The following is a 72089-nucleotide window of genomic DNA, read 5'->3' on the forward strand; positions in this document are numbered from 1 at the left end:
TTGTGTAACTGTTAAGTTTTTTTTAAAATTTGAATATAGAATGCAATGTGATATTTTATGAATAACATGCTTAATTTACTTAGCGAATATTACTCTATGAACAAGAATAGGCCTATTATATAGAACTCTTTTTTAGTCCCCGATCCGATGTAATAAAACTTGGTATTGTGCCAAGATTTCAAGTCGGACTTCTGTCTAATTTTATACGTTTAATAGTCTTTGTAATGCTAACTATAATGAATAATTTTTGATAACATATAACACGTTAAAGCTGTATTTGTTATTTCAATAAGACTATTAATTCTTTGATCGTCATTTATTTATAGTACAATAAAAGCGGCGATAGCCTATTTGGATGTTGAACGGACTGTCAAGAAAAATCTCCGTAGGTCCAAACCTAACGACACGCACTTCTGACTTTTCTAAAGTTATGTGTATTTTCTTTGTGAATTATCGCTTGTTTTAACGGTGAAGGAAAACATCGTGAGAAAATCTGGATACCTGAGTTCTCTATAAGAATTTTGAGGAGCTGTAGAGTTCTCCATAAAAAAATTGAAAGTATGTGCAGTCTGCCAGTCTGCACAAGCCTAGCATACTAGACTATGGTCTAGACCCTTTCAATAGAAGAGGCTTATGCCCAGCAGTGGGATAGTTTATACTACAGGGCTGATATTTTAATATTATTATATTGGGAATTATGAGATGCCCTTTAATAAATATGTCTTTGGATGACCAGCTTCGTGCTGTGACATGCTTATTCGAAGTCCTGCAGGTTATTACTCTCTATATGCATTTGTGTTGGCTGAGAAAGAGCGGCTTGCTTGTCTCCTTTTTCTGTTGTTTAAAAAAATCTATAAACTCAGGCTATTGTCGGAGAAAGGGTAGGCAAAGGCGCAACTACTCCACACAGCTGTTTTTTCAATACATACGTGGTTATGTGACTTGATGGTATTGGAGAACGGTCCAATAAAATGTCTGAGGAGAGATGATTACCTCAGCAGTCGACACAATTATGTCGGCCTGGTGAAACCGGATATACATAACTGATCTCGGAACGCGACACACGTAGGCCACTATGGCGGGTTTTTAACCTTGTGTACCGGTCCATATCCGGTCGGATATAAAATATATCCTACCAACATCAATTTTCGCCATGTGATGTGATAGAGGGCGACACTATCGCCATATCAACAACGATTATAAAATTATATAGTAATTATATATTTTTTATTATAACTAGTCTATTCAGAACCCTGTTAAGGAAAATGTTTCTCACAGCTCGCCACCTATCACGTAATAACAAGAAATGAAATGTCACTTGTTGCTAGCACTCGACATGAGTCGACTAATACTAAATTAAGTTGCAAAATTGTTTGTAAGTTATTGATTACTTTGTTTTGTGATGTGATACTATGGTGTTAATAAATTGTATATAGGGTCATTTTAGCATTGGGTTACTAAACGAAACGACATACTTATCGTGAAAATAATATTACAATAAATTACTCAAACCGTAGATGTAAAAAAAGCGTGGATATCGAACGAAATAAATATTAATAAATATTTTTGTTTTGCCTTAACGTTAATACTACTTCTGTAAGAGAATTTGTCACAGCGGCAACATTACACTTTAAGTCAAAAAACACTCACCATATTCGCATTAAACAATAAAATAATCAAAATAAGAAAAAGTAATGCAGGGATTTTGGCAATACTATTCGTTATTCATGGATTATTTTTGGCACAATGTTAGCTAAGGTAAACATATGTGGTTACATTTATTCATGAAATGCCAAAACGACCCTGTATTGGTAATGTTATTAATTTCATACAAATAGAGCAGCGAAAATTGTAGTATTCTGTACACGCTATAGAATAAAAACGATTGTAAATTACTTATATGAGTTTTTATTAGGTACCTCAAATTAAATAATTTTTCATTAGGTTTGTTTACATAATAAGTAACACACATTATGTCTATAAATAAATATCAATACTTGATACTGGCTTAGTAAACTTTAATAAAGTTTGAGTAATAGAGTCTATCTGAGTTGTTACTAATTTAAATTCTACACCAATTTCATGAATGACAATTATTTATAATTCTAATTATTTTTATCATTTAATCTTCTTGCAGTTTAAATTCATAGTTGTCTAATATCATTTGTTTGATAGTGATTTTTATTATGAGATATTTCATATTGATATGAGGATTTTTATTATGTGAAGTGTATAATTGGTTACGTCTTTGTGTTAAGTCCATGGGCGTCAGATGATGCTTACAAACAGGTGGTCTGCTATCTTGTTTGTCTGCTAAGACAATTTAAAAAAAAAATGTTAATCGTAGTGTTTTTTAAATTGCCAAAAAGTTTGTTCGTTAACGGCAAAAGAAGATAACGTGTGTATCTAAAATGATTTTATGAGATCTGACATTTATAGCTAAAAGGCTAATGTTTATAATTCAGATATTTTTCATTATAAAATACATTGTCTTAGATAGAAAACCACAAAATTTGCACGCGAACACGTTCGATTGAATCTTTAGGCCATCTAAAATTAAAACAAATCCACAATTACGTTTGACCCAAATTCAAATATTTTTTTTACTGTCTTCGGCACAAAGTCGCTGTCACCGACTGGTATTCTCGCTGCTTTGTGAGCGTTTACAGATAAGTGGCCATTATATCTTCGTATAAAGCGCGCCATTCAATACCTATTCACTTCATTATATTATCAAGACTTTTGAATAGGAACGCGAGTGCGGTTTTAAATCTGATTTTGTGTTGAATTTGTGACTATTACGTAAAAGTATTAGTTGGAGATTTTCTTGTAGAATTTGTTTATTTCCTTTCTCTATGGCCTTGTTAATTTATGCTACTACGTTTTTGAAAATTCGTTTAATATGTAAGGTTTCTTTTTTATGTCTTAAATAATGTGTGCCACTATGTTTTTAGAGTTTTGTGTATGTTTAAGAAAGATCCGCATCGAAATTTATTTTGTTGTTTATAATCGAGCAAATTAACTCACTTTTTTCATATATTACTAAATACTGCTCTATTTTTTAATAAACACCATCACATAAGTTCCAGGGATAACATTGTTTTCAATTTATAAAAGAGTTTTTAGAATCGATGCAGTAGCTCTTAAGACTAGCGCGTTTAAACCTAGAAACTTCAGATTTATAATTTTGATAATTTGATTAAAGTTTATTCAATTATATCGCCTTTTTTGTCATAAAAACTAGACCGAACTATTAAGTCGGTTTTCAAGGCAGAACGAAGCGGATACAGAGCCTCGATAACCGTCTAGCGCGTTTGTGTTTCCATCAATTAGTCTATCCGTATTCAAAAACAATACTACTGCATAGTTCGTCCGAAAACATCGGCAACTTCACGATTCCTGAGAGGGTCGACTCATCTGGAAATTTAAAACTAATTTATTACCTATTTCCGAGCATATAGATGAACTGCTATAAATAAACAAAAAATAATAAAAAAAAAATCTTCTCTTTATCATGTACTGTAGTTTATACCTTAAACTGTTTCTTGCCCGTTCTTCTCTAGTGAGAACTGCTTTGCGAACTGGTGGTAGAGTTAATATTGACGGAATCTAAACAATGTATAACATTTTACGGGTTCAAATAAATCATTTCATTTCATAGATTTCTTTGTCTTTATTGAGTTTTTTTGTCGGCCAACTGAAGTAAAGTTCTAAGTCAATATTAGCCTAATACTTACGTCCCAAACTGTTATGCCGAAATAACTAAAAAACAGGCTTATTATTATACCATTGCGCCTTACTTATCTAAGTGACGGAATGAATACGGACCTATATCGGTAAAATAATAATAAATGTAGTATTCTGGTTATAAACAATTTTCTACTATATTGTTTGTTGAGTACTTATTCGCAATTCAATCTAAAATGCCATAATATTTTGTTGTTTTCGTTAAATTTAATTTTAAGTTTTAATGAAGGTAATAAGTATAGATAATCTCATAGAGTTTACTAAAAATGCAATATTATTTTTTTTCAGTAAGAGTTATTTTAAATAAGCATTATATTACATACTTTTATGCCATTCATAATTATAATCACAAAATTCGTATTGAAGTAAGCTTTAAAAGAACTTTACAATTTTTTTCTTATATTTTTTGGATTTTTTCCCTTTTGCCAATCAATAGTCCAGTAGTATATTTTAAGATATTTCATTTCGTAGACCGTCGGTACCAGCTCACTACATTGAATTCAGTATGATTTGTAGTTGTTAGTTTTATTATTTGTGCCTAGTTTGTTCTTAAAATAGTAAATATTATTTATTTTTTAAAATAAATAAATAAATTTATAATATAGAAATATACTTTAAATACATTGGTAATACATCTTATTCTTGAGTAATAACTATACTGAGTTATAAACTTTTTTCATCCGTAATACGAATGTATTGTTGGAAACGCTATGTTTAAAACTTATCGAAAGGAATGAAAATAGCTTGGAGTGGTTTGAAATTTGGAGCGCTTTTTAATCACGCACACATGCAAACCTTTCCTTGTGCGTATTTGGGGTGAGGGGACCGCATCCAGCGTCGTAAAAACAGTCCACGCTTCCACTACTCGACGACAGATGGCGCTACTTACCACTTGGAAATCTAATAAGAATATTTTTAATTGTAATTTAATATTTTTCTATTACTTTTTTTTTTGTTTTACAAATTTTATTTGTGTCAGGAAATATTATTGTAAAATATTTTTTTAATCAAAATATATAATAATAATAGTTTCTGTAAAATAAAACTAGATGGCGCTACACGTGCCAAATGACTCGATTGTTGACATCCGATATCTTCTACTAAGGCGAAGTACGTGAGTTTTGGTATAAACCGTCTCATTTTCCATTTAAATTGCCACCTCACATCTTACTTTACGCATTTATATTCATTTCTTTTCTGGTTTATGAAGACGCATGTACTTTAAAACCCTAATAAGTAAACGTGCATGTTATTAGTATTTATTGGAAGTCGGAATTGGTTCCTATTGGAATTTAGTGGGACATATTTTTCCGCTTGAATTCGGAACTATTGCAAGATGTGTCAAGCAATGGGTACGCTGTGGGACGTTTGAGGTAAAATTATGATATAAAGTGGTCCAGCAAAAGTACATTTTACTTTCTATGGGCTTATTTGTAAGAGGCTCTGACCAAATAAATATTCTGTCTAACACTGTAATTATAAGCCGTAAAAAAATCCACTTTTACAATCTTTCCGTTAAAAAAAAAAAAACAAAAAACCTGTTGTAGTGCTAGTTAGGACTTATTATAATATCTAGATTTTGGTTCACATAAATGTTTTTAGAACCCTTATGATTCGCCAAACTTTTTTTTTAATTATATCTATTCATAAATACATTGTAAAATATAGCTAAACTTAAAAGTACTATTAACATGCTGCAGTTTAACACAAGTAGAATATGTAGAGACAAAAGATAGAGATAATTTATATAAAATTACTTAAAGGAGTTTTTCGCGATAAATTTGTTTTTACTCCCGATGTTTCGTAGATGCTTTCATAGTCACAGCGAACCCTGAACGATGTCGAAAGTCAAATATTCTAGTAAATATAACAAATCAATAAATAGTGATAATTTCGCAATGCAGGTTTGCTTCAGAAACTTTCTATGATTTGTGTATTTTATCTATTATAGAAATTGAAAGAAAAGAATCAATATTTTTGGAGACTACATACAAATTTTAACACGGCATATTCAGTGGATTTTTAATAATAATGTTTCACGCACTTTTCTTGAAAAAATATGATAATTTTAATAAAAAACTTGGTTTATTTTGTTAATTGCTTCCAATTTTTTAGTTGTTCAAACTTTGGATAACAAATCAATTCTAATTTATCTAATATTTACCTTTCCCATGTACAAGTTTTAAGTTAGATCATACCATCTCATGTACCATCTCAATACGACATCATGGTAAACACCATGATAAAAAACGGGGTGTCTTAGTTGCATCTCTACCTACCTCTTTAGGGATAAAGTGTGTGTGTTCATCCTCCATATAAATTATATTTTACTTCCAAGAATTACTTCTAGGTGATAGGTTACTGCTGCCATCCTAACGTTTTATATATTTCTGCTGCCAAGCGTGGAAATGAGATATGCATTACCTTTTTGTAGATTTAGAGCTAGTGTTATGGATTTATATCTAGTCGCAAGATGTTGACAGCATTGTAGGTTTTAATTAACAGTTCTAAACCGTTTGCTTTTGATTTTGGGGAGATTACTTACTATTGTAATGGTCAAAGCAAATTTATTTGTAAATTTAGGTAGATGTTTTACAATAGATCGCAAAATAAGTTCGTTATATTACTTAAGAAAAGTATACAAATATAGAGTTTTAAATTGAATAAAGCATCAACCCATAATTTAAACTTAATTCTAATAATTGTAGGTACTTTATGATTCCGAGAAGACATTAACAGAGTAAAGGCATTTATTTGTGAAATACATCTATTACAAAATTTATATTTGGGTATAAATAGGTACTATATTATTAAAAATAATTTTGTTGTCCAATTTTATACCAGATTTTCTATTAAAATATCAAATTAAATACTGTGTATAAGACAGATTAGTTTCAAGTACATAATTCATACACCAAATGTGTAATTAGCGATAATAACGCAACAAAACAATAAAAACAAGCAATTATTTCGCGGTAATGGACTGTTACCTTTATTGCTGACGTATACCTCTCTCTTTCTAACACTTTGGAAATTGAGTTAAACTCAAATATAGCTATCTCTTTCTATAAAAACTATAGATCCCACCCCTCGGTAATAATAGCTTTTTTTCCGTTGCAGGGGAAGGGGTTTTTTGCCGTATTCAACTTTTGGATGCGCAGGAGTGAGTATGAGTGATGCAGTTTTAACGCTCTTGGTTTTATTTCCGGTTTAAAATTGTTTAATAATTGAGTTAAAATTAAAGTTTTTGAATTTAAATGTTGCGTAGTTAAATATTTTGCAACTTACGGATCATAATTTTTGGCGTTTCACCAACATATTCAGGAGTTGATGCAGTCTTACTTGCACATGGTTCGCTACTGTTTAAAAACATTTTTTTTCTACCAACAATCCGAAGACAACAATATTGGTGGTAACTCTCTATTTTGAGACAGCCTGGAAACGTATCATCGCAATGTCTATTAAACCGCCAAGCAGCAGTATGCACGCACGATTCTGCTCTTCTTTGATGGACATTTTAGCCAGCGTTGTTATTGGGCATTCAATCAATTAACCAACCTATTGCCGTCCATTGGTGAACGTAGGCCTCCCTAAATGAGCGCCATCCATTCTGGTCTTGTCCAGCCAGTTTTCTATTACTCTTGTTTTGTCACTCTCATTCTTTTTATTACCTTCCTTGCAATACACGATTCTGCGAGTTTATATATACCTAGTCTTGCCATAAATATTGTAATAAAGAAAAAAGAAAATTGTTAACTGCAAATAACATTTATTACTTTTACAGTGTGTCAGTTTAATACATAAATATAAAACAATTAAAAATATAAAAAGCTTATTCGAAGTGGTCTCCATTGGCTGCAATACAGTCCTTTAAACGATGAGGCCAGTTATCAATAGAAGCACGCACTCTTTCCATGGGAAAATTCTTCACTGCCAATCGTATAGATTGTTTTAGGGACTCAAATTATCATGGCGTTTAGAGCAAGCTGTACTCTCTAAAACTGACCACAAATCATAATCCAGCGGATTAAGATCGGGACTAGACGACGGCCAGTCTTCAGCTCTGATGAAGTCCGAAACGTTCGATTCCAACCAAGACTGCGTGGACCGAGCTTTATGACCCGGCGCCGAGTCTTGCTGGAAGGACCATACTTGGTTATTGAACATGGTGATGTTAAGGGGCTTAACTACCTTCTCAAGAATGGTATCTTGATACACTTGTGCCGATGTTTTGATACCCTTTTCACAAAAATATGGCTCAGTCACTCCTTCATAGCTAACACCCCACCAAACCATCACTGAAGTCGGATAATGTCCACGTTGCACTCTGTCGACTAATTGGGAAGCTTCCTTAGAGCTTTGAGCATAAATACGGTCATTTTGTTTGTTAAAATGTTGCTCAATTGTAAAAATTTTCTCATCCGTAAACAAAATTTTTCTGTGACCTCCCTTTGCGTACCGCTTCAGTAGTTGTTTCGATTTTACCACCCTATTCTTCTTTAAATTATCAGTTAAGAAATGGCCAGTGCGTCTCTTATAGGCTGCAAGTCCTAAGTCATCTTTTAAAATACGCGACATGGTTCTAGGTGCTATCTTCATTTCCCGAGATAAAATCTTTTGCTTTCGGACAGGATTTCTTCGAATTCTTTCCCTTACTGCTTTGACCACCTTTTTCGTACGAACACTACGTGGACGGCCAGATCTTTTCTGTCACAAACAGAGGAGGTCTCATTGTACCTATTAATAGCCCGGTACACAAACATTTTACTAATACCAAGTGTATGGAGAGTTTTAAAAATTGCATTTGGCTCCATACCTACTTTGTGTAATGCTATCACAGCGATTCGGTTCTCTTTATCACCCCACACCATTTTAATATCGCAAAATATTTTACAATGTATTGGCGCCAAAATGAGAAAACACAATGAACAATCGTATAAAAATGACAGATTCGAAATTCAAATGTAATATTTTTTTATAATTAAGTGTAACAGTATTTATGGCCAGACTAAGTATAGATGTATAATTTAGATAATATTTAAACTAAGATCACTTTAACTGATTATTTATACATTCCTATTCACTGTTCTCATGTACCAGGACATCATAAGTGCGTAGGTATCGGACAGTAAGCCTATGGAGAGGTACTGACCTCAGTGTATCATCGCGTCCCTTTGTCCGAGAGCGGCACCGTGGCGAGATCGCTATCGACTGCGTAGCGTTAGGAAAACATTTTGAATTTAGAATAGTGTCTATGATTAGTTCGTCCTATGAAAGAGTTTGCATACATAAATATTTTAAAGAGGACGTAGGAATATTACCTTGTGATATTAATCAATAATAATATATTATAACATATTTAAGAAGTTCTTAATATAATGTCGTAAAATAAATAACACAAACTGGAAATAATTATTATTTAATATGTTTTTAGACATAGATTAATTTACATATAAAGTACTGGCAATAACATTATATAATATTAGTTTAATAAAACTATAAAAAGTATAGGTTTTGGAATTTGAAGTAGTAGCGATGGCATTACTTTATTCTATAATATTATTACAAATAAATATAGGTTTTAGATAATGACTCTCTAAAATCAATTGTAGGTTCAAATAATACATGAATATTGAAATAAAATAAAACAATTTAAATAACAAAACTAATATCATATACCGATGATACATACAAAACTAACATATTAGTATCATATAGCATATTTTTTTGCTGTCCGTAACAAAAGAAGCTGTTTTCTAACAATGGTTTAATTGGACGGTTAACGCGTAGGTTTTAAACAACGTTACTGCATTACGTACATAATGTATGTAACCTAACACCGATTTTATCTGATGAAAATTGCGTTGCTCACTCAATTATGTTACTTTTTCTGTGATGGCTTTATAATGCGAATTAAATGTTTTGTAGGAATTTCGCTGGCTCGCTATTACAAGGCATATGTTAATTCTTATTTATGTTGGAAAAATGTGAGTTAAAATTTTCATGTTGGAAAACTTGAAAAAAATTATTGTTTCTCTGTTAAAGGGCTAAATAATTTTCCTTTTTTAAAAGGAAACATGTATTTCTACTGTTTAGTTTATGTATTTATGTAGTTATTTTTATTCTATGCGTATCATATTATGTATGTTTATATTGATGTAAATCAGATTTCCAACCCCTTTTATTACTAGTCAATGATCGCTAGCTCTCTTTTTCCTACCTAACTAAGTCCAGCCAAAGGTTGTCTGGAAGAAATCGCTGAATGCCATGGAACCGCCATTTATAGTTTTTATTTAAGTGTAGTCTTAATTTTATTGAATATTTATTTTTCTTTTATACCTTGATGTAAAATAAAACATTGCTTACAAAGACCGCCTTTCGCACACAAAGGACCTATCACCTTTAATAATTGCGTATTGCCTTAAACGATTCATCGTATAAAGTTCCAAAAATAAAGAAAACATGATATCGACTATCGCCGTGAACCTGTACCATCGGTGTGGAACCTATAAAGTGACCCACTGAGTCCAATTTTCGGCTCGCTGCGTTCGGTAACTGATATTTTTCGAGGGTCCGCTTGTTAACTTCGCCCACTTACACACTATGTTAACCGAAGTTATTTTAAAACTCTAGTAGATATACATTCTATTAGGTTATAAGTAAACCTACTTATATTTCTGTGTCTGACTTTTGAATTTAGTATACTCATCATTAAATTTGAATTTGGAACCTTTCCATTTTCGATTGTCTATGGGTTTTATAACAACCTACTTATTCTAATTCTAATGTGCGATGAGTAAAAATTCAAATATGGAATTCCATTTTGCAACGTGCTTGAAATACAAAACTGGCGCGAACCCTCCGAAGCGTGATCAAACGGGAGCGAGCAACTAGCACGCAACATGACATCGACAATCATAAGAAGTCATTAGGCATTCGAGCGTTAGACTTACGGACCCTAATTTCGTTGCGAAGACCGAATAACTCCCATATACCACGTTTGCTCAGGCATATTTGATGGATGACGTGACCATTCAAATATACACTCTACGAATCCTAACTTAAGGCTTTAAATTGAAAATACAAACGCTTTTGACAATCGTTCACACATCGAATGCCTAAACGAAGGAATATAGACCATACTACCTTGACGACATGGTTATTTTTAAAACGTACGGGTGAATAGTCAACAAAAACACACGCGCACGAAAAAAACTGGGCATCTTTTTGCGTCATCCCCACGCTCCCCTAAGCCGGTGGGGGCGGGTGAACAAAAATCCGCAAGGGGTGGGGAGCTTGGGCGATGCCCCCTCGCCCCCTCGTAGTAGTTTTTCGTTGGAATCACGCGTACACGACACGCTCCGTATTGATTTTTCGGCACATGCTAGCGTTCAGGTGCTATTCTCGCATTTTTAAAGATGCCTTCTTGTTTTGTTTGGGGTCTTGCAATAAATAATTTAAACTAATTCAAAAATAGAACAGATCTAAAAGTTTAAAAGGAGTTGAGGATTCACACAGTGTTTGGCCTTGTTTACACAAAATTGTAACTGGCAGTTGATTCTATTTAAAAAATAAATCTTTCATACAAATCGAGTACATATTGCATAAATATTTTATAAAAAAAATAGCCATAGATAAATATTATTTAAGCCAAAATACAGCAAATTACTTATATAAAAAAAAATTATATTTGAAATCCGAATACAAGTTGTCTTTAATATGACTTGCTTGTTGACTTGTATTTCAAATTCAGCTAAGTCCCTTACGTTTATTTAATTATTTTAAAGTGTTTTCGTTTGGAGTGTTGATATTGAGTCAATCTCATAAAAATGTTTTTAAGTCTAATGGGTAATTAGATGCATTGTTTCCAATATCACCCCTGAATAAATCTCAAGTAGGCATTTAATATATTAAACTATTAATAAACCAAGGTTAAACAGTTATTTAAGGGCTTGTTTTCAGTTGAGTCAGTGCTGTTAAATAAATAAAACAGCTGTCAAAATCCGTCACATATTGTACCGTAAGATTTTTTTTTCATTGCTTTGAATTACGAGATGAGTCTGCCGTTCGACTGATTGAAAACGATACGAACGCGCATATAAAGAAGAAACACCTTCCAATACCTTGAATTACAAAGTATTGTTTGGTATTTCCTCCGCGCTCGCCATCGTGAGACATGAGTTGTTAAGTCTTATTATGTCCAGTAGTTACACTGGCTACAATGTCCTTCACACTGAAACACAGCAGTGACAACACGCTGCTGCTTGGCGGTAGAAACGGACATTGCGGTGGTACCTAACCTATTATAAATTATCATTAATATGGATTTATTAAATAACATCTATCTTGAGATGCTGAACTTATGAAATGATTTATTGAACCTGTAAAATGTTATACATTATTTAGATTCCGTCAATATTAACTCTACCACCAGTTCGGAAAGCAGTTCTCACCAGAGAAGAACGGGCAAGAAACTCTGGTCTTAACTTGACAATATCTTAGCTGATACCTCAAGGTGAAACTGAATCACATAAATACGGCCCTAAAATATCCAACCGTCATCCCAAATTCCCACATAGTTAATAAGCTTTGCAAATATTATGCAAATGTAAAAGGTGTTGCAGATTACCATCTTATTGTGATTTAACGCATTCGACACACGCTCTCAATGTTTGGCTGCGATTTGCAACGGACCGGTGTGTTTGGGACTTGAGTGTGACTTTGTAGCAAATGTCCTTGCTAATAATTATAACGGATATTTTATTGAACAATAATAATAATAATAATAATATCAGCCCTGTATTATATACTTGGCCACTGCTGAGCACGGGCCTCCTCTACTACTGAGAGGGATTAGGCCTTAGTCCACCACGCTGGCCATTGGCTTATTGAACAATAGTTTAATTAAAAAAAGTTTTGTCGCCTTAGATTTTAAAATTAGAATGTAGGTGGATAATTGGTTTGTTATTTACGTAAAAATTAATTTTTAATTATAGAACGCTTTGTCGCCTTAGATTTTAAAATTAGAATGTTAACGGATGATTGATTTGTTATTTATTTAATATTTTAATATATTTAAATAAGCGAATATTTATTGAAATTGGGACTAAAACTGTCATACTGTAATTTTTAACAACCTTCGTACCGCATCTGTAAGCCACGTGTTGGTAACGCGAAAGGAGACAAACATAAAAAAAAATTCTGGTAGTTTTTAAATATATTTTATCTAATTGTTCTAACTTCCGTCGTCAACCCTAAAATACTAATTTAGTCCTTTTAATTATCCTAAACTTAATTTATTAACAATATAAAGTAATTAAAAGCTTGAAGTTACTAAGACCTGACCGTACAAAGGATGCAATATAATAAAACGTAATTAATTTGTATGTTGTAAACGAAACAATAAAATGTATAACAATTAACTTCTAATTGTTAATTTATCAGATACAAAGTTATTTGTGAATCGAAACAATTACGTGGACTTTAACTTTTTACGTGGAAGATTATTTCATATTAAAAAGTTAATATTACTTCGATATACTTTGACTTTGTTTGGATCTTTGAAATTATAAAATACAATATGATTTAATATCGTGTTTAGATTAGTATTTATAATGGTTGTTTGTTAAACTTGTCATAACGATTTTCAAATTTAATAGCGCTTATATTGTTGCTTGGTGGTAAACTTAGACTAAGACCTAAAGTTTCGCATAGGTAATTTTTTACCAAGTAGTGATAGAAATAGTCAATATCTCGTCAAATATAGAATTGAATTACAAACTTGACAATAAAAAGATAACTATATAATACAATACAAATAAAAATATTGAAAATATACTAGAAGCTTAATAAAATCCAAACATCCCGTCGTCAACGGGTTATACTTAAAAAGAAAAAAAAGCAGTAATGCACAGCAACGTATGATAATAATTCTTGCCGCTGCACTCTTAATACAATTTTCATACTGTTACTAATTTTACATGTCCTTTCAAAAACAAATCACTCAACTTCCGACTCTAAATTTGGTGCGCCAAAGTTCACATCGCAATAACCGGTAACTTCATACAAAACCGCGCCGGGGACAAAGGTGCTCGTTTTTGTTTCGAACCAACGATTTAAATATTACACAATGTGACAATAGGTTAAAAAACCGGTACTTGTGAGTGTAAAAAATTAAATATAAAAATTATGACGGCTGCCCTTTTGTCTCTTAATGTATGCAAATTAGACGCGGATGTGATGGAGACTGCAGTCTATGTTTGAGTTTTGTTTTCACCATAGACAGTAATTTGAATTTGGAATACAATTTGAATTTAGAAGTTTGTCAATTCGAATTTTATTTGAACATAGTTTGATCTCAGTTCTTTTATAACCGTCATGAAATTACGTTTCGATGCAAAATGATACCAGTAAAACATTAACAGTAACTTTTGCATAGATTTTTGACTAGTCTGATCTATGCCTATCTATCAATCACTACACCATGATCGTAATACTTACAATAATTCTCGATGACACATACTTTCTACAGCTAAAATCACATAGCAATTACCTATATTATGATCTTAAACGCGCTAAAATAAATATTCTAAGAACACTGTTGTCGCAACAATATTTCAGGCGGTGTTCACGGACGATTAACCCGCTTATACTGTCTACGAGCGATTATTCAGACATCTTTGTGTTTCTTTGTAACGTGCAAAATAGAACGAGTACTTTGTAGTTAATAAATTCGGAATAATGTTTGAATTGTTTTTGTCTAGAGGATTTAGGGCCTTAGAGTTACTCAATATCGGACTTAAGTGAGATATGAATCATGATGTCAAGTTACAGTCAGCATCTTAATATCGTCACTAGTTAATGAACAGTCTTACTTATAAAAAATTCATAAAGCTATGCTTAGTTAAAACACAAATTACTCGATCAGCTGTGAGTCAAAAACCGCTATCTTGCCTCTTAATAAGGTTTAAACTAGGAACCGGTGATGTTTTTGACAGTTATTAAGCAATTCTTAACCACCTCTCAACGCTAAATCAAGTTTATAAATAATCTCTGAAAGATATAAACAACATCTTAAGTCACAGTATATGACGAAGTTTTGCATAACCATTTCTTGTGTTTACGCGAATGTAAGACATTGAAATAAAACTATATTACGGATTTATCGCGTTTTTTTTATAATTTTCTCGCGACGTTTCAAAGACTAAGCAAAGTTTTGTTTATTAAACAGCGCGGACTTAGCTGGTAATGGGCGCTTAAGTGACAGCTCAAGTTTTGGTCTAAAATAGTTCAATACTATAAATGTCTACTTAAGGTGTTACTCAAAGTTGAGATTGCTCAAGTTACGATTGATCTATTAATACGAACTTAAAAACATTGTGTCAGGATTACGAGTAGTACGAAAATAGTAAGAAAAGGTAGTCCTATGATCTACTTATAATGGGCGCCGAGAGACGGTTTGGTCATAGATTTGTACCTTTAAAATTCAATATTCACGACTCGCTATTAAAAGATAGGAGAAAGAAATAGAAGAGTTCGCGAATCTTAAACTGCAACTGCTTTAAGGTGTTAAATTGGTCAGTCATATTATTCTTAAAATTAAACTATAAAAATACCGCAGCATCGAACTCATACGCGTAATTTTTTACCCTACCAATACTTTGTTATGAGGCGTCGAACCAATCAATAATTTGTATAGAAGCCAATAAAATAATTAGCATATTAGTAGTAATGTTGACACAGCTTTCCACAACACACAACCCCGTCGATTTGTTCCCACGACATCTTGAAATCCGTTCTCACGTTAAAAAAAAATCATGAATATATTAAGTTGTTTATTACAAAAAACTTCTAACACTGGCCATAAAGACATCTCTTAATTTAAATAAAAAAAGAAAAGGGTTGACTATTCTTCCAAGTGTCAAAATTGCTCTTCCGGATCCGGCAAAGATAGGAACTCATTTGAATATGGAACGTTTTTGAATCGACATCTATTTTGCATGTGATCTATTTCAATGCCTATCTTTGCATATTTCTTTAAGGCGATGCAAAGGGTTTTAACTTTTGGCACAGCGGACAATGGCGGCCGTGGGGGCAATATTGATTTTCAATATCTATGAACCGAATACAGTTTGTATGCGTAATGAGATCAAATATTTTCGCTGTGTTGTCATATTTGCAAGTTTTATGGTTTGTTAATCTATTCAGCTCTTTGTGTATAGGTGATGGATGTTTTTAGAACTTTTCTCACGTCAAGACCTTTGTGCATACTCTATGAGCCAAAGGGTTGTATTCCTTCAGTTGATATCTTCGCAATTTTACCAATACCGATTTTTTGGAGCTTGCTTCAAATACCATTACATTTTTGTTCAATGATATACTCTATAATAAATTAATATTTGAGCATAGACATGTGCAATAACACAGTAAATCACAAAACAATTACTTTTGTCAAGTATAGCAATACTGTAATACAATAAAAACACAAGATGAATTGTTCTCATTACAATAACAATTGCGACGGTATAACATTCCGTTATCGATTGTAAAAAAATAAAAATAAACAATTGTCGTTTCATACAGTTCGCAGATAATAAAAATGACGTTTGAATAAATTAATACACGCCTTTTATAAAATTTCAAATGAAATGTTCTTTTTTCAAATCGATTGTCTATGAATACTTAATAGGTGATTTTTTTATTTATTGTATTTGTATAATTAATGTTACGATGTTGGCTATTAGCTTATAGTACAAGTTATCGTTCGATGTCAGCTTTAAATTCATTTTATTATGCAATTAATTAAGTCCTCTGGTATTTAATTTTTATATCTTGCCTGTTTGTTAATTGATGGAGTTTTGTTAATTAGTGTATTAACAAAACTCGTCTGTTAATTAATATCATAATACATAGTTTACAATTTATTTACTTCATTTAAACCATTATTTTTTAATTTCGAATTTGGAATACTTTTTAAATTTGGAATACTTTTGAATTTCGAATGCATTTACTTCGTTAAAACTAATGACGCGATTTTACAACGTTAGACACATGTTTTTTTAAAGCGCGTTCAGAGAGCGTCTTCAACCCTTCCTGGTGTCCATTCATATTCAAATATCGCCCCGTCTGTTGGCAGGTGTACTGTCCTTTGTACTCACCCTCGGAGACTTGTTCCTGTTCTTCAATGAAGTTTCTTTGAATTTGTTTTATATTTAATAGTGTTTTTTGTAATTATACGTTGGGTGTCTTATAAAATTTAACGAGTAGGTTAGGCTCTAAGCAATATTTCTTCAGCCTATCTTAATTGCCATATATTATAGAGTTTTTATCGAGTAAATTATTCAAGTATTTGCGATAGAATTTAAAATGTTTTTTTTTTATGTGAGAAATGTTTATAATTTAGCTAAAAATAAATAAAATAAAATTCATAAATAATTTATAATTATCGATATCAACAATTTCACACGATAATAATCTTTATTTAATTAGAAGACTAAACTTCAATATTACGTAATATTTCTTCCGATACCTGAAACCGCTCGATGAAGCAAAAAAAAATGTCGCATAATTTAACACATTTTTATTCCAACGAATGTCATGTTTTTATAACATTCAATAGAATAAACATTTTGTAAAATAAAAGCGCACCTGGGCCCGCGCGACCAGACCGCTTGTGATTTGTTCGGCACATCCGTCTCATTTGCATGCGAAGGGTTAATTCTTCGCGTTTATTTGGGCTCACGCATAATTTTAATTATTCAAGGGTTAAGATTTAATGTATTCCATACGAGATACGTTGCGAATGTGATTTTCGTATCCAGTCGGCTACTGTGTTCCGTTGTGTGTGCACCATTACTTTTTAATGTAAAGGTAAGTGATTTTTAAACCCTTAATTAAGCATGTTCTGAATTTAAATTTGACCGTTAGGTCCGATTTTTATGATTATGTTGGTCAACTTTGATCAGTCTAAATCGTCGAACTATGCGTCAATTCTTTACGTTCACTATGTCTATGATATGTCAACTCATTAAAGGAGTTTTTAACATGCATTTTATAGTTATTTATCAACAAATAGGATGGCATTTATCTCGTTGTATGATACAATCAGAGAGCTTCTATTTGACATATGTCACTATAGCTCTTCCTAACTGGAGGAACTTGATCTAGTCACCGTTTAAATCTCAGAGGTCAATGTTAATTGGTCGTATCGTTTCTCACGCCTCGCCCACGTTCCTAATAATTACCTTATAAACATTATACCGACGGTTTAATTATCAACAAGTTATATGCAATATTATATTTCTGGTCATGAACTAAAGGTCGTAGGTTCAATTCCCACATCCATAATGATATCCGATAGTTACATTGTTACGCATAGGGCGTAGGTAACGTGAAAAGTGTTATTACAGCTGTAGTGTTAAGATTTTAGCAATATTCAATAGGATATAATTGTTAACGCGTCGCGAAAATAATATCAATTTAAATCTCTACAACAATGAAACAGACAGTTGTAGAAGTTAGAGAGTGCGATGCCTAAAAATTCTTTATGTATAATTTACCTTTATACAGCTATATCTGTAAGGCTTTATCGATATCTTTAAGATTTAAGCGAACATTCCTGTGCGTCAAAGATCTATAAACTTATGAACTTGCTTTAGAACAGCATGCTTTGTGTGTCTATATATCTTCTTAATTAAGAAACTTGGTAAACATTATTTTTATTCATTAATATTTAAAGCTTAGAAAACATGAGTTACCCACATATTGACACTTCTTAAAGCTATAAAATAGTAATAATATATGAATATTATACACTTATATGAAACTATGAAATTTTAAATTTGGAATCATAACAGTAAAAATACAAAAAATAGAATTATTTTTTCTATAAGCCACGTTCTAAACATTCAAATTTCGAAAAACTAATTTTCTCAAAACAGCCTCGTTCCAAAATCAAATAGTGATGTACCAGCGGCCATGCATCACGGATAATGATTGGATTTGCCCCGCCTACGTCATCAATCACCGGGAACGAGTGACGGTCCGTGGGTGGCTTAGACGACCAGTTTACTTTGACCTTTGACTTTGTTCGGTACTCCCGGTATTTATTGGCGTTTTCACTAAAGCAGGGAGGGTTGGGAGGTCAAGTTGCGTGGTCGTACGCTAGGGAGGGACGCTATTTCGCGAAGCTATTGTGTCTTGTTAGAACGGCAATGTCTTGGATGGTTGGATGTAAGTAAATTATGTTTTTTTTGGCCGTGTATCAGAGGGCTGTTGGGATGCATTGTTTAGCGAATAGAATGTATGTGTTTTTTAGAATTTTACTTTTGGATGTCTAAATTTCGTGAACAAAATCGTTTTAGATATGACATCTACTATATTTGAGGCCTAAGAATATCTACACAATTTTGGTTGACTTTAAGTAAAAAATTACATTTACTTTTTATTCATCACATAACCCAGTTTTGTGTAACTTTTAAGAAACAGTTATGAAAAGAAAACGGCGGAAGTAACTCCTCAACCCTAATTACATAACAAAGTAAACAATATAAAAGAATTCAATGAATGAAGCTTAGATATATATTTAGGTTTAATTTTAACTCTTGTTAATATGAACTTTTATTTTGATAACTTGTCGCTGGAAGTAGACTTACAAGTTTCAATTAACTTAGAAGCTTTTGCTTGCGGCGTCTTTGCTGTAAATATCTTTAGATAAAAAAGTCAAAATATAGGCTACCTTACTATTCTTTATAAGTGCAAACATTTTAAAATCAATCTAGTAGTTAGATATAATATTATTTATTTAAGTCATATTTACTGGTAGGTCTTTTATGAGAGTCCACCTGGGTAGGTACCATCGCAATGTCTATTTCTGCCGCCAAGCAGTAGTGTGTAGTCGCTATTGTGTTCTGGTTTGAAGGACATCGTAGCCAATGTAACTAGTGGACATAATGAGACTTAACATCTCATGTCTCAGAATGGCGAGCGCAGTGGAATATCAAACAATACTTTGTAGCTTAAGGTGTTGGATGGTGTGTCTATTGTTATGGGAGGTCGTATCGCTTACCATTAGGCGAACGGCAAGCTCGTCTCGTCATTTAAAGCAATAAAAAAAACTACAAACAAATTAACGAATACTACCATTGTATATAAGAAAATATTTAATACAATTTCCCTACGGTAGGCAGCGGCTTGTCTGTGTCTCTGGCATCGCCACGTCCATGAGCTTCGGCGACTACTTACCATCAGACGGGCTACTAGCTCGTCTGCCTATACTGGCAAATAAAAAAACAAGTTAAAGTACAAACCGTATTCAGTTATATAAAAATTCTAACTATTCCGTATTATAATGAAGGAGAGACGTGGGGGTTGGTAATCCCAGGGGAGGCTGGGGTAGGCCTCGGAATTGAGACGATGTAAGAAGATTACCGCTGATGCATTACGTGACGACTTACCTTCGCTAGTTGGGGATCGTTTTTTAATATTAGGAAAAAGAGTGTGTTGGGGAAAAATTATATTTTTCTTAGAGTAATTATTTTTATGTTTTGCGAATGTAGTATATTGTGACTGGTAAGAAGGTAGTAGATATAATTTATAGTAGTTGTTACTCGCGGCTTCTCTCGCGTGTAATTTTTTCTGGAATAAAAACCGCTTTGTATCCTTGTTCGGGAAATTAGTCTATACTTATATAAGTGACCAATCAAGAACTATTTAATGCCAAATTTCAGTTCTGAAGTTTTGTCGTTTAGTTCTGACAAACATCCAAACATTTGCCAAACATTCGCATATGTGCTCTTAGTCAGATCGAATGACCTATTTTAATGCCAAATTTTAGTTCTGAGGTTTTGTTGTATTTGTAACAAACATCCAAACATTTGCCAAACATTTCCGTATGTACCTTTAGTCAGATCCAATGTATCGTTTCAAAGTTGTAACAATGATAGCCTGCCTTGTATTTACTAAGAGTGACCCTAGAATATGCAATGTCGGAACAGCTACTTTAGCGGGTTTTTCACTAATGATTTATATCAAGTAAAAAAAAAATACCCTGCCGCCATCTTTTCGATCTCCAAAACTTTGGCAGAATAAACGCAAAACGCGCACATAAATAAATAATGTATAGGAGTGTAGCCACAAATCTCCAAGACGCAATATCTCGGGGAAAAATATATTCGTAAACTGAGTTTGCCGCACCTGTCTGTATATCATATAGCTACGAGGTAAGGGCGTGTCCACAGAGTTAAATAATATTTATGGTTAATGTGGACGTATTTTTACGTTAATTATACGTCATCCCGGAAGTATAGTTTAGGTTGCGTGTTTAAATAGGATTTATCGAAAAAACGGTGGCCGTATTTATTTGGCTGAAAATTTATTTATGTATTTAAACATTTAATTTTTTTTATTAAAAAAATGTATTTAAGACGTTTATTCCTATAATAAAAGCTATTATTATACAATACTGCGTTAAAATAATGACATTTTCATTGATTAAAACGTCATATTTAAAAATAGAACAGCGTTCAAATAACTCCGTACATATCCTACACGGAGTCCGTAGAGAAAATCGATAAGAATTACATTAAGATGTACTATCATGAACGCGCCCTAACGCGTCTCGGGCTTACACCCCTATTTCCATACATATGAGGTAGACATCCCGTTGGATGGAAACGGCCGAATCCTACCTCCTTTCTCTTTCGCATTTTTCTTTCGCCGCGAACTGTTTTGTCTTAGTACTTTGGGATGATGTAGGTATGGTTGTGTACTGATATTTTAAAAGTTCACTGTACTAATTAATACTTGATTAAATTTAACAGTCTTTGAGAAGTTATAAGTTATTGACAATATTAAGTTAATATTTGATGTTAGACCATGTTGCGGCTTAATATTCAATTTTATTTTTATTTCAAAAATTTTGAGCTGGATTTAATGCCACGCAGCGTATAAATTGACTTATAAGATGATATATATATATAGATTTCAACCCGCAGAAATGCTTCAAAATAATTATGAAATTATTTTGAATAAATTAAATTTTAACTTTCCATGTTCACCAGTGGACAACCTGCGGTTGATGATCATGATGACGATGAAACAATTTTTCAGATTATATGGCGGTTTCTATATTATAATTTTCCCTCGACGTTTCGAAGACTGCAGTTTTCATGGTCACGGGGCGAACTGAGGTGTTGGTCGCCCGAAAAGTTAAAACCATTTCGATGTAGAACATTCGGGTTACTAAAAAATCATTTTACAATTATTAACTAACAAAATAATTCAAACTAATTTCCCAATAATATTTAGAAACCAACAATAAAAGAGAGTCTATGAACTTATTTCAAATTTGTTCTCAACGAAGAGGCTAGCTTTAAACTTCTGCCTATACATTAGATGGCATGGGGTGAATATAGCATTAGGAGTGCAAAAGGCGATATATCACAGCACGTCAGCGGCCGGGCTGTGCGGCTGACACGAAAATATTGCTATGCATCAAAACTGCCAAGTAGCGAAACCAACTTAGCTTCGTGGATTTGGCGCAAAGTAAACGCTTTGGAGAGACTTCTATTATGTTTAGAAGGACTTTATTTGCTTAAACAATATATTTACTTTATTTAAACGATATATTTAACGTACAAATCTTTCATTGTTTACAGTTTACACAGATATATACGTTCGTAGGCAAGAGTTAATGTCGGTCATGTGAACAATTTGATTCTCAAATTAATAACACTGAGAGAAAGTTTGTTTTCTATTTATTAGTTTTGTAACGTATTTTTAAGTACATATTAGCTGTTGTGCACGGAACAAGATATTCAAATGTTGTTAAATGATTTAAAATGGAATTTCTTTTATTTAAGTTTATTATTCTACGAGTATTTAAAAAAAAATACTATTTAAATACAGTATAAACTTTGTAGCAAAAAAATCCAGAAGTGTATGCTAAAATAAGGCGTTAAATGAAGCTTGCGCTAAGCAGTGGAATAGTATATAATACAAGGCTGTTATTATTATATTATCATAAGCTTCAGCATTCAGTCTATAGCTCATACCACACCATAATACGTTCAGAAAAGTGAGGGGTGGATTGTGTCTTGAAAAATGCGCACAGCTCCGCGATAGGTACCCGTGATATATATTGTTATCATTTACTAAAATAAATATTTGAGAATATTTTCTAAGGAATTTTATCGCTGAAGAATAAGCTTTGCTGTCTTTAGAATATTGTGAGTTGGTAGGATTGTGTTCATATTTTATAGTATTCGCAGCTAGTATTGCTGTATGTACCAGCAATGTCAAAGAAAGCCTGGTGGCGTTGATTAAAAAAGAACCCTATAACCTTTCGCGAACATACAAAATGCAACAACAAAAGTGTTATTTCATATAGTGGTCTACCACGATCCCTTTCGCGTTTTAAACATGACTGTCCAAAGCGTCATCGTCTCATGAGATCTATTCGCTTGTTTAAGCTAAAGTTGGAGTAATTATGATAGCTATAAAGTCTATATGTTTTCTTTTGTATATATTTCTTTAACATGGTCTTTTGATCACAGAAGTTTTAAGACTTATGTGGAATTTAAGTGAGTAATCATTTGCATTAGTCACATTATGGCAATGATGATGCCTTCCTAACCCAATTTCGTGACGATCGGCCAAGTACGCAGAAGAAAATATTATAGTGCACAAGTGTGTGCGCAGTACACAGGTGCACGCTCTGTTCCTTCACTCTCATAGTCCGGTGAGACGGCAATCCGACATGACCGGAGAGAGATCAGGCGCAGGACCAACGGCTTTACGTGCTTTCCGAGTCACGGGGGTATCACACCGCCAACTTCCTAACTCCGAACTGCGATTAAGTAATTTGTAAGATGGAAAAACCCACTCACAATCATTGTCAATACATAAAATAAAATAACTTTTATTTCTTTCAATGACTATCAAAACACAGTTCCCGCAGTATATTCTAACAAATATACTAGAGGCGACGAATATGAGCGAGTATTATACAATTTGGTACGAAAACCGCCAATTAGCGAAATGTTTTCACATTTTTATCACAGTAAACAAACATGGCAGACATCTTCAACACGTAGTTAGTACGTTACTCTTGAATCCCGAAATTCGTAAAAGCATCCACATATTTACACCTGCCTTTTAAATCGCATGGCAGGCGTAACTCTCAAACATCTATTGAAAACCCGAAACAGGGGGTTCCCCCCGCCCCCTCTTTATTCCACTTCCCGTCTCCCCTTTCTTTCCGCAACTTCGCATCGTCATCTGTATTACTTGGGCCCTAACTTATGTGAGGGAATACGATATGTTGCCTCCATTCGAATTTCTACCATACCTCCAAAAGATAGAGTACAGTTCGCCGTATAACCGAAAACCAATTTACCTCTAACTCGAGCATACGATTTTAGGTTTTGTGTTAGATGAAAATAAAGATGGTAGTCGTATGTGTTGGAGCAGATCAATTTTAAGATAGCCGGTACTGATTCCTTTGCATTACTTTTTCCTTCTTTGTGGATGTATTTTATGAGAGTTTTAGGGTCTTATGTGGTAGTATCGGTCTTTTAGCGAATGTTCTTAGCTTTATTTGTTGTTTTATATTAAATGAACAAAACCTATGAGGTTTTGAGGAAACATTTCTTCTCATTTGGAACGCTAAAGCAAGAAACATCTTGCTCGGGTATTTACTTAAGAGCCTATTCAAAGGTTTAGGCTAAGTTTATGGATTTCTTTTTGGCCGTGGGTTTTACGAAAGAAAATATTTTTGTAGTTTTTGTTAATGAATTCCTTATGCGGTATACAAGAAGTATTTATGTAATAAAGATTTGTTTGTAAGAACTAAAAATGTTTTGTTTAATAATTAAAATTACTTTCGTTTATAAATATATTAATTCCATGCGGACGTCAAAGTTAACAGAAATAATTTCTCAAGACTTTAACATATAAAGCAAGAACAGCGTAGAGCCAATATATATTTTTGAAGATACCTCTTTTGGAATTGAAAGGTGTTAGACAAGTTTACATTGTTTCTAAAAGATAAATTGATAAAATAATAAATTGTTTATCACGTAGGCGTAAAAAGTTGCACTTTATCATCAAGACAATTTATAAGAATAATTATTATTTCTGAATAACACTTAAGATCATTTATATAACTACCTAATTCTAATTCTAATACCTCTTATTTAATCGAAAGTGTGGCCTATTTATAGTATTTCTAAAAGGTAAATAGACGACAAAATAACTCCCTAGAGCTACAATTACATTTTGATGTCACATCGCAACAAAAACATATTTTAATAACAAAGCAATACCTACCACAATATCCCATGTAAAGCCAGAATGGGGAGATAATTAATACGACTTATAAAAAGCAAAGCAGGACAAAAGAGAATCTGTCTTCATCATTAATGAGACGTGAATGTAAAGACAGGCCTTTTCTTAGGCTCAATATAAGAGGCAATTAGTAGAGTTGACAAATAACGGCAGATATCTGGGGTGACTAGTCAACTAGATGCCACACCAATCGAAACTCAACTCTCCTCACGAGGGATTAAGTTTAAAATTGTTTCAAACACGTAGAAATATTAAAATACAATGCAGCTAAGAAAAGATGTTTCTGTTTGCTTAATGACGTCATTAAATGCCGTCATAACATTGTCCAGACGTGGATCATCCGGAATATTTAAAAAGATCTAAGAACAATGGAGTTTTTCAGTCTTTTCGTAGGGTTTATTTAAGAGTGAAAGATTGTTTATGTTTTATACAGCAAAGAAAGAGTTTGGACTTTATGATGTGTGTAATGTAATTGCAATTTGCGTATCACTTGATGATTGTCAGATTCTACACTCGTTTCTCACAAATGTCGTCATTCAGAACAACTTTACACTATATTTATACGTGTGGCTATTTAATCGAATATATTCTACTTCCCACAGAATATTGTAAATAATCGGTATATAATATTATATTAATACATTTTAGTGTCAGTCGAATAGTACAAATAAATTAACACAGGGTTTTTTCCTTTTACTCTTGGTTTAGGGTTTACAAATTCAACAACAAAATTGTAAATTAACCATATTTTTCCGAACAAAATTTACCTTTTAAACAGTCAATATCGGTAAATGAAGACTGACTAACTTCTAAAAGATTTATTCTGTCAAACGGTGTGAAGACCCCGTTTTGAGGGTAATCAACATCTTTATTTGCGTATTGATTAAGCCGAATTAAGGGGAAAGCCCCCGGATTATGGCTCGCTGAACTTGGCAACGTTGGTTTAACACAGTAGCCTAGTTTCGCGTTCGCATAATGGCCTGTAATTAAATTTAATCGCTGTTTAATTGGTTGATTAATTTTCATTTAATTGGTGTTACGTGGTAATTACTGGAGACGTGACTGAATGTTGAATTACGAATATAACTATTCCTGGGTTTCGATATTGTAATCTTGGGTACACTGCTTTTGTTTCTACCTTCCCTTATGGGATGTGAGAAAGTATGAGAAAATTCTTGGATATTTGTTAAGAAAAAACGCAGAAATTGCTTAATAGATTTGGAGCAAATTTAGTATACACGTAGGTATAAAATATCTTTAATTAACTTAAGGATTACTTTAATCGTGTATAATAAGGGACATACTGGAAAAACTCCTTCGTTACTGAACATCTATATTATTACATGAAAAAAAGTGTTTATCTTTGAACCAATTTGCGCGCACGGATGTTTTCCTTTTTTATATCTTTGAATGACGAGACGAGCTTTCCGTTCGCCTGGTGGTAAGCGATACGACCGCCCATAAACATTAGAAAGACTATCCAACATCTTAAATTACAAAATATTTGGTATTCTACTGCGCTCGCCATCCTAAGATTTGGCATTAAAATCCATATAATAGAGGAATGCACAATCATAAAACATGTGAATTTTAATTTTATTCATCTAAGTATTGTTGTTTGTTAGTCACATTATATTTACTTTGTGAATGTTGTGTATACGTGTAAGTGGCATGCATATCAGCCAATTGTCAACTCGCATTTTTTTTTAGATTTAAGTATATGCTGTTGGCGTAGCTTATTAAATAAATAAATATATTTCAAATATATTAAATTCGACAGTCTAATTTCGACCACTCGTACTTCCAAATATGACTAAACATTTACGATCAAATTACACGTATTCAATTTGACTCGGTATAAATGTTTGTGAGCTTTTATTCTGCAACAAAAGCTCGTGACACGTTTCGTGTTGAAATATAAATACCGAAGCTTCCAGTTTCCAATTCGCAGTGCTTTTAGTTTCATTAATTTATTGACAATAATAACAGCCCAATAGCCTGTGCAAATGATAAAATAACGAAATCAAACAAAATGCTTTCGAGCCAAAACACAAACATACATTTTTAACGTGATTAAAATTCAATATAAATAATGTTTCCTTTACAGTGTACGATGTGATTTTGGTATTGAATGGAACCTCTTTTTATTCTTTTGGTGGTTAAATCTTGTTACATCCTACATGCCTTGGAATGAGTTCCTTGTTTATGTATGATTACTTACACGGAATATAATAAAGTACATGTAACTGTGCAAATTGCCAAGTTTAGGTACAGAAACCGATTCTACGACCTAAAAAAAACATCAATTCTTTCATGAGCAATTACGAATATGCGCAATATACTCGTAATTAAGATTACGATATCGCATCGGTACCTATAAACGAACACACTATCGTAACAAATTAGCAGCAGCAATAATTTAAATAGTAAATGCTTTTTAATCAGACAACGAAGCGTCGAAGCAACGATATTCGAAATTTAAACTAATACTGATAATAAAAAAATGCCTTCTAATACGATGTCGTATCGGTCCTTATAAACGTCCAAACCATTGTAACAAATTAGCAGCAGCAATAATTTAAATAGTAAATGCTTTTTAATCAGACAACGAAGCGTCGAAGCAACGATATTCGAAATTTAAACTAATACTGATAATAAAAAAATGCCTTCTAATACGATGTCGTATCGGTCCTTATAAACGTCCAAACCATTGTAACAAATTAGCAGCAGCAATAATTTAAATAGTAAATGCTTTTTAATCAGACATGGAAGCGTCGAATCAACAATATTCGTCCATTCATTATTCGTAGCTTTGTTTCGCTGATATTGATTCCGATTCGTTTATTGAGCTTTTTCAGCGGTCTTGGGAATTTATTTGTGGCAAAGGAAAATTTAAAACAATTATTCAGTGATTTATTATTTACTAGATTTTACTCGCAGCTTTGCTTGCACTTGAATATTTTGTAAGTAAATAATTGAGCTGCTCTAAACTCAATAGAAAACTTATTTTTAACCGAATTTAGAAAAGGTAGAAGTGATCAATTCGTCGTGTATTTTTTATGTCTGTTATCTCAGACCTTGTTAATTTCTGAACCGATGTGGAATTTTGTTTTTTTATTCGGAAGAATATACCTTCAGTGTAGTAATGTCACGGTCTCCAATTTTTTTAATAAAAACTACTAAAAACCAAAAGTTATGTGAAACTACTTTTGATTTTTAGTGGTTTTTATTAAGCCGACCGTATCCTTGATCGTGGTTTAAAAGTGTTAGGAAGACAGTTTCTATAAAACTCGGTGGCGTTCATACTTTTTAGACATACTATGACTTATATTTTACATAAGTAATCAATTGTATCAATTATATACTAATAATAAAATAATATCAGCTCTGTATTATTTTCTGTCCCACTGGGCACGGGCCTCCACTACTACTAAGAGGGATTAGTCCTTAGTCTGCCACGCTGGCCCGGTTCGAATTGGTAGACTTCACCCACCCCCAAAAATTCTATAGAGAACTTCTCATGTATACAAGTTTCCTCATAATGTTTTCCTTCACCGTTAAAGCAAGCAATAATTCACAAAGAATACACTTAATTCTAGAAAAGTCAGAGATGTTTGCCCTTTGTATTTGAACCTGCGGACATTCGTCTCGGCACTCCGTTCCACACCCAACTATCACCGCTCCTTATTATACGGTAACTTATTTATAAATCTTCACTGTTCATCTGTGTATTGTCATTCGTAATACTTTCTAATAAGATTCGCCAGTGCACTAAAATTTAATATAAAAAAATATCGTCGAATATTGTCGTAAAGCGCCCCCGTTGGGGGTGGTTATTATTCATTTTTCTCCAGTCGAATGCAATGCAGGGATCACTAATATGCCACTTCAGAATCAACCCCTACGAACTTTTTGCGACCATGTTTTCCTCTACGAATATTTTTTCCGCTTGTTTTTCTGTCCTTTTCTTGCTCGTTGGGGATGCTATTGCTGTCTCTCTCGCTCTATCGCGCCGCGGCGTGGGGTGGCGGCAGAATATGATACGTTTTTTTGGGGGTTAAATTGATTTTTCGGAAGTATGTGGAGGCCATTTTTATGGTTACGAGGGGTATGCCTGATGAGTTAAATGCAAGTCATTTTGATAATTATGAATTGATTTACTTGTAAGTAAACGTAATATGAGAGAAATAAAACTACTTACTAAATAAAACGTTTACTACATAGTAAAAGCTAAAGATCTATCTCTACCATATATTTCAACATAATCTTAAAGTATATTTAACGTGAAATACCAGTTAGGCTTGATAATGACGATACCATAGTTAAAATCAAGTAAATTTTCTAGCAATATCCACGTGAAATCGCAGATCACTTGTTGTTCAAGTAAATAAATAGGTTATAACAGTGACGTTTTGATTGCTATTTTAATTCAGATTTTGAACAAATAGTTTATATGGACGTTCGTGTCCATAGAATAATACGTCAATGTTTATTAACAATTCGACGCCGGCTTCAAAGCCAGGGATCAATTTATATTTGTCAATAAAAAAACTTCGCGGCCGTTGTCAATGCGCGAACTAATGTCACTTTGACGTTTGTAACTGGCTGAAAAAATTACATTTAGTTGTCATATAATATTCCCGCGATGACTTAATAACGATATGGTTTAACTTTATGTTGAAATGCGAGCGATGCCGGGTCTTATATGGTGCGAGCGTATACTCTCTTCATTAGAATCAGTAACATGTATAATGTACATTTTATAGTATGTCATTATTTATTACACTAAAATTATAATGATTTCTTTTGTTAGGCGAATGTTAGACATTGAAATAAAATTTTTTTTTTTGGATTTTCGGATTATAATTTTTTTAGAATTTGTAGCCTTCATGGTCTTCGAAACGTCGGGAGATAATTATAATATAAAAAAGCGATAAAATCCGAAAAAAGTTTTATTTCTAAATTAGTACATACATTACTAGTTTTTGCTCGCGGCTTCGTTCGCGTGAAGGAGTTTTCCAATATAAAAGTCCTACTATATATTTTCCGGGGATAGAAAGTCTATAACCTATAACCTTCCTAGGGTACTTAAACTATCTCCATACCAAATTTCATAAAAATCCGCTCAGTACATTTTAAAAAAATCGATAACATACATACAGACAGAAAAGGGAAGTTTGTTTTATAATATGTATAGATATACCACCCTGTACAAACACCCTGTATAAAAAAGCGGGATACGTTCAAACATTCCTATACAAACCAATGGTGAAATAATTCCACACAACAAAAACAATGAAAACGTAATGCCTTCGCATAAAGTATGCAGAATGCATATTGCTGGCTATTGATTCAATATATCGTTTTATGGTAAAATACAGAATACGTGGAAAAAATTATGCTCCTAGTTAGGGCGTGTGTACACTAAACACCCTTACTTAGTACTTTACTAAGAAAAATTTCAAAAACGCTCCTTCGCGAATCCAAGTATTACATAAACAAAGCTATAGAGAAGGGCAGAGTTTCTTGCCCGTTCTTCTCAGAGTTTCTTGCCCGTTCTTCTCTGGTGAAAACTGCTTTCCGAACTGGTGGTAGAGTTAATATTGACGGAATCTAAATAATGTATAACATTTTACAGATTCAAATAAATCATTTCATTTCATTTCATTATATATTTTCATTAAACTATAAGTCAAGCAACAATGTTTATAATAAGTTTACTATCACACGTATTGCAATACAAATTTTATAATCCAAAACCCTTGTAATTGGTTCCCGATGCTTTACAAGTAAGCTCGCCTCTTACCAAAACAAGCGACCATTTAGTTATTCAAAAATTAAAGCAACGGCAACCTATGTCGACATCCAGGAAATCATATACCTCTTACACGAAACAATGACCACATTATTATAAAAACCGATTATAAGGAGATGTTCACACAAACCCACTCCGCTTCCGCGTTGACGCATGGAACAACGGCCTAACAACTTGCGTGTTAAAACAGTTAACTATCTGATAAGTTCCAACGGTTAAACATAGCTTGGTTCACAATTAACCATTGAGATTGTTTAGATAAACCGCTTGAATGCAAATTAACTAAAAAAATAAGTGGCTAGTTGTATCCGACGGTGTTTGTTACTCTTTAGGCCTTTTTATATTGTTATTTAAATTTTATGGGTTGCCAGCGTTGGATAGCGTTGTACCAACATGTAATGGCCGATACTAATTTTTGGTGTGGATAGTTTGTCATGATAACGTCAATTAAAGTGACAAATACTATAAAATATTTTTTTAGGCTGGTCCCATTTTTTGTTTTTTTTTTTATCATCTGGCAACTAAATTATAGAACAGGTATCATGCTTTTATGGAACAACAGAGACGATTAATTACTTAATTAGTTCTTCATTGCGTGTTGTTTTAACTGTGGGTGCACCATAAATTGTAATGAAATATATGCCATTGATTGCTAATTGAGTTTAATTTTCATTGTTACAGCTGCTGCTAATGTCAATATGCTGCCAGAAAAGGAAGTGACATTTATCTTTTTGTATTAGAATTGAAAGTATGTATTAATATGTATAAAAAATGTAAATAAAATTTCAAAATACATATATTTTTAATTTATAAAAATATTAATATTAATAGTCTAGTTTAAAATTATTTATTTATTTATTTATTTCAATTAGAACGGATAAACCAATTACACTAATTAAGAATAAGTAATTGTTAATTGTTCTTCGTGGAAGATGAAGGCAAATCCATCATAACTAAGCGAGTCAGCTCTTATAAAATCAGTTTCATCAACCAATTTTGAACTAAAGTTTCAACATGAAAAAAAATATTTAAATTTTAAAGTAATCTGTTTTTTTTTAATTCATTTAAAATAATAATAAAGTAATAATTACGGTAGCAGAAACAACCAGTAGAACCAACAAAAAAAAACCTAAATATCTTCCGGAATAAAGTTGTAAATTAAATTAATTATTAAATATGGCGTTATCAAGTCGAAATGCTGTCAAATAAAAATAAATAATCGTTATAAAAAATGGTAAATTAGAGCATCTAAACTAAATGTCAAATTTCATCAGATAGTATGCGCTTTGACTAATTGCTGGTCATTTTGTAGTGGGTCGTAAAAAAGTTTATGGTCAAATTTTATGGCGAACTAAAATGGGGTCACCGGACTTCTATTATGTTCGTGTAATTTATGGTTACCGTAACAATGTTTAAAACGTTGCTCGGGTTAAATGATTAGAACTAATTTATTTTTTTATTTATCTGATTTTTTCAGCCAGAATTTTATTTGAAGATTTATTTCAATATGTGCATATATTTATAATAAATATTCATTTCATCTGTACACGGTTTTTTATGAGAGTGATTTTATAAATTAATATTTGAGAGTATATAAAAGTAATAAAATTAATATTAACGTAATTTAGTAACTTTTCATTAATTTCAAAATGGCGTCCCACGACTTATACATACCCTTTTATAACCTTCCCTTAACGTCTAAACACAAGAAGATTACAAGTCTATACGAATTTAATAAACTGAATCTATATTCAAATACATATATACGTTCTTTCGTTTTGCAAGAATATCTATATCAACTGTCAACGAACATCAGATTCTACGATCTCCGTCTTCGACTATGATAAACGCACAAAGGTGAAGGTCCCTAAAACGCTCCCTTTAATAGTCAATTAATGTTAATGAAGGCTTAATACACATCCCCCATTAACAGTTAGTTAGACGATGCCCAAATTACAGGGTCTGGTAGCGTTAACTCAATAATTTTGTGGCTAGTTTAACATCTGCTTCGTAAGTTTTTGTATGCCTACATAATTTTATAATTGTTGTTAAGATGAACCTTTTAATAACTATAAATTGTGTTTTATTTTGGTAGTATATTAAATCGGTAGGTCAATTTTATGTTTAAGTTAAATGTAGTTCGTAAATATTTAAATAAAAAGCATTTGTTGTTATGAAAATGGGATTCGAAATGTATTGTAAATAAAAAATAGTATAAAAATTGTATTTAATGCAATAGTAAAATCTTATTTTAGTTTTGTTAGAAGACTAGTAATTGACCAATTCAAGATGTCTAATAAGATCATTTGGTAAATAAAGATGTCAAAAATATTAATTTCGTATAGCATAGGGTGTTATTATTTAATGTAATATAATCAAGAAACCTTTATAAATATACGCTTTAAAGTATATACACTGAAAGTAAAATTATGTAAAACCATTTACCCTAGTTCGATACGCGGTTGAACTATTTTATGTCATAAAGACATCGTAGTAATAGATATTTAAAAACTACCTATGATCTTATTAATAAACAAAATCAATATTTTTTTATCTACTCGGTGTTAACCAGAAGTTTGAAATTGTTTCTGGTAAACACATAGCAGCTTTTATATCCGCCCGGATAGCGAACCAACGTACACAAGGTTTTTTTTTCTCAAATGAATCACATAAGTTTTTATTTCTAAATCAAGAAGGGGGTCAAGTGTTTCTCATAGGGTGCGGGGGGGGATCGAGGTTCCGCTATTTGATACGTAGACCCTCCTAGTGTATCACATTGGGATTTACGCGAGGTGTTAAACCCCGCCATAGTGGTCAACGTAAGTTTGTCGCGTTCCGGTTCTAAGACCAGCATAATTGTGTCGACTGTCGAGGGGTAATCATCTCTCGTCAGTCGACATTCTATTCGACCATCACTTACCAGCAGGTGCAGAGGGGTCACGATTCCGTGCCAACAAAAAAAAATCGATTTATATAGGGGACTTAATTTAGCCGGCGAAATGTCATATTACACTGCCCACCCCTGAAAATGGCCGTGATGTATAATTTCTGAGACACCTAAAATATCGTTATACAATGCCTAAGTGAACTCGATAAACATAATTTAAGGGTCGGAAGTAAACCAAAATAATCGCTTTCACTCCGCATATATTAACATATTTGATACTTATAAATATTTAATGGTCGACCTATAATTAATGGCCTCAGGTATAATGCAAACGGTCGTTTAATCTAAAGCAAAAGGTGGTCAAATTGATAGTACAAAATTGCACTAAGTAACTGGAGTTGATGCAATTGGGATGACTTATTTTTGGAATCAATGAATGAACAAAAAACATACTTTTTTATTTCAAATTATACTCGTATAGGTAATTTATGTAATTTTTGAATTTCCAGGTGTTTTTATTGCTGACTGTACTTGTTTTATGCGAATTATATAAACAATATTTAATTGGTTACGTATTTAGGGTTACTAGAGTCTGATTAACATGTTCGATGGCCAAAGTATCTTAGTGTATCTATATACATATATAGATGATGTTTTACTCTAACCGCCAAAGCTATACTATTGAACACCAGGGCCTGTAGGCAAGACGCCTTTCTACAAAAATTATATGGGAGTTCCATATCCAATCGATTACTCTATCGCTTGCATGTCATTCTTAAATATTCGTTTTTTTTTACCGTTAGCAATTGTAAAAAGGGTCTAGATTAAGGGCTCAATGAGTATGACTTGTATATTATGATGAAACTACGTTATAAAATGTCCTACTCTCAAAATATAGTAAGGTTAGAAAAAAAAATAGTCTATATCTAAGAAAACCTTTCGCAACATCTTCATGGTTGAAATATCAAAAATATAAAGGTACTACTTAGAACGTAGTTTTAATCTTTGCATTAGCTAACCACATGCAAGTAAGCCATCAACATAGTATTCATACGATACGCGTCAAATTTTTTCAATCCCACTTTCTATAATTAACCTAATTTATTACCTATAAAGCTACATCTTCGCTTGAGATCTTCACGGTAGACTGCAACCATATAAATTAAAAGCAAACAGATAAAGCTGACAATGTATATCTTAATGGGTTTTAATGCGGTAATACATAAACAATAAAATTAACAAAGTCGTAGATAAAATTATCTAATACTGATACGTGTAACGGACGAATAATCTCGAAATTTTAATGGGTTTTGTATGCAAATTTTCTTGATAGTAATGTGAAATATACACACATAGCTTGTAGATCTGATGGCCGTTGGGGCGGAAAAGTTCTGGAGTGGCGACCACGAATCCGGAGATGCAGCGTAGGCAGGGCCCCCACGAGATGGACCGACGATCTGGTGAGGGTCGCCGGAGTCCGATGGATGAGGGCGGCCCAAAACCGGTCCCTGTGGCGCTCAATGGGGGAGGCCTATGTCCAGCAGTGGACGATTCCCGGCTGAAATGATGAATGTTAAATTGTTTTTCGAATGACGACGAGCGAAGAAAATATTTGGATGAATTGACCTGAAAAATTTGGACAAAAAGAGAGGTTATCGCGTTTTCTCTAGAGCTAATAGGCGAAGTGTCCATACAATTAGATTCCTTGGGACTTTCCTTTCGTAATGTAGAATATAATAATTAATAGACCGATCTGCAGACTGCATTTATTCATATTGTTAGCACTTAGTAGTTTCGGGTTACTTTTTCGAAAATTTCACCATAGCTCAGATTCTAGACTAAGGGAAGGATGGAGTAAGTAGTGCGTCTTTTAAATTAAACTATTTTACGAATTTTATCGCGGTTTTAATATTTTACTTTTCTCCCGACGTTTCGAAGACTTTGCAGCCTTCATGGTCACGGGGGGGACTGAGGTGTTGTTCATCCACAAAGTCAGAGTTACAATATCTGATATCTGATCTATAGTGGGTCTTGGTAGGCAATAGCTTGGTTGTGTCTCTGACAATGCTTTAGTCCATGAGTGATGGATGCTGCTTTCCATCAGGCGGACGGTTACTCGTTTGCCTACTAAGGTAATAAAAAAAGTATAACTAAATGCCATCATCTAGATAGTAGGTCCCACGAACAAACTGACCACTGGGTTATTTAAGACTACTGCAAACTATAAGTGTGAAAGTAATGTATTAATTTATTTAGAAGAACAATAAGTCACTATTGTAAGCATAATGAGACTATTGCTAATATTTCACTGACTGCTTCGGGGTATAGTTGTATTACGGTAGATCTGCAGTGCTGATTCGGGTTTGATCTCCGAGTCAGGCAAATATTGGGTTTTTCTACTCAGTATCAGCCCGGAGTTCAAAATTTGTGCCCCATATCATATCATGGAATACACATGGCGAAAAGTGGATGCACCAGTTTTGCTTCTGCCTACCCCTTCGGGAATGTAAGCCGTGAGTATGTGTGTGTCGTCATGTCAAGATGACGTATGTATAGGTAGAGCAGTAGCTTGCAATGCTTTATAATTAAAAATTCTATCTGACGATGTTGTTTAAGGCAGCCATAATGTTATTAGAATCGGTGTGGCTTTTCTCTCCATTTATAATTCTTTATTTATTTATTACTTTGAATGACTAGACGAACCTGCCGTTTGCCTGATGGTAAGCGATACGACCGCCCATAAACAGTAGAAACCTTGAATAAAAAAGTATTGATTGGTATTCCACTGTCGCCATCCTGAGACATGAGATTTCAAGTCTTATTATGTCCAGTATCCTGTCTATAATGCAATTCCGGAATATTTAAAAAAGGAAACCGTCAAGCCCTGAATTTGCAATACATTGTAACCTTTTCAAATGATAAGAAGTAGGATATTATTAGTGCTATAAAGATAAACATCCATATACATAATGATGGCAAGTCGACTGACGGCCTAATGTGACAACATAATTGTTGGTGAAATGTTACCTAAGGCTGTCCGCGGACGAGCAAATAAGGCCCGCTGTACACGCTCATTCGACGTCGAGCTGTCGTCAGTAAATCAATCAAGGGACAACTGTGTACTTATTAGTACTGAATGGTGACTTTTTAATTTTTTAAATTTACGCTGTAAAAAATACTAATTCATATGTCAAACACAGTATGAAGTTTCTTTGGAATGAATTTACTATTGCTACTTGATGGAAACTTTACTTAGAGTTTTTAGGAGATAACTTGAAGTCTTTATCATATTTGGTATCTATGACTGCAAGTTATTATTGTAGGGTATCTACTAAAACATTAGAACTCATTAAGGACCTCTACCCTGCAAATGACCTTGAGCGTTCCTTCCACATTTTTTCAGCGCACGATTGACGGCGGGTATATGAAAAAAAAATACAAATAATTGCATAAAAAAATCAATTTTTGGTCTTTTCGAACTTTTTAAACTACCAAAATATTCCCTTTTAAATTATTTACTTGATAGTATAGGTTGCAAATTAAAATAATGTGTACTTAAAAAAGAGAGGTACCGACTACCGAATTAAAAATTTTAGTGGCATTATTATAAAGTTAATGACACAATATCAACATTATAAAATAATGAAACGACCAAAATTATAATAAAATGTAAAAATATGGTGTAGAATTTTTTCTATATGTTTAATAAAGGAGTTAAATAGTTTTTAAAAACACAGTTAGCGCGCCCTTTCGCTGGGGGGAATCTTAAGGGAATATTTGGTGTCCATATCCGTTAATTTAAAAATTTTCGAAACCCCGAAACATGTTATAAAGGCATAGTTATAATTGTAAATACATCTTATTATAACAAAAATATACAACAAACAAAAAATTTACAAAATATCATGCAGTAGTTAACTAGGACAATTATTAAATAAAAAGTGTCAGTAGAAATAATTGAAGGACAATAACAATGAGTTAAACTACTAAAACTACGAACTTATCGACTTCGATATGTTGCATATTTTTTTTTATGATACTATACTTAAAGTATTATTTTTCCTATATTCATTTATTAGTAGGTTTTCCAGAAGACTTAACACTAATAATAATAATATCAGCACTGTATTATATACTGTCCCACTGTTGGGCACGGGCTTCCTACTGAGAGGGATTAGGCCTTAGTTCACCACGCTGGCCTAGTGCGGGTGGTGGTGGTAGACTTCACACACCCTCGAAAATTCCTATAGAGAATTACTCAGGTATGCAGGTTTCCTCACGATGTTTTCCTTCACCGTTAAAGCAAGCGATAATTCACAAAGAATACACACATCATTTTAACAATAAGATTACAATAATTTAAATATTATAACTTATAGGTATAATGTAAGCCCAAGTTAGGACATTATTATATTATAACCAGTGTCTAAATTAGGCCTGTCAGATTTCTACTTTTTTTATACGGGAGCAGCAAACTTATCTAAGCGGCGATAGCCTAGTTGTGTGTGGAACGGACTGCCAAGACGAATGTCCGCAGGTTCAAATCCCAAGGGCACACACCTCTGACATTTCTAAAAAATCATGTGTTATTCTTTGTGAATTTATCGTTCGCTTTAACGGTGAAGGAAAACATCGTGAGGAAACCTGCACATCTGAGAAGTTCTCTATAGGAATTTTGAAGGTGTGTGAAGTCTACCAATCCGCACTAGGCCAGCGTGGTGGACTAAGGCCTAATCCCTCTCAGTAGTAGAGGAAGCACGTGCTCAGCAGTGGGTAAGTATAAAATACAGGGCTGATGTTATTATTATTATTATAAACTGATCCTTCTGCATCTAATAGTAAGTTGGGGTCAAATAGAATGTCATCCGCCGAGAGATGATGAAGAAGAAAAAGCAGGGAAGCAGAATATAATGAATCTTAAGATGAACAATCACAAACGCACATCACTTGTTTAAATCGTAGATAAACAGCAATAAATATAAAATCAAATTGATTCGTCGTTTGACTGACAATATTTTTCTATGGATTTTTTTGCTGGTGGTAGGATATATTTTATATCCGTCCGGTTAAAACCCACTATAGTGGCCGACGTAAGTGTGTAGTGTTCCGGAATCAGCCTGTGTATGTCTGGTTCCAACAGGCCGGCATAATTGTGTCGACTGTCAATGGATAATCATCTCTCGTCAGTCGACATTCTATTGGTCCCCACTCCACTTACCTTCAGGTGCAGTGAGGCCACTTCGTCGTGCACATGTAAAAATAAATCTCGGTTATATTTACGTTGCTCACTGTCTAGGTAAGTTAATAAATCAAACTCTCACCTCTAGTTGGCAATCATCATCGTCATAATCTCAGCCGTGAGAAATCCACTGCTGAACATAGGCCTCCCCCAAGGATCTCCACGTCGACCTGTTGGAAGCGGCCTGCATCCAGCGACTTCCTGCGACCTTAGCCGGGTCGTTCGTCCACCTTGTAGGCGGGCGTCCGACATACCTCTTGCCTGTACGTGGCCTCCACTCTAGAACTTTTCGACCCCAACGGCCATCGGTTCTTCGAGCTATGTGCCCGGCCCACTGCCACTTCAACTTGCTAATCCTAGTTGGCAATAATTTTGCTTAAATACTTCATCAAGTTCAGTAGCAAGAACTTTTATTTCTTCTTCAATCTCTATGATTCCATTGCACTTAAATTAACATATTAATTTCCAACCTTTCATCAACTTTCTAAGTCACTTGACCCTCCATGGTCAATGGCCATAAATAAGATAGTGCAACGAAATATACATTTTAATTTGCGTTTAATTATCTATAATTTATATGAATATTGCGAGATATCATTAAATTTAAGTCTATAGATATTATTAAAATTACGCAAACGACGAAAATTGGTACTATAAAATTTGGAACATGAATCCAGGGACCCAGATTCGGTTCGACTTTCATACACATACACACACTCACATATCAATACGCATTAATCCCCGAAGGGATATGCATAGGTGCAACCAGGGCTCCCACTTTTCGCCAAAGTGGTCCGTCCGATGATGTGATGGGGGCGAGCTTATCGCCATATCGGGTACAAATTCCAGACTTCAGGCTATTACTGAGCAGAAAAACCCAAATACCTATCTCTTTGCCCAACCCAGGATTCAAACCCAGGAGCTCAGATCACTGCTGTATCGCGCATGCAGCACAACTACGCCAACGAGGCAGTTTTCGACTTTCATTGACGATTAAAACAAAGGAATAACACGTATTAGTGAAGAAACTATAACATATCATTTTCAGTCGTAGACGACTGATCTTACAGACTAACCGACTAATGTCGGACAGCAATCGTTACCGACAAAAATCGGTCATGTTCGACGTTAAGATTACAACATTTCAAGATAACCTATCTATAATTTATTCCTATATTTATTACCACATGGTTATTTTATAGTAATCTTGTTACTCTAAAGAGGCGATCCATTACGATAGACATCGATGTTAAAATAAAAAAATAAACAGCCTTTAAAATAAAGGAAACATGTTAAACTTCAATAATTGATTAATATTTTTTGCGTATCGTCACACATGTAGGCATACGGTCTTAACTTGTTCGTTTACCATCTAACCGGTATTCGCCTTATATGGGTATTATCGATTTTCTTGACACGACAAAATGTCAACAACGATAGGTGACAAATTATTGTCCATCGCAATTTTTATGTCAGCTCGTAAAGTATTTTTACTGGTGTTTTATATACCATATGCTCATCGAGGATATAAGACGAAGCAGTGACCACATTTAAATGACACTAGCAGGGAGAGGAAGCTATTTTTAGATCAACTTACATCGGAAAAAATAACCTTAAGGTCCCTAGAAATGAACAAAACAATCGTTTATCATAATAATTTCTTACTCAATACGATTAAAATTACCACAAACAATAATACTCCATTATACCTACCCATAAGCATATGTTAAGCACAACATTTATATTACCAATATGGCTGACGAAAACAGAAAGTTTTTTATTGAGTCATCACACTATCAAACAATTATCGAAAGGTCTCGGCTAGACTTTCAAATAAAATTCATAAATAAAAAACAAAATACAAAATTAATCATATCTTCAACATTGTAAAATATCAATTGCTTGAACTGGTCACAACGTGACGTAATTACTGTAATAAATTTAAAAAACAATATGGCGCAGGCAAGATGGCCGCCGCGATAACCGATCGCAAGGAGTAATAAACTGTTTTTAATGACGCGACGGCCACCTGCACGAATTTGTCTCCGAGGCATTGTTGGCTGGCATTTAATTTTGTGAAAGTACGTACATATTGTAAAAGTTTGTTGTAATTAAGTAAATTGGGCCGTGTTCGCGCTAATAAAAATGCTTATTTATAAACTTACCCACGATAATGTGTCCGCATCAAGTGTTTACTTTGCCTTAGCTGAGTAAACGTACCGAACATAATAACCGACTCATAATTCCATAAAGGTTGACTTATACTTATAGGTATCGAAGAAACAGAAAATGGATTCCATTGTGTATTCTAAAGTAACAATTTGTAACAAATATGGCAAATATCGACGTCGGCATATCCATGTAACAATTAACTTTGTAATAAATAAATATCATGACTTGATGAGTGTTTCATAGAGCTAAAAATTACTTTTACTAAGTATTGCTCGCGACTTCGCCCGCGTGAATAAGCTTTCTCACTATAAAAGTACCGAAATTACGATTCATAGCATCACATGTAAGAAGCTAGAGCCATCTACATATAAGATTAGATTAAAATATCCATTGTTTCCAATAGGAGTAAATTTCTGGGACAAAAGTAGCCAATGTGTTAATCTAGGACATGCTCTATCCGTGTGTCAAAAGTCAATCAAATCCGTTCAGCTGTTTCGGCGTTAACTTCGAACAAACATTGAAATATTTTCGCTTAAAAGTTAAATATAATATTAGTACGGTAAGAAGTAATATAAGCAAGTAATAGGAATGCCTACATTTGAATTGGATGTCCAATAACTAATAATTAATAATAATCCAGTCATAATTCAAGAAATATTTAAAATTTACCCGTATCAATGTGCACAATATTTGGAAAAATAGTTTATCGAATTGAAGACCTCACCACCACCGTATTAATTACTCCGATTTCAAATTTCACTCGTATGAAAATTTATTTGATTATCTATTTTGTGAGCATCTAAATGAACTGCTCTAAACAGCAATAAAAAGAAAACAATTGTAATTTTTCTCTTTTCTGTGTATCATGTACTGTAGTTTATACCTTAAACTAATTTTGAAAAGAGCAACAATAGTTTCATGCCCGTTCTTCGCTGGTGAGAATTGCTTTGCGAACTGGTGGTAGAATTAATATTGACGGAATCTAACTAATGCATAACATTTTACAGGTTCAAATGAATTATTTCATTTCATTTCAAAAAGTAAAAAATAAATAAATAATATTATCTGCTCATCTTTAAAATTACTTGAGGTGCCCAATCTTAATCGATACCTCGATAAACCATCAAGTATAAGGTAATAAACACACTTTAATAAAACATCTTAGATATCTTATTAAAGTCATCGGACCGGACCTCTCACCCCTTAGCCGCGATTCCACTCGAGATCTCGTTTAATCGAATAGAAATCGATTCTTTGGCACTGATGTAGCGAAAACGATTTATACTTGAACCTTGGTAATTGTGTGATGCTCTGTGTGTGCCTTAATATCATTCATTTGAATGTATAATTTAAAATGGAGACTAATTACTTTTATGCATTTATTTTTAACCTTTTTGATGTCTATTAATATTAAATATGATCAGTTTTTGGACCATCAGAATCTGTACTAACTCAAACATTAACTATCAATCTGAATCAAATCAACAAAATTTGAAACAACGGTCTAATTCTAACAGTATTTCTATTGTAAAAATATACTACTATAGGCGAGAACTTACAAAGTACCTATATTACATTTTCGTGTATCGCATAATTTTGCAACTACCGTCCATTTTGGCGAGCGATAGTATAAAACAAAATGTTTTTATCTACACGACATAATACAAGTGAAATAAACAACAAAACAAAAGAAAATAAATATTATTCAAATTCTGGTAACAAAATGCTAAGTTCTAATTACGATTTTGTAGTAAATCATGATGACAATGAGTCTAAAACTGTATCACAAAGTTTATAAAGTAAGCTACGACAAATGTGAATCAAGCTTGATGCAAGTTACGAAAAGTTAATAAAGCATAATTTGAAACAAATTTTAATTGTATTTAATAATAAAGATACTAATATCATTATGTTAGTAAAAATACAATTACCGCTGACAGCAGACAAAGAATGTGCCCTTAACGCAACGACCGATAATAAGCTAGCGAAAAAAAATAATTTGCGGAACTCCAAAAATAAAGAGGTGGCGTACGAAAAATTGAATTAATTAGCCCATCAACAGGTGGGCATGATAACTCTGTTACGACTTCCAGGCGGGTTTAATAATTCCATTTGTACTCGCGTCCGGAGAGTTTTAACGATTTCGAATTTCTTACATCTACTAAATCGTGGATGTGGTGTACTAAGACATCTTTTTTAAATTTCTGTCCAGGGTATAGGGGCTCTGATTTCTTTTTAATCCTTTCCTTCTTATATTTGTTTTCTTTTTAAAGTATATCGCAATTTGCAATGCTGATTTTAGACGACTCACTCATAATATTTAGGCTTAGAATAATTTAGATTTTCTCTTATAACTCAAGTTCACTTGATTGAACGAAGGTACTAGAAGTCCGAGTTCGTATAGAAATAACTGACCTTTGTCAAGAAATTAAATAATTTGACAATAATTGCAATAATTTCAACGGTCCAATTAATGGAAATTTAAAATTATACGAAACTCATTCTTAAGTGTAATAGTTTAATGTGGTAATTCGTGTTGGTATATAATTGGCAATTATCATAGTTAAAGCATTTTTTGCCGCAAAACCTCGATCTGAATTGCTCCTGTGAATTCCAGTTATTGTAAAATTGTTCTATTCTGGGAAGATGTTTTTCAAAGCGTTCCAACAGCCTTGAACTAATTTAAACGTTAACACTATAAATAAATGTGATTACTTTTGTACCTTAGTTAAAGTAAGTCAAGGGTAACTGAAAAATATACTTTTTTATATCATTAGACTTATTGTTAGAGTATGTAATTCTCATACAATTGTTATTAAAGAGAGACGTCTTACCCAGGGCCTAATGAATCTTTTCACTAAATGGAAATTTTATGTTGAAATAAAACTATTTTACAGATTTTATCACCATTTTTCAAGACTTTGCAGTCCGCCCTGTGACCACGAAGCACCAGTCTTCGAAACGCTTGGAGAAAATTACAATACAAAAAACCTTGATAAATACGATATTAAATAGTTTTATTTGGATTTTCAACATTTACGTGAACATAAGAAATCATTATTAGATTGTAGGACTACTCAGATATAAATTTAATTTATATCATTGTTGAATCGTTGTATAGCAACATTTATAAATCATTAATTAAATATAACCTGATATTTGGAATGTTTGTTACCCTGCTCTTTCTTATCGCTCCTGCATTTGTTTCTTTTATTCAATATTTTATTGTTTATGGAATATTTTTTTTTAATTTATCTTCAGTTTTCAGATATTATTCATAACAAGACTAACGACAAATTGTTCAGCGAATTTCAAATAACCACTATACATGAATACCCACAAAGTCAGATGAATTGTAAGCGAGTTGACAACTTATAAATATATTAACAAGATATTGCTACATGACAGAAGAAAGGCTGCCACCAGGAGAAACGTAACAAAAAGTCAGTTTAACATCAATTTTAACAGCTCAGCATACCCAAATCTCACCAAATACCAACTACAAAAATTTCGCTCCTCGTAACCTCATCCGAACCGCCCCAAACGTTCCTTTTTTGTCTCAATTTACTTAAAGATTGCATTTTGTCCCCGTGCGAAGCGTAATTAGTGATTAGTCTGTTCCTGATTACCGCTAATGTCCCATGAATTGTTGCCGGTTTATCGCAGTCGCCTCTAATTCGAAACAATTCTTTATATTCCTTTTCCAATTTGTCGTCTGGATTAACGAGGGCCGTGTTATCTTTTGTATCTATTGAGAGTAAGGAATGATGCAGGTTAGTGTACATAGTTTAGTTACGTTACATTTTATTGTGGCATCTATGTTCTATGTTGAAGGGCTCCTTGTGCCGCACTTAACCCGTAGTAGGTCGGGTCGTTGGGCGTGGTATGCCAGCTATGGGTCAGCCAGCCTAACTCCTTCGAGAAGCGCAGGATCTTCCTGGTTCCTGCACAGGCCTCTCGGAGTCACCCCGGTGTACCGAAGATTTCAGCCCGTTGTGTAGCTACACCTTCGCATTCCAGGATAACGTGGGAGGCTGTTTCGTCATCCGACAGAGATTCCCTGCCAAGGGACAATTCCCTTGCCAGGGAATCTCTGTCTCCCCAATTGGGAAGGGATTTATTCTGGCATTAGAAAATTAATTAAATTAAAGATGTGAGCTATATAGAGGTATTTGAGATTGCACAATTATCTATAGGTGTCTTAGTTCAGGGATTGTTCTTTGCTGAATAACTGCTTACTTAATTTTGATAATCATTTATGAAGGTTAGTGCTCGAACTTCTGATTGTTATAATAATATACTATATGCTATTGTTATTTTTATACGTGAAAAAAAAGGAAAAGTGCCCTCACTGCACATGGTAAGTCGAGTGGGGTTCAGTAGAATGTAGACTGACGAGAGATGATTACTCCTCGCCAGTCGACACAATTATGCCGGCCTGTTGGAACCGGGTAAACACAGGCTGATCCTAGAAAGGGACACAATTAAGACTTACTTAGCTTTTGCTCCGGAATAAAAGTAGCATAGTACTCAGGAATTTTTTAGCTTGCTTTTACTAAAAGAATTGTCTAGATCGATTCTGTAGATCCTGGGATTAGCCTCTACAAACCTACAAACTATTTCTCTTTATAATGTTTGTGTAAATTATCCATGTTTTTGATTGTTGATAGTTCAAATTATTATAAATGCAATTTATCCCAAATCAGTATAGTTAGCAAACATTAATATTCAAACAAATAATAGACTACAATCTTTGACATGAATACTGTATTCTTAGACCTGAAAGTATTTAAAAAACAAAACATACTCCTGATCTTGTACATTGCGTAAGTGCTCGTAAAAATGACTTATATGACATTGTTCGCAGGGCGTACGCGGTGGCAGCTTCGGCAGCTTTCCTGGGAGCCGACCGAGGTTTTCTGTTGCAGCTTCTGGAGAGCTAAACGGCTAGTATGTAATTAAATGTGTAATTGGGTAAATAGTCCTCAAGGTGGAAAATTGAATTATATTGATTATAATTGATATAAATTTGATTTAAAAATCTATAAGTAAACTGCAGCTTTTATCAGATATATTCATTTGTGTAAGAATTACAGCCTCAAGAATAATCTTTTTTATTTATTGTAGTATATGTTTTACTGTAATGCGTTATATTCATGGTAATAATATTTGTAGTTATTCTTATGGCAAAATAAATAATTTATTTTCTGTATTACTGTTATTTTATTTCGTAAATTTTCCTAAAAAAGACGACTATAAAGTCACGGAGCACTTATTTTCTTAACATTAAGACTTAGTTTAACGTCTAAATTATAAACACATAAAAACTATACAGTATCGATTGACAATTAATATATCTTATGCGGTACGGTTACAGTAGGTAATAAAAAAGTGTATTTTTGAGTATTTCAACATATTTTAAACTTGAGGTAAGTATTCATTGAATTTAGAATATGTATAGTACAAAAAAAGTCTAATCTATAATCACCTGATTAATATACTTACTTCTTGGTTCGCAAATATAAACACGTGACTACATCAACAAAGTATTTTAACAAAATTTTCTATTTAGTATTACGTATCAGCGGGTTGGCGATAAAATTTATGATCCGCATTTGTGCGATTTATAGCCTCGGAGTGACTGGGGTGACTTTTACCCTCACGTCTTTCCCCGAGCAAATATGTTTCGCTCAGTTTGTTTACTGAAAACATCGTCTCACGATAAAGATTCGACACCTTAGCATACTGATGGAAATTGCAAAAAGGGTTTTAAAATGTACAAATATAATTTGTATAGATGATTTAGAAAGTAAAAATGTATATTACACTGTCTTTTATATAAGTTTTTTTTGAATATGAAAGTAAACAATCAAGTCAGCATAATTGTGTTGATTGGCAAGGGATATTTCTCATTAATACACACTCTATCTAGACCCACTCCACTTACAGGTGCAGTGGGGTATCTATACCATGTTTTATAAAAACATTCTAGAAATGAATCGCAAAATACAGCATATAATGCTACCATATATTACTGTCATCCAGTTTTTTTTTATAAGTACACGACATAGTGAACCCATTGCAATTGATGGTAAGTGTAGTGGTATGCAATAGACTGTCGACTGACGGGAGATGATTCCTCTCGACAGTCGGCACAATTATGCCGGCTTGTTGGATATACACAGGCTGATCCTGGAACGGGACACACTTACGTGGGCTACTATGGCGGGTTTTAACATCTTTTGTACAGTGATTGCTATCGGGGCGGATATAAAATATATCCACCAAACATCGTTATCTCCAGTATTTAAACTGATTAAAATTTTCAATGATTATGAGGTATACGTGCTTCCCTAATGGATTCTCGTGTAAAGGGAGACTATACCATATAAATATCATAATTACGTACTTTCATGAATTTTAGTTAAGATATATAGAGATCTGGTTTTGGTTGACTGTCTGTAGCATGATTCAAATTGAAGTGATTGGAATTCTTACGATACTATTGTTATTGATATACTGAGTGAGATTGTTGTTTGATACTTACCATCACGTGCAAAAGTCTGATATCTTTGCAAATATCAAAAAAACAGTCAAAGAAAAATTTCCTATAATTTCTATCATCACCATCTCAGCCACAGGAAGTACACTGCTGAACATAGGCCTCCCCCAAGGATCACCACGTCGACCTGTTGGAAGCGGCCTGCATCCAGCGACTTCCTGCGACCTTAGCCAGGTCGTCCGTCCACCTTGTAGGCCTTGTAAGTATAATTTCTATACAATAAAACAATTCCTAGATCACAATTCACCTAAGTTTTCCAAACAGCGTGTATTAGACTTTTATTAGAATTTAATGGTAAGCATTGTATTCAAATTAAAGAGAGAATGTCTCAATACTAATATAAGAAGGGTATTACTGGAGTAGATATATATATAAACAACCGTAAAATAACAAGTTTGGGTTCCACTGGTAGATATGCGACGCGATCAGCGGAAACATAAAAAAATAATGTCATTCAACTACCTCTAAATTGATATTTCAATAAATTTATTATAAACTAGCTTTTGCTCGCGGCTCCGCCCGCGTTATAAAGTTTTTCAGGCTAAAGTTTTCCATTATAAAAGTAGTAGTTTCCCGGGAGCCTATGTTCTTCCCAGGGTTTCAAACTGTCTCCATACCAAATTTTATCTTAATACGTTGGATAGTTTTTGAGTTTAAGACGTTCAGGCAAACGGATGCAGCGGGGGACTTTTGTTTTATAATATATTTTTTAGAACTTTTTAAGAGGAATAATCCCGACATACATCATTGTTGCATAACTTTAACCGTTTACGCAGCGCACGCAACGGAAGCTCTCAAAACGAATAAATTGTCCCCGTATTTGTAACATGTTTCATTACTGCTCCGCTCCTATTGGTCATAGCGTGATGATATACAGCCTATAGCACCCCATAAATAAAGGGCTATCCAACACAAAACGAATTTTTCAGTTCAAACTGGTAGTTCCTAAGATTAGCCATTACTACTCCGCTCCTATTGGTCATAGCGTGATGATATATAACTTAGAGCACTCCACGAACAAAGGGCTATCCAACGCAAAAAGAATTTTTCAGTTTGGACCGGTAGTTCCAGAGATTAGCCATTGCTGCTCCGCTCCTATTGGGTATAGCGTGATGATATATAGCCTATAGCAATCCACAAATAAAGGGCTATCCAACGCAAAAAGAATTTTTCAGTTTGGACCGATAGTTCCTAAGATTAGTAAACAAATATAATGAGAAAGCTTCGAACTGCTAAGCTATCGGGAGTTACACGTGTCATTGTGAGTCAACCATAAAAGATAGACATATGCTGTCGTGGGATATTTTTTACATAATTTTAAGGAGAACATTTCCGTCATACATGATTTCTATGTAGCTTTAACCATTAAGGTTGCACACGCGACGGAAGCTTAAAAAATGGAGTAACTTCTCCCGTTTTCCCAACATTTCCCTTCACTGCTCTGCTCCTATTAATTGTAGCGTGATGAAAAGTATACTATAACCAGCACAGGAGTATGAAAAATAATTGTACCAAGTTTCGTTAAAATCCGTCAAGTAGTTTTTGTTTCTATAACGGTTATACAGACAGACAGACAGACAGACAGGCAGACAGACAGACAGACAGACAAAAATTTTACTAATTGCATTTTTGGCATCAGTATCGATCCCTAATCACCCCCTGATAGTTATTTTTGAAATATATTTCATGTACAGAATTGACCTCTCTACAGATTTATTATAAGTATAGATTACTGTAGCCAGTGTAACTACTGGACATAATGAGACTTAACATCTCATGTCTGAGGATGGCGGGCGTAGTATACCAAACAGTACTTTGTAATTTATTTTGCTAGATGGTGTTTCTACTGTTTATGAGCAGTCGTATCGCTTACCAACAGGCGAACGGCAAGCTCGACTCGTCATTCAAAGCAATAAATATATATAAATTCTTCTACCATCCTACCTTCACCTTATTCCACTGGAATGTGGGGTCACAACACACCTTTTCACTCATGTTATAAAAACTATAAGGCCTAGGTTTTACGATCGACTGCCTGTCCAAGTCAAAACCCCCCGGGGATCCTAGTTCATGATGAAATTAAAGGCTATAAAATTTCCATTAACATGTCAATAATGTGATATATTTTTAACCTAAGCTGGAGCGTGTGTTGATGCGACCACAGTTATGACCAAGGTCTGATCGTGTATAAGATGACACCACACGGGACGTAGCATGTGACAAGCTTATTCATGTTTGTGGCTGCAATAGGGCAATGTGAACTTATGATTATTAGTTGTGTTGTACCGTCGAATGTAGTACTAGGAATGAACGCTTAAGATTATTTAGTCAAGCTAAGTCAGTCTTCCTGTAAATTAAAATCAATGTGATAATCAATACGAACTACATTTTTCTTAAACAACTTTCTCGTGTTTCCTTGTTTCTGTATCTCTGTTTATTGTAGTTATGATCATCATCCCTCCTTACAATTCGAACTCCTTCAGGCATAGTGTCAAGAAGTAATCAAGCATTCCGACATAGCTGTGACAATCGTTTAGGGATGCTCAATATTTGGGATTCACTTCCATTAGGTGCAGTGAGTCTTGCCGAGTTGTCGTTAAAATATATCTAACTATAGCATATAGCAAGGATGTCGCAGTATACAGCCAGCTTTAGAAAGAAAATGTTTTCCCCGTCCTTTGTTCCGCAGGGTAGCAGATACAGTGGCGTTCACACACGAATGCGTCCCTTTTTAATCCGCCCCGGGTTTTTCTTTGGCAAAGGAATAACGCGCCACCGACGTTAAGGCTAAGTTGTTTGAAGGGAAAGTATGAATGCGGTAATAAGAATATTTGATGTTCGCTTGGATTGTTTTTGAAATGTAGAGTTTGAGATTTCGGAATGTGACTTGCAGTGGTTATGATGAAGGTGTAATAGAATATTTCAAAATTCAATTGAAGATGTTGTGGATTTATTGCGTTACAAAAAGCCGGGTTTATATTTAAAGATAGTATTAGTGAAAAACAGTAGTCCCTCCAGTTTGGCCCTTCAAATTACTTAAATAAAAGTATGTAACAATTATCGTTTAGAAATGGCTGGTGGAAGGATATGTTTTACATCCGCCCGGATAGCGAGGTACACAAGGTGTAAAAACCCGCCATAGTGGCCCACGTATGTGAGTGTGTTTCATTCCGGGATCTGCCTGTGTACACCTGGTTCCAACAGGCCGGCATAATTGTGTCGACTGTCGAGGGATAATCATCTCTCGTCAGTCGACATTCTATTGGACCCCAATTCACTTACTATGAAGCGCAGTGGAGGTCACTGCCGTATCCGTACAAAAAAAAAACTCAATTGATACCATTACTCTTACTGACGAGACGAGACTGGAGACAAAGACAGAGACTCGAGAGACGAGACTGAGGTGCTCACCTCAGAGGTTTATCTAGTACAAATTAACTTTTCACTTTTTATAGAATTGGTTAATTATATTTATTTCTTAAATTCTATATTACGAAGGGGAAGTACGATTATGTTATAAAATATATTTTAATTAATTACTTTTAGTATTGTATCATCTATTATTAATCGACATTGGCGTAATCACCGATAAATAAACAACCGATAAAAGCCGTAATATAAAAGGAGAGGGAAGTATGAGTATCTTGACCAGGTAAATAAAAGACCAGCTGTAAAGGCGCCACTTTTATGTTTTGTTTGAAAGTTAACATTCTCAGTACAAGTGTTTAGTTCCGTACTCTACAGGTGAACAATGCCGTATCCAACAGGCCGACATAATTGTGTCAACTGGTGAGACACAACCATCTCTCCTCAGTCGACACTATATGGACTCTATTACACTAACCATCAGGTGCAGGTAACTTTGCCGCGTTAAGAAAAAGTAAGGTATTCATATTATTTTTGTTTCGTAATGCTAACATATACAAGGATTTTCTGTTACTTATTTTATTATTTAATTTTATTATATGTAGTGATATGTCGCAATTTAATCACAGGCTAGCTTTATATTTCTTAATGAAAAGATTTTAAGAAGATTTTAAAATAAGCGGGGTATCAAAGGGTCCTTTACCTTATAAATGTATTATGAGACAGCTTCCATATGTCCCTATCCTACTCTGATATGAGGTCGGTATACTTTTGAAGCAAAATGCAGGAAGAATTAATCTTTTATTATAACCTACCTACCTAAACTACTTAAAATAATATCTCCTCTTTAACTATACAATCCAATCTAGGGATATAAGTACATGACGATATATCTAATTACCATTCATATAATTAAAAACTCTCACATCAATAAACGTCTGCTTTTTTAAATAGTATGACTCAAAATTAATTTCTATAGTTAATTCAAAAGTACTAACCGTAACCATCATGTTAAGTCTAAATAAATGTAGTTAAACTTTGACTGATTAACTAATATTAATCTTAGTTTAACACGAGCAATACCTCAAACCTAAAAATAGAACGTTAAGTAACCAGTTGGGGTAAGCATGCGACCAAGACGCCGTAACACCGTCGGCGCGTTCAAAGCACCGGCCGGCGGCGCTTTGATCTCGCCGCCCGTCGGCAAGCCTTTGATGTCACTATTCGTTGATCCTGTGTCATTTTTCTGACCCAATTATTTCTTTTTATAATTTTTATTTAAATAGATTTTGCGGTTTTATATTAAAGGTAGTATGTGTAATAAAACGTCTGTCGGATTTAAACCAACGTAATTAATTGGTATATTAATGGACTTGAAAGTTGCATGTTTTTGTTTGTAAATAATATTACAGTGTAAAGTAGGAATAATAAATATTATTCTATTTTTCCTTAATTAAAGCCAATTAAACATGTACTAATTTATTATTGTCAGAACTAATAACACGAAATCAGTAATATGTTTGTAAAGAAACTGTAATGCACAGAATTTTTCGCACGCAATATTACAATTTAATAATTATTGTAATTTAACTGATGTTGTGGTTTTAATATAAACGACTATTAATAAATGTTTTAATGTATAATAACAAAAATGATCTCTAAAATATATTTAAAAATAAAAAGTAGAATTTTAAAAATATAACGCGAAAGTGACTAATGCACATTTTCAGAATTTTGCAAATGTGTATTTAAAGATGTCATGCGCATTCTGATCTTTTTTATTCCCCTCTCCTACTAAATTATTGAGAAATTATTAAGTACATAATAAAAATCAAGTTGTCTAGGTTAATGACTCTACTTGCATGATCTTGTTATTGTCACCAAATAGATCATAACAGGTATTTATATCTACATTTGAAACTAAATTACATACCGATCTCAAGATTAACTTAACATAGCCTTATATATTCAGAACCCAAACTCTACTCTTAAATGCTTCCGAAATTTGTAAAGAAGGCCATACTGTCCTTTAAACCGCTCAAACCCAAACTCTACCTTCAAATGTTTCCAAAATTTGTAAAGAAGGCCATACTGTTCTGTAAACCAGTCAAACAAAACTCAACCCTTCAAATGACTCCAAAATTTCTAAAGACCATTCTGTCCTGTAAACTACTAAAACCCAAACTCTACCTTCAAATGACACCGAAATTTCCAAAGAAGGCCACACTATCCTGTGAACCACTCAACCCTTCAAATGACTCCGAAATTTCTCAAGAAGACCACACTGTGTAAATCACTCAAACCCAAACTCAACCCTTCAAATGCTTCCGATATCGAAGTACGAGCGACCCAGTTCGGTCTGGAACTGGGGTGAAAGTTCACAGTTGGTCAAGGTGAAGGCGACGGCCATTAACGTTTGCACTAAGAACAACTCCGCTGCTGCCAACGTCTTAAGATTTGTACGTGGATGGACACTTCTTGGTGCTTATATTTTTATTAAATCTTGCGGGTTAAACGATATCGTCATTTATTTTAGTTTGCAGCCTTCATATCAACGTGCTTACATTTTTATTAAATCTTGCGGGTTAAAAGATGGTCTTAGGACTTTGCAGCCGTCATGGCAGCGTTCAGTCCCCCCGTGAGCTGCAAAGTCTTCGAAACGGGGGAAACATTCTTGTGAACATAAGAAATCATTATGACATCAAATAGATGAATACACATTGGTTACTTTAAACTATACGTTGCTATGAACTTAGCATAACAAAAACTATATTAACAAATAGATTTTCCTCCCATTTGTTGTTAAGCACTACATTTGTTTATTATGTTACTTAGAATTAAGAATAACATACAACGATACTATAGTGTACTCATCGCTACCTCACTATTACAAGGTTCACATGATTGTAAGTCTTTTTCAGTGAAAATTTCTAATCATTCTGAGAATTAATAACATGGGGGACCATAAATTATTGTCTTTTCTAATTTTTAGCAACATCAACATTTATAATCAAAATTTTTCAATATAACTAAAACTAATATAGGACCTTGTAATAGTGAGTCAGCGATATGTCAAGTTTCGGAGTTCTGTAATTAAATATTCTAATTCGAGCAACGCACACTCCTTACCCAGACAACCGTGAACATATGAGGCTTGGCTCGTATTATAACATCGCTTATGTAAGCAAAATGATCTACCAATATTCACATAGTACAATCAAAATAGCACATGGAGTATTCAAGTAAATGTACAAGTATTCAAATTCCACCTCAGTCCCCCCCGTGACCATGAAGGCTGCAAAGTCTCCGAGACGTCGGGAGAAAAGTAAAATATTAAAACCGCGCTAAAATCCGTTAAATAGTTTAATTTAAATGTCTAACATTCGCGGAAACATAAGAAATTATTAAGTATTCAAATTACCTATAAGATATACCACTAATAGAATGAACTATCAGACTATATAATTTACTATAAGATTTCAAACAATAATTCTTATTAGCCGAATCATTCAAGTATCAAAACGGGTGAGTCGTAGTGTACAAAGTTGGCTAAGTAATAAGATAATGAAGAACAGCGGGGTCGGGATACGAATTAAAACGGGAACTGCGTGCGTTGACTCAGCGGCGAAACTTGGTTTTTGTATTTGATTTTAATGTACTGATATCTTGATATACAGGTTATAGGTATTTCAAATTTTACTTCGACGTTCATTGTTAAGTACCTCATGGATGCTTCATTAGTCTGAATAAATATTGTCCTTGTATGTTAGATCGTAAAGTTAATGAAGATTTTTAAGACTATTTAAGGTTTTAATAAGTTATTTAAAATTTTAAAATTAGAACATTCATGTAAATCCAGTATCAAATTGTAAGTAATGTTTTTTTTTTGCTACCAATAATTTATAGACAGGTATACTCCAGGCTGTAGTCCTAAACTACTAAATACAAATACATTTAAAAATCCTTAACAATAATATTTTTTTATAAGTACCAACTATATTTTGTTATCAAATGAACAATTGCAACATTACAAAACTTCCTCTGCCAGCATAACGCACATCCGATTCCTTGTTTATTTAATGAGTGAATCGGAGAGACGACCTCGTTATGACGTCACTATTTCTTGAACATTGCGCCAGAAAGAGTAAGAAGATCCTTTGATAGGCACTTACAATTGGTAGGAAAGAGACAGCGACACCAGCTGAGAGTGAATGAATAGATTTTCTTAAGTGCTACGCCTTATTCTAATGAAATCAAAATGAAGACGTGTCAATGAAAGTTCAGTGTCTTAAATGCTTCTCTGGGATCTGGGTGAAGGTGATTCCATTTGCCAGTCGATATTAGACTGTTTTATTGTTGTACAAGAGTGTATATTTGATAATTATTATGCAATTAATGTTTTGGTTTAGGGTATTTAAATTTCGAACATTAGTTCTATGAATTTAAATTTGTTTTTTTTTTTTTTGTAAATGGTTGTTTAATCTGCGTTTGTTTTCATATGCAATATCTTTAACATTGTTTTAAGAAGCTTTTTATTTAGGCATAATGCAAAATTGATTTTAGTAATATAATATGTAATTGTTGCAATCTTCGTTTGCTTTGTGATGTTTATCGTGTTCGATGAATCACCATACTCACATCTGTTGAATAATTCTAATTGAAAATTTAGTTTTTATTGACTGACCGAGGAATCAAACTTAAGAGTTAATGATTTTACACCGACAATCCAATAAGACGACATGGTTTTGGTTTACTGCATCGATCAAAATCAATTTTCAAATGTAGTCTTTATTTTATATTAATAAATAACGTAAATCATTAACTTCCAATAATCGAATGTATAAATGTATATTTTCAGTAATTTTCTTTCTAAATTTATGTTGATTTCGTTACGAACGTAAACCCATTTCACGATTTCTTTTTTAACATTCGTGAAGTTCGGCCGGTATCTGTAGTCGAGGCGAACGGAGTGAACAATGCCTAGTTCGAAATTTGATTTTTTTCGGTTATAAAATTCGTGTAATTTAATAATGTTTCATAAAATTATGCCTATTTCAAAATATGATTATTTTTTTGCTTATAACCTTTAAACAGTTTAATGTTTCTGTAAAAACTTTTTTTTTTTATATTTTTTCTAACGTTATCACTCCAATTAGATTTTTTTTATTTGAATTTGTTTCTATATGAATCGAATAACGAGGCGAGTTACTCGCCTGCTGATTAGAGAAATAACTGCCCATAAACAGAAGCAGCACAATTTGAATATTAAACTAGAAAATATTTATTAATTCTGCATTACGCACGCTATGTTGAAAAATACTATTCAAATGCCAAAACTACATAGCTTTTATTATACCCAATGCTGCTTGGAAAGACCAGTTAATTTATCATTACAACCACAAAGTGTACATTACTATATTGTCTTCGAGTTAATATTAGTAATAGAAAATATTTTTTGCAAAGAATAAAATATTTTAGAGTAGCCATCTGACCACCTTTGCCTATATTTTACTTATAAAAAGCCAGAATACGGGTTATACATCTTTCGATATAATATGTTGCTTTTTTTTTAAATAGCAGCGTAACGCTATTGCTCCTGATGGTGGACGGAGTGGGTCCCAATTAGTTGGTTGAATGGATAAAGTTTGATAGAGTACGCATGGGGGCTATTATGGCTGGATTTTTACTCTGTAGTGGTCACCATCCGAGCGGATACACAAATCTACCACCACTTAAGTAACTGTCAAACCAACTTACCTCACAGTTATAAAACTTAATTATTTGAGTTTAAGGTTTTTCAAAACGAAATATAAAAAAGATCACTAAAAGTGTATGCTGTCTTTCAGTTATAAAAACTAGAATATAGTTTTATGATATATGAAAACGAAATACTAAAAAAAAATCACGTGTATGCACAGAGGTTTACACTACACATAAGGCGCGTAGCGTTTTTCATTAGGCTACGATCACATTAGGTGGGCGGACAGAAGGCCGGATTATTGGATCCGACGGACGAAAGACTTCGATCCGTTGCCTTTTTTACCTTTTTTTTCCCCTCACAGGCACCGTCTGGAAAGCCTTTTCCTCTTATTTATTGCTTATACGAAGCCCAAATTGGATATTTGTGAAAGGTTGTGTTGTTTGCCAATGAGAAAATATAAGGTTTCTATTTTTTAAGGAGTCTACGTTTCTTATTTGATTTTTTTTGTGTTTGGGCGGTTTCGAGGTTTTATTTAAGAGTCATAATTATTACAGTAAATATATTTAAATAATAAATAGTTTTAAATTCCTTTGCGGTTGAATTTTATTGACATTTTCGTAGATTATAAATTTTAGTTATTTTATTACCTATATACAAATAGGAATGTTTGTCAAGTTAGATATATATTGATTGGTGTAATGCATTGTAAATCTCAGGAACACGGATTCTATTCAGAGTTCGTGTACCTTTTGTATTGTCTAGAATTAATTTAAGATTTCCATAAATATGTATAATAGAAGGGACATAGAAAAGTTTTAAAAACACATCTAACTATACTATCAATCCATACTAATATAACAAATTGGAAAGTAACTGTTACGTTCTAAATTACTGAACAAATTTTGATAAAATTAAATAGCGAGAAAGTATTTATCACACAACAGACGATCCCTTTTCAAGATTTGTTAAAAATCCAGTCGAAACCGCGACAAAAAGCCAGTCCACAGACTACAAACACTCATACATATAAATTCTCCTTCAAAAGTGACTGTTATATTTTCTGACTAAATTATATATTTGATAAAATTAAATACCGAGAAATTATTCATCACATAACAGACAATCCCTTTTCAAGATTTGTTAAAAATCCAGTCGAAACCGCGACAAAAAGCCAGTCACAGACTACAAACCCTCATATAAGTTCTCCGTCTCATTTTGAGGGTTTGTCTCATTTGAGTTCGAGACGAGAGGGTTGCTCGTATCGCTAATTAAAGGTTTGGATGCAGGCACTTGATTAAGCGAGATTTTTGTGAAAATATTTTTAACTATCAACCATTGAATGGTTTATTTTGAATGTTTGATTGGGAATTTGAAAAGGGTTTTGTAGTTAATCTAATAAATACTTCATTTTTTGTACTTGGATCTTGGGACATTCATGTGTAGTGTGTGGTATGTTTCCAATAAGACTTAATAAGTTGGAAAATATCAATATATTTGAGATATTTTTTCATATTTTATAGAAATTATTTAGTATGTGTTAGCTTCTTAACTAAAATTTAATGACGTTTATTTCCAAAAAACAAATCAAAAAGTCTAAACATACGTAAGTTGATCACTGATTAAAAATATTTATTAAGTCCTATAATTCTATAGAATTTTGATCAACAAAATGTACTTTAATGGCAAAATTAATCACGATAAAAGTGAAACTTGGCACTCAGACGAGCGAAATTGACATCTACATCACATCAGGAACTCAATTTAGAAAAAAAAAAACTCCCAAAAACACATTACACGCAACGGGAAATTCCCCAAAAACTTATCAGCGGAAAGCCACCGCACAATCCATCATCATTACGGTGAAACTCCTCGCGCCGAAATTCAATAAAAAAAAACTTTCTCTTTTACCCCCATCTAGCGACGGAGACGCGAACTTCAACGGATATCGACCCCCACCCCCGGGAGGTGGCCGCCACCCCACGTCGTATCCCTTTTTTCTTTCCTCCACACCCTTATCCATACCTGAGCTTTCTTTATCCGACGAACTTTTTATTTACAACCGTCTCTTTCGCACTTACGTTAGTCCGCGCGGGCGCCGAACACGCGATCGCCTGTCCCTCTCTGGCGCAAAGAAAAAAATCTGTTTATAAAAATGGAAACGTGGATGTTAGGGCAAGGTGCCATTGGACGTGCTGTGGGGGTAATGTTTCATACGCGGAGGGGTGTTTTTTGTATACGCGTTTGGATTGAAAAAAAAAAATGCACCCCAACAGGAGTCGAACTTCTTTCGTACCTACATACATTTCGTTTCCAATTTCGATAACAAAGCTTATATCCTTTTCGTTCTTTTGTACATTTCGACCGAAATAATTGTGCGGGCATCGCATCTAATTCGTTTGAGTTTTCATAATTCTTTTCGGAGGTAGCCCGGCTGTCTTTGGCTAATATCCCTTGATCTGAGACGTCGCTTCGCTTGTTCTGTAAGACGAGATTAGCATGCAAATGAATGGCCGTTTATTAAAATATTTTTAATATTCGAAATATGAAATGGATTTCGGTGCGCCTATTTATATGTTCCTTGTTAGTTTTATTGATCTTTCGAGTATGTTTTAGTAATGAAATTTTGTTTACGTTATAATAGGCTTTAAGTAAAATATATCACTAATTAATGAATTCTAGAGGTAAGCTAGATTACTCTGTATTTTTGTGTAAAACGAAACTACACTTAACTCTTATATAATATGCTATTAAATATGAATTGAGTTTGGATCTGTAATCATTTTATTTATTTTATTTATTTCTCATTTGCTAACAATATTTTTTTACAATAGTTTCTTTTACAGAATATAGTGTACTTTTGTGACTGCATTAAGCTAGAGACAATGTAGAGTTAGATAAGGTGTTAAATAGTCGAATAGTTTCGCATAAATTGTAAACCATAGTTTATACGTGTTTTGGATTGGATTTAGATTTGGATTCGAGACCTAGGTCAATTGTGACATTGACAATGACTTAAATTCGTCCAATTATTTAAGTTTGGAAAGCACAAAAGTATTATTCGGAATTTCTGTGATCTGTCACTAGGTTCTAGCTATTCTGAGCTAGCTATACTCGAATAAGCAGAAATAGGCTTGGCCGAGAACGCTTTAGTTGCGCTACTGCCTACTCTATTAAATATATAAGCGTGAGCTTATTTATAAAAGTTAATAATAAGAGCCAAATGTACAGCTAAAGGGGCTTTTAGCTTGTTTCATAACTCCTCAGTAAATGCTACTCGGCATATTAATCTATAAGCCGACCGAATACAAAAGTCACTCTAATCTATGCTCCCAAATAAATGATAATATAATTAGTACGTCTTCATTAGCTGTTTAATATGATAACCGAAAAATAAAATAAAGTTGAAACTCGTGAAACAGGCCTCAAGTCTTCATATACCACAAATAATTATCCTATCTTAGCTACAATATAATGATATTCCAACAAAATTAAAAATGACCATCCAAATTAAAAATTAATTTATACCTACACAATTATTTGTGGAAAGATAAATTTAAAACAAAACAGTATCTCCGTTACGTTGGCCACCCGAATAAAAGAAAAAAAAATATCATTGTGTCCACTTAAAGAGAGCGCTTCCCCTTTTAAGTATCTATTAAGTGGAAGACAACTCATTAAATTCTCATTTCCTTCACACCGGCCACGTGTAATAAAATTAAAAAGATATTGCCATTAACAAAACATATTTTATATTGAGACTTGGTTTGCTGTAATCTGCTTTTATAAATAGGGTCATTTTGACTATGCGTTACTAAATGAAACCACATTCTCGTCATCACCTTTGCTGGCATTGGGTCAAAAATTATACATTAATAATAAATATAACGATTTTTTTCGCAAAAATGGATTTAGTTTTATGATTTTTTGATCATTGTGTAGTTTAGTGTGAGGTATGTGCATGAGTGGATTTCTGACTGAAAGTATGATGTTGCCGCTCGACGAATTCTCTTGGAATAGTAGTATTAGGCCGCGTAAAATTAAAATTACTTTTTATTAATATTTATTATGTTCGAAACTTAAACTTTTCTATTTTACATATACGGCTCAAGTAACTTATTATAAAGTATTATTTCCAAGTAGTATGTGGTTTCATTTAGTAACGCAATGTCAAAAAGACCCTTTATACTCGTGAGTATGAAAAATATTTTAGAAGTAATATTATTGATTTTATATAGTTTAGGACTATCAATAATTCTATAATACTTACCTATTATGGTATAGTCATATATATGACATGAATTTGTTAGTGAATCCGTAAGTGGCATCAAAGTATGTTTATGTCGATTTTATTTATTTGTATAAAGCTGAAGAGTTTGTTTGTTTGAACGCGCTCGAGAACTTCTAACCGATTTGAAACTTATTTTCACTAATAGGAACCTACATTACTCCTGAGTGTATAGGCTACTTTTTATTCCAGATAAATATAGGCTTTTTATCCTAGATTTTTGTATTTTTCCAGCATGACCACAAAGGCTGCAGTCTTCGTCGGGAGAAAAGTATAATATAAAAACCACATAAAATCTGCTGAATATTATGTCTAACATTCTTGTAAATATGAGAAATAATTATGAACGTTTTAAACCCGGTAATGTAACGCAACGAAACGTCCGTAGAATAGTTTTATCACCGACATATTTCCGTGCAAATGTGTCAATAACTACATACATACATAACATATCCCCGAAGGGGTATGCAGAGGCGCAACCAGGGCACCCACTTTTCGCCAAGTATGTTCCGTCCCATGATGTGATAGGGGGCGAGCCTATCGCCATATCGGGTACAAATTCCAGACTCCGGACTTATACTGAGCAGAAAAAACCCAAATATCACTTTGCCCGACCCGGGATTCGAACCCAGGACCTCAGAGCGCTATTGTACCGGGCATGCAATACAACTACGCCACCGAGGCAATCAATGTCAATAACTATAAAGACATAATAAAATTCTTAACACTTAAAATTGTTAACTTAACACTGTCAGATGGCGCCGGCGCATATCTTCAACCATAAGTTAGTTACATAACAGTTTGACATACATGTTTCTATAACCGTAGATGGTCGTTTATATAACACGTTTTACTGATGGTTGGTCTCTTATATGTGACAGTCCGCCTGGGTAGTTACCACGGTAATGTCTATTTCTGCCGCCAAGCAGCAGTGTGTAGTCACTTTGGTGTTCCGGTTTGAAGGACAGTGTAGCTAGTGTAACTACTGGACAAATTAAGACATAACATCTCACGTTTCAGGATGGCGAGCGCAGTGGAATACCAAACAATACTTTGTCATTCAAGGTATTAGCTGGTGTTTCTACTGTTTATGAGCGGTCGTATCGCTTACCATAAGGTCGAACGGCAAGCTCGTATAGTCCTTGAAAATAATAAAAAAACGAACTCAAACTATTTATTATTTCTAACTTAACTCACAGAATTAAAAAATCCTTATTTAAATATAAGGTAAGTACAAAAAAATAAGATAAGTATAAAAAAATTACCAGAGGTTCTCAAATTAAGCTGAGCCTGTGTCTTGAGAAACCAATTAATTAAATTGCATTAATTTGTTAAGCGCGAGTTAGAGAGCGTCATATTGTCCGTGTGTGTATGTGTGAGTGTGTGTCTTACTTCTAAAAAAATAAATAACATCCAAACATCATAAACTCGCAATAACAATATTAGTAATTAGTAAAATTAATATAAAAATAGTGGTACATTTTTGTTTCTAGTCTTGTCCCTTTTTCACAATAAACCTTAATACTTTGAGAAATAAGCACATAAACTACCCACATTAACACCCATATCAATTATGTACCACAACACGTCAAAATACGTAACCTATCGAACATTGATTGCAACAATCGATGGGGTACATTGTCGACGTGTATTGTGACGTCAAGTGGCATTATTAGCGGGTTCCAACTATTGTACGCGAATTAGGGTCGTACTATTGTGTATTTATTTCAAATTTTGAATGCTATTGATTGGTTATTGCTGTTAGGTAAGGTTTGTATAAAAGTGTTTTAATTATAAATTATTGATATGTTAATAAGTATATTGGAGATGGTTTGCGGGGAAAGATTTAATTAAACTTGCTTGCTTTAATTTAACTTGCTTCTCGAATTATTGTTTTTCATACAATAACTCCCTTATTCATAATCGTTATTTATCTAAGGACGGAGAAATGCTGTGATAATAAGTGCTGACGGCATGGCAGCCTTTGCAGTGCGTAGACATAGGGCCGTAGTGATTGGCTAATATTGAGATACAACTTGAATCTAGTTGGCTGTATAAACAAAGATGAGCCAAACAGCAAGCTGTCAGATAAACAAAGCTGAGAAACAGACTTGTTATCACAGCAATGCTCCGTCCTTAGATAAATGACGTTTACGAATAAGGGGGAAGTATTTAATTGGCTAAAGGTACTTATTGATTAACCTTTTTGAAAATCTACAATTATAAATGTAACTTTATAACCAACCTTTTTAGTTAGGGAAAAAATGGTACATACAAATTATTTTTGGAACTTGAGCAGAGTTGCTGAGCTTCCGAGTAAAACTTCACGTTGGTTTATGATAGTGATATCACGCTAGACCGTTTACGTTCGAAGTCAAATATTTCTTCACAATATTTACCCACGTTAAATATTTTTACAAGTTGACAAGTAATTGTTACTCAAAAAAACAGACAGACTCTCGTTTTATAAATAGGCTATAAGACAATTACTATTTGATTAATCCACTATCACGTTTATTTCCACTTTGACTTATCACTTATCTAAAAACGTTCTCAAGCAGTTGCTACCTAAAATTGAAATGTGACTCATTTGTGAAGAAAACTTATGAAATATTCAATGTATAAATTACATCTCCGTTGCATATTAATTAACATAAACGTGGGAAGACGATCGCAAACGTGTCCTCGCATGGAAATTAATAAAACTCGACCCAATTTGCATACAACTCAATGACTACAAAAAATGCAAAAGTAATACAAAAAGCCGGGCTAAAGTAACGAACGTATTATTTAACAACTAGTTTTATAATGAAAAACATCTTAAATTTCACTTCCTTATAAATATTTATTCATCGAATAATATGCAAATGTGTGTAATTATAGGGCGAGTCAAGAAATGGGTTAGCTGCTTAGCATAACGACGGACGGACAAAAGTGTTGCAAGCGCACAAAAAAAATACCCAAATGTGCTATTATGATTAGGGTACTTAGGTCGAAATTCGGTTATACACACTCGTTTACTTATCAGCACTTGATAGTTATTTTAAAATTGCAAATTTCACACCTTGAGTTCGATCTGCGACAGGTTTTAGTACATTCAAAGATAAAGAGTTGTCGCCGTGTGACGCAATTTTTTACGTTCACATGTAATAATTTAGTGCAATTTATGCATGTTTCACGTTAGATAATTAGTTGGCAGATGTCTTTGGTATTCGCTGGTGGACCCCTGGGTTTTGCTCGGTGCAATTTCTTTCACGTAGTTATGTTTTACGATCGTAATAAACGGGTTTGACATGTCTGTACATGTTATAACGCTAGTGTTTCTGTAACTTATATTATAATTCCAAAAACACCTTTTTGTACAGTTAAATTTAATAGACAGTGTGTTACTTTTATTGCTGTAACAGTGTTTGTTGAGGTCGCCTACAGAACTGTTTTTCGGGAATCAAATTACAGTCTGCATGTAAGTTGGATTTTGATTTCTTCTACTGCTAAAGACGAAAAATTTCTCGCTAAATGATGTGGGAAATTTTATCGTAACGTGTATAAAGAAATGATTTGATGTACTAAAATTAGAAAAGATTTTGGTACTTAAAGCTCATAATAAAAGTCAACAGAATTTTTAGGGATGGTTGAACAATTGCTCCTGCTTAAAAAGTCTAAGTATCGTAGTCAGGTTGCATAAAAACTAGTATGAACGGATTGTATAATACTAATATCATCCTTGTATTATACTGTCCCATTGCTGGGCACGAGCCTCATCTACTAATGAGAGGGTTTAGGCATTAGTCCTTACCACTTACCATCCGGTGCAGCACTTTGCTGTGCACGTACAAAATCATAAAATAACTCCTGATGCAAGTAAACTAGCCCAAACCTTATTTTATTACGTTATTGTTTAGATGACTCACCTAATTACACCAAAGCATACCTGCAACAGCAATATTCTACAGCTACTTTAAAAGTCCTAAAGGTGTGTAAAAATATTTCACAACATGACTTAAACTTTATTGTGTTTTATTTTGTAATCAAACATGAATCTATTAATGACGGAGATGTTGTTACCGTGACTGTTTATTTTTATCGCAATTTTATTTATAAAGATCTAGCTTGTGCTCGCGGCTTCACCTGCGTGAATGAGTTTTCTGGGATAAAAGTCCCGCTATATATTTCCCCGGGGTAGAAAGTAGTCTATGACCTTCCCAGAGTCTTAATTCTCCATGCCTAATTTCATAAAAATCCGTTAGGTAGATTTTGAGAAAATCGATAACATACACACAGCAAAAAGGCCTTTGTTTTATAATTTGTATCGGTAGATTAATATCTATTTGATTAATTTATGTCTATTAGAGACGACAAAAAACGAATTTGATTTTAAAAGTAGGATCTAGGATTGAAAACTTGAGAAATACTATTTTTGAAATCATAATACGCCAGCTCTAAACTTTTAATTCATACAAAGATCGATTTCGACTCGCGTATGTCCACGTTGCAGTCATTCTGTCTGACTATAATTAAGTTGAAAAGTATTATAGCTGCTATAAAAGTCAATTACATTACGAATATAATTGCTCAATATAGCAAATTAGGTTAAAACCGTGTTATCATGCGATAGCGTTGTAAAATCGCACAACCTATTCCAACCGCAGGTGTGGCAACTTACAAAAAAAATATATAAAATATAAGTCATAAATTAAACTCAAACACCGCTTTTGACTCCACTGTCAAAACGCAATAAAAATATTCAAATTGTCTCTGGTTCGAAAAAAAAAACATATAAAGTCGCAAAAAAATAAACCAGCTGCGTTCCAATTTTGAAAACGCGACTAATGATTCAGTATTATTCATAGCCTCACCGGTTTTTAGACGGAAAAAAATTAAAAAGGGCAATAATGATATGCGTGTCCCACTTTTGAATGACGTTGAGACAAAAAAACAACGTTGTCTATGAATGGTGGGCTTTGAATGGTTCTGGTATGTTGCTCTCAGGGATATCGGTTACCGGTTTTAAATCACAAAGTGTCGTCCCGTTAAGATGTCTAATGATGTTCGGATTGCATAATTTCGTATTCAAATTTGATAGAAGTTGCTTCGTTTATGCTGTTTATAAACTATGGGAAGTGCATTAGAGCGAATTTTTTTTCGAATTACTTACCTTCGTGTACCGAGATGGGGTGTCGGAGGACAAGAAATCTAGTAAACATGAAACATTTTTATGACGAAAGATGCATGTATTCATGGAAATTAAATCTGTTAGAAATTTAATTTAACTATACATTTTTGTTACGTTCTTAATACGAAAATCTTAGATTAATTAAAGATGATAAGTTATTAAATAATTCATTAATACGATGCTCATTACTTTTTTATGTTAAGTATTGTTCCACAATGACTAAAATGTTTTCAAGTGGAATAAAAAAACTAGACTTGCCACAGACAAAAAAAATCAAAATTAAGATTGTAAATTCTTTTTATTGTAGGAAGAAGTGTAATTAATTGGCAACCCGTAATTGTGCCACATCAGAAGTGCATAACAACTTCACGTCAACCCTCCACGGCTCACGCGACATTTGCATATTTTTTTCTTAACACTAACGATTTTTTCCTTCATTGTTTGTGAGCCGCGATTTATGCGCGCACAATAAGGAATTATAACTGTTATTCGTTCAAATGTTAATATGTTTTTTGTAAAACACTGTTTTGCTTTGGGCTTATTTCAATTCATCAAAATGTTAGCGCAAAACACATGCTTTACTTTTGAATTGAATAATAATGTAACGTAATGCTAGTTTTTAAAAATACTGAGTAATTATTTTATTCGCATTTTATTTTGCTGTAAAACTTTAGATAATAATAAATTTTTCTTAGAGTAGTCTAGTGTAGTATTTTGAATAAATCCCCGAGGGCTGCTTTGTGAGGTACTAAATAATTAATACTTCAAGAGTTTTCGAATCAGGATTCGAACCCAAAAACATAGTGGTTGCACAACTTCCCGAAACTTTACCATTAAACAAATCAACTTGTTAAATTCTAAAGACATCACACGATGTCAGGTCCGTTCCCATATCGAAATGAATAAAGATGGGTAGCCGAATGTCAGCTAAAAAGTAGTTAATTATGCGACAATGCGAGCCGAGTCGCGCGCAACGCCTTGTGCAGTATGCGTCTGTGTAAACCTTTAATTTGTATTATTAAAGAACAGGTTTCCATTCACGGTAGTCTTTCCTTTCTTGAACGGTTTAAACTCGAATCGGAATCAGGCCAGTGGTTCTGAATGTTTTGAAAAATTGAATTTGGAATGTTGAATTTGAATTGTATTCATGAATCGACAAAATGGCGGAAAATCTGATAACATAATATTTTTTTTGACATTTATAGTTGTAATGCATTTTACCCAGGAGTATATTTAAGGTACTAAAGAAAAATAAAACTAGTAACAGCCCGTACATTGTGTTGTCTAGTGCAATATATTCAGTAGCTAATTGATCTTTATCTTGATTTAAATATCATGACACAATAGAAGTAGAAAATTAATATCTCTTTTTTCTTAAAATCAAAAAGTCACTTATTTCGCTTGAAATAACTAAAAATATATTTTGACTGCTGAAAATTTTCATTCCCTTCTGGATAAAGTTTAAGAGCCGCTGACATATTAATACTACCCTTTATTTAACCGCCGGAATATTTATAAGGAGAGGCAGCGTCGTCCGCAATTTGTCCCGGAGTGAGGTGATACGCACAAAAACTGGAATCCATTATGGTGGTCGATGAAAAAAGTACAAAATGCTTCGCCGGCACTGAGATCGCATTAAGTGACGTCGTGTCATTTGTGAAAGACGTGTGTGTGTCTTTGAAATATATCTTAATTGGGTTTTTGGATGTTTTACAAGTTAACAGCAACTTTAGAATTGTATAAAGGCGGGAACTATGACGTCACACCATAGCATTGCAAACATCGAATTCGAAATTTAAATATTTGTAAAATGTTTTATTTTTTCATTCATATACCCAATTATGATATCCGTAACGGCCAGTGCGAAAAAAGGTTTGATATTTGAACTTTGCCCGGGCGGATCGTTTAAAAAGTTTGCGTACGGAGTGAAGACTAATCCAGTAAACAGTGCATGGAAACGTGTGCTTTTTTATTCGTCACTCAAATAAAGACAGGCTTGTTATTCTGTTTGAGTAAGGAAGCCGGCGTAAAGCTGTGTACACACGCTACGTATATAAAGCCCGCATATAAAATTGAACGCATTTTTAGTAAACACGCCTAGTGAGGGGAGCGAGGGCGCGAGTGGCACAGAGGGTCGGAGTAATGGCTGCCGAATGTCGCGAGAATCCATTTTGTCCCCTCCTTCCCCCGTTTGGTGGTAAAGTCGCGTTAGCGATGTAGGATATGCAAAAATTAGAGAAAATCTTTATCTATGGATGGACCGTAATCATTACTATATTAAATTGTTATTTTTGGCTATTTAATTTAAATGCCGTTTAAGGTATTTTTCTTAAAATACTTTTTTATTTCATTTAAAGGCAGAATATTTAATTAATTTAATTAAAAAGAAAGTAGACATAGTGCTTTAAAAAAAAATTAGCTTTATCAAATTTTTGTTAAAAAGAGCCCTTTTTACAAATCAAATATTGTTCACAAACGAATAATACGTAATAGCCAACGAATCCATAAAACTCACGCAAAAAAAATTCACCAAACTTTGTTACCAAAATAAACCTTTTGTTTAACAAACTTTGCCACAATACACTCTCGTCACATCTACCGACCTTCCATATACTACACCAGTGAAGTCTTGCTAAGTATCGGATGCGTGCGGGGGTAGGCACTCGACAGTCGGCTGAAGGTACACGAATTATTTTTACTCTCGTCGCGTCACTTGTTATCCCCCCCCCCCCTGTTCGACGTTTGATCGATACGTGAACACGTTTAAGGGTGAAATATTTTTCCGACATTAGGGCAATCAGTGTGGTTAGTCATCCGGAATTCGAATTTGGACTTTATTGGCACATATTTAAAAGTGAAATTAATATATCGTGTTAATTGTGTTATTTGAAGTATATCTTGAATTACTATTTTAGATTTTTTAGTTACGTAGTTTACTTATTAGTTAATTTTACTTATAGTCTTAGTGTGCTCAATATTAAACTATTTTCAAGTAGAATTGTCCATATTTTAAGGAATTCCTTAATTACGGTTTAAAGCAATTTGAATCTAAAGTACAACTAATTAGAAATGAGAATTATACTTAATTCACTACAAAGCCTTGCATGTCAAGAGACTTGATATACCTCACAATGTTCAGAAACTTCTATACTTTAATGATAGTCAAACCAGAGTAAAAAATTGGAGGATTGGCGAGGAAAAAAAAACGAAGCAATAATTAGAAGAAATCAGCTTGTACGGAACATAACACGTATTTTTAGAGTAATCGTTTTAAAGCATTCAATATTTAAAAATAGCCAACCAATTAACAACAAAGTTTTCCCGCCAATATCATAAACGGTCTCAATTTAAATAACTAAAACAAATAGTCTAATTAAAGAGTTTTTACTCCAAGTAGTAGTTTATTTTAACATATATAAATAATATTCATCACAAATAAATAAAATTACTATAGAAGAATTCAAATAAACATTTAAATGTTATCAATTGCTATTATAATTAAAAAAATATACTTTAAGAACATAATTACAAAATAACTTGAACAATATAACCAATTAAACAATTTGTAACTGATTGCCGCGTTTAACTGCTATTAATGTAATTATAGAATGGGCCACCCACGACGCGATTTAGGAATGGTGAAGATATTGGATTTTCAATTAACTGATCAGATATTACATTTTTAGTTTAGAGGTAAGAAGTCTGTTACAATATCATATAATAATTTAAATAAAAACTATTTTTAGCGCAAATGTGTTACAATTTCATAGAAACATTAAATAAAACTATTTTTCGAATTTTATGGCGATGTGTTTCCTACTAATTCTACTAATATTATAAATGCGAAAGTTTGTGAGGTTGGATGTCTATATTTTTGTTCCTCTTTCACGAAAAATTATTGAACGGATTTGGATGAAACTTTACAGTACTATTGGTTATACATTAGAATAACACATAGGCTATAATTAATAATGATTTTGTGTAATTTGGTCATAATATAACGATACATATCAAGTAAGTCGAAAAAAAAAATATCCCGGAAAACTCCTAGCTAGTATATTATAATTTTGTCCCGATGTTTCAAAGACTGCAGCCTTCATAGTTGAGAGGGACTGTGCATGAAGGCCGCAAACTCTTCGGAAACGTCGGAAGAAATTTATAATAAATAAAAAACCACAATAAAAATCCGAGAAATTTTGATTCAATATCTAACATAAGTTATCAAACACCCTTTATATGTTTCAATTACAATCTTTTACATTTAGAAAATTTAACACAGTAATCAAACATATATATTTATGTATTTACGTAACAAAGGCTACATTTAACGAGGCACGTGAGACGTGACGTCATTAGCCGCGCCTTCAAACTTGTCATTGTAATAAAGTTTTCCATTCGGTCTAAATACGGCTTTGGGTTCGATGTTCAGGTTGCGGAAAAGAAGTTTTTTTTTTAATTAAAATATACCGTCCTATTATAACACAATAATAATAATAATAATAAATAATATCAGCCCTGTATTATATACTTGCCCACTGCTGAGCACGGGCCTCCTCTACTACTGAGAGGGATTAGGCCTTAGTCCACCACGCTGGCCTAGTGCGGATTGGTAGACTTCACACATCTTCGAAATTCCTACAGAGAACTTCTCAGATGTGCAGGTTTCCTCACAATGTTTTCCTTCACCGTTAAAGCGAACGATAAATTCACAAAGAATACACACATGATTTTTTAGAAAAGTCAGAGGTGTGTGCCCTTGGGATTTGAACCTGCGGACATTCGTCTCGGCAGTCCGTTCCACACCCAACTAGGCAACTAATACCTCTCAGTAGTAGAGGAGGCCCGTGCCCAACAGTGGGACAGTATATAATACAGGGCTGATATTATTATTTTATTATTATTAATTAGTGATGAAAGCCAATCCTACCTTATTAGAGTGTATTGGTGGTATTCTCCACACCATACCAATTAATCATTAAAAACTGAGCATTTTAAGGTTCCTACAGATCCACGGCTCCGTTTCCCAATTATTTATTGTGCAATGATATTTTTTAATACGGCCCATTGTTTGGCTGTGACATCTTATTAGAATCCAGCCTAGGGCCAACTGTGTTGCTTTCTTCGGGTTACACTTGCGGCCAAATTAACGAACGATTTTTTTTTATTTTGTTAATTATTTGCTTAAATCTTTGCACATTTACAATTATGAAGTTTTGATATTAAATCCTAAACTTGAGTCCGTTCATACGCCAAAAGCAACCTTAAATACATGTCATATAGAATTATAATAGACGCGTAGCTCGTTAGGGAATACCATATTTAAATTGTACACCATTTGCGCTATAATTACCATCAGCCAACAGCATAAAGCGGCGATAGACTAGTTGGGTTTGGAACGGACTTCCGAGACGAATAATCGCAGTTTCAGAACCCAACGTGTTGGACTAAGGCCTAATACCCCTCAGTAGTAGAAGAGGCTCTTGCCCAGCAGTGGGATAGTATATTTGTAGTACAGGACTAATATTATTACCATCAGCCATCCCCTACAGCATCCCTGAAATGATTACTAGTAGGTTTGATTGTTAGTGGTTTCTGAGCCCTTTCACACGAAATGGTACAGTGGTGTATTGCATATTAACCTTGTTCTTTTTCATTATTAACATATCATTCTAAATAATTGCACTTATTACTTACATCTTTAGTTACTTTATACTTACTTTAAGTGTATTGAAGTAATTTAGAGTGTAAAAATATATAAAATATCTTGCCGCGGTTAAATGCATTGACTTTCATGTCA

The sequence above is a fragment of the Manduca sexta genome, chromosome 15, assembly GCF_014839805.1.
Source record: "Manduca sexta isolate Smith_Timp_Sample1 chromosome 15, JHU_Msex_v1.0, whole genome shotgun sequence".
In the NCBI taxonomy this organism is placed as follows: Eukaryota; Metazoa; Arthropoda; class Insecta; order Lepidoptera; family Sphingidae; genus Manduca; species Manduca sexta.